Source organism: Martes martes (genome assembly GCF_963455335.1).
Source record: "Martes martes genome assembly, chromosome: 4".
Taxonomy (NCBI): Eukaryota; Metazoa; Chordata; class Mammalia; order Carnivora; family Mustelidae; genus Martes; species Martes martes.
This window is the reverse complement of record NC_137891.1, coordinates 144,607,473-144,679,561: the sequence shown is the minus strand read 5'-3', so window position 1 is coordinate 144,679,561 and position 72,089 is coordinate 144,607,473. Positions and strand designations below refer to the sequence as shown.

The 72,089-nt window shown below is 39.3% G+C and overlaps 1 protein-coding gene across 1 annotated transcript; it reads right to left on the bottom strand.

Moving 5' to 3' along the window:
- Positions 1–17,631: 17,631 nt before the first annotated feature.
- Positions 17,632–58,245, bottom strand: MYSM1 (Myb like, SWIRM and MPN domains 1). Its single transcript, XM_080800009.1, has 20 exons — positions 58,140–58,245; positions 53,336–53,411; positions 51,736–51,806; positions 49,849–49,926; positions 49,733–49,756; positions 48,584–48,662; positions 45,812–45,910; positions 42,730–43,499; positions 37,624–37,754; positions 36,407–36,510; positions 34,849–34,926; positions 33,198–33,283; positions 30,242–30,296; positions 29,856–29,906; positions 29,072–29,146; positions 28,256–28,444; positions 27,189–27,321; positions 22,414–22,519; positions 22,180–22,237; positions 17,632–21,182 (listed from the first exon to the last, which is right to left on the bottom strand). Exons 1-20 carry the CDS (start codon positions 58,220–58,222, stop codon positions 21,015–21,017), a joined length of 2,514 nt encoding a protein of 837 aa, XP_080656135.1. The 5' UTR covers positions 58,223–58,245; the 3' UTR covers positions 17,632–21,014.
- Positions 58,246–72,089: the final 13,844 nt, after the last annotated feature.

Below are 72,089 nucleotides of genomic sequence, written 5' to 3'. Positions count from 1 at the left end.
GCATTGCCCTTGGCTGCTTCCCTCCTTCCCAGCGGTAAGCCAAGGGCCGATGCCTGGTGGATGCAGGGATACAAGGGTCCAGTCCCCTTTGCCTCAGTTTGGACAACCTTGAAGGGCTGCCCTCAAGTGCAAGCTCACTGTGGTGTCTGCTGGGGGCTCAGATGTAATCAGACTATGGCTCAGCCTCCTCTCTGCCCAGTCCTGCTGTCCTCATGTTCTCACGGGTATATTTCCTGAGAGCACCTCCCAATCAACCTTGTGCTTTCAGTCTAAAGCGCCAAGTGTGTCTCCGGGGCACGGAGACCAAGACACTGCTGTTTTGGAATTTAGATGCCTCCATTCTTTAAATAACTCTTCCTGCACACGCCCTTTACTCTTGTTCATAGCCTTTACCGATATCTGATATGTTATTTATTTATTCCTTATTTGCTTTCCTCTGTCCCCAGAGCATATGCTCCATGCAGACAAAGACTTTATTTTGGTCTCTTTTGTATTTCCAGCAGCTAAAACAGGCCTGGCACTATTTAACAACAAAGGATTTCTGAGGTACCTGGGTGGCTCAGTTGGCTTAGCGATGGACCCTTGATTTCAGCTCAGGTCATGATCTCAGGGTTGTAAGATCGACCCTGTGTTGGGCTCCATGCTGAGTATGGAGCCTGCTTGAGATTCTCTCTCTCCCTCCCTCTCTGGCCCCTGCCCCAGCTCACATGTATGCAAGCCCTCTCTCTCTAAAACAAAACAAAACAAGACAAAACACACACCCCCAAAAAGCAATAAAGGATTTCTAAATTAACTGAATAATTGATTCCTTTGAGAGCTGTGGAGGCAACATAGAGAAATGGGTTGAGTTGAGTAGCAGACAGACTGCTCGATTTCAACCCTGCGACCAAGGGTAACTTTGGGCAAGATTCTCAACCCGTCTTAGGGTGTTTCCTCACCTGCAAAATACGGTAAGTAGGAGCTACATCGTAGTGTTTTGAGATAACCAAAGGAGATAATGTACACAAAGCCTATAGTGCCAAACTCAAAGTTAGCTCTGAAGCCTGTGAAGTGATAATTATAATTCTGAACAGATTTCTCAAAAGATGGTAATTATAAAAATCACAATTCTAAATTATTTTTCTAGACCATTGTGTAAAAATACTGGGGGAAAATACAATTAGGCAGTAATTATCTCTCCAATCTGCTGCAGGAATATTTTCCCTAATTACAATGTAGATTTCATTAGCTGGTTCTGCAACATTCAGTCCAGGACACAAAAACCCACCGGACAAATTACCACCTAGTACTCCCTGGGCTCAGGGCCCTTCATCTGAGCAACTGGGGCTCTCCAGGCATATTATCATCATTTGTAGCAGCCTGCAATGGTAGGTGTATTTGGGAAATCTGATAGCTTGGAGAACTGGTTTCAACGCTGGGTAATACAGAAGTACAAATATGGAAAAAAGGCTTGACTTTGAGTCCTTGTTCCTTCCTCTGAGGGCCATGCCTACTTGAACAAGAGACCTATCCATCCATCCATCCATCCATCTATCCATCCATCCATCTATCCATCCCTCCATCCATCCACCTGACCCTTACTAAGCATCTATACATGACAGCCACTGTGCTAGACCCTGGGATAGGAATGAGCAACTTCAGCTCTCAAGGAACACAGCCTCTAGTGAGAAAGAGAGAAAACAACTTCACACCCAGGGAGTAAGCGCTGCAGTTAAGTGGAATGTGCCATGATGGGGCCTCGTCCTGTGCTGGGGCCAGGGGAGTCTGGCAAAGCTTGCTGGAGAAACTGATGTAAGTCGGTCAAAACTCCAGGCAGAGAGGATGACACACGAGCAGGGAAGGACTCTTGAGAAATGAGGTCTGGTAGCAAACTCTGAGTAGTTGAGTATGAGTGGGACATAGAACACCAGTCGGGGAATGAGGGGTGACGGATCCAGAAGAAGAGCTGAGTTACAGACAGAAGAGGACGTGATCAGCTAGGGGGGATTTGAAATTTGTGTTAATGATAGGGAGATACTGCACGGTGTAAAGGAGAACAGGGACGCCATGCAATTGGTGTTTATAAGGATCGTGCTGTCCGCACTGGGATGTGTGGTCTGGAAGGGAGGGGACCTAGAGCCGGGGTTGGAGAGGACTGAGGGTGGCAACACAGGAGGTCGAAATAGCATCCAGGCTACACAGAAGCCTGAGGAGGTGGTCAGGACCTACGCCAACGCAGGAAGGGTCGTCTGGAGAAGCGGTACTCTGCAGACCCGGGTGCACGGGACAGGAGGGGCAGAGACTGTCTTGCAAATTTCTGGCTGGGTGATGAGGAGGGCAGTGGTGCTGGGAACCGACGTGGGCAGTCCCGGAGGTGAACAGGGTCTGGTTTGGATCAGTGGGGATGGGAGCTCACTGAATCCCTTTCTGGACATGTATGTTGTCGGGAGCGTGGGTTGTTGGAGGAGATGGCGCTACAGTTGTGGGAAACAGAATGGAGCTCAGAAGAGCAGCTGGGTGGGAAAGTGCCCTCCTCGACAAAGAGGAGTAACAGTACTTTCCTTGACAATGCAACAGCACCAGGGATGTGAGGTGTGCTGCAACGTGGGTAGAGGCGCCATTTTCTGAGAATGAATAATGGGTCACTCAGTGTTAGGGTCTCCAGCTTTATATTTCCTTTACAGAGTGTAACTGGGATCTACAAGTAATGAGAACGACTGTGCTTTGTCCTCTACAAGGTGGACACCAAGTCCCTGTCCTGGTTCTCTCCCTGGGGGAGAAATCACTCTTTGCGGTGACATTTTCTCAGGTTCCCTGAAGGTCTGAGGGAGCCAGGGCACATGCCCACTTCTTGCCTTCCCTGTCCAGGGTTGGCCTTCACCTCTGCGGGGCTCCCACCGCCATGACCCCTTGTCTACCTCCTACCACTCAAGGCTTGTGGGGTGGCACATGGGTACTGGGACGCTACCACACTGGGGGTTTTGCCCGCCCCCCCGGGGACTGCCATCTCCCAGACCCCCACCTGTGGTGCTCCCGGGGTTAGAAGGAGGGGTTCTCCGCTCCTGCGTGGGGGATGTTCCTGCCCTGTGTTTTGTCAGGCCCCACGTGCTTTGGACTGTGTGGGGTGCCTTGACCTGCACGTTCTCCTCTGGGCACCAGGCTCCCTTACGGGTGCCTCGGCTGCTTCCACCTCACGGCTCCGCAGGCCCGGGCATGACCTGTGGCGTGGCTGGGCCCCGGGCACGTGGCTCAGGGGCAAGGGCCCATGCACACCCGAGCCATGGGCCAGGCCAGGCCAGGATCCTTTTCTTTTCCTTCTGCAGCCACAGGAAAAGCCCTCCAGATCTGCAAGGGTCTGTTTGGGTTTTGTTATTCTTGCTTTGTTGTTGCTGTTGCTCTCTTTCCGGATCCAGAGCGCCGGGTCTGCCCAGAGCACAGGCGGGCGCCGGGGGCCAGAGAAGCCGGGCTGGGGGGACGCCCTGGAGGAAAAGCTCCTTGTGCAAAGGCATCGTTCACAGCTCAGAAGGGGTTTGGAAGGGAGCAGGGGCTGCCTCTCCTGGTCTGCCCAGCTAGCTGGGAGGATGCCGCACTTCTGCTTCCCGTTTGCCCCGCCTGCTCGAAGAAGGCAGAGCCCATTTTCCTGTCTGACCTCAGGTGATGGATACACGTTTGTCGTCTTAAAAATGGTGCTACCTCATTGCCTGCTTTTCAATTCAAGTTGTTTTCTCTATGGGGAAGTGCACGAGAAGGAAAGCAAGGCGATGGGTGAACATGTTGGAGCAGCTCCCTCCAGCTCCCCCAGCTTGCAGGGAAAAAAAGACCCAGGAAGGAGAGTGGTAACACCACCAGAGCCTCAGAGTCACCCAGCTTACGGTGCACTTTTGATTAGAAAGCGTGATCGTGTCATAGCGCTCCCAGGCCACCTGCCTTTGTGGTTTTGAGGAACCGGCAGGAGAACCCGTCTTCTGCAGCGAGCTACCAGGCTCACAGCTGACTGACGTACCAGAAGCTCTCGCTGCTCTCGCTAATGAAGAGGTGCTGTGTCTCCAAGGCTTTTCTGCTTTTGCCCTAACTAGAAAATCTGGGGACTGAGTGTGATACAACTGGTTTTCGCCCAAAGGATCTGTCTTCTGTTCTTTTTGTTTTCTGTCATTCATTCAATGATCAAATGTCTTCTTAATCTACACTTCATATTCTGTTAGGCGTTGGGGATACACAGTTTAAAATGGCAGGATCCATGCTATTCAGAAGCTCCTAGTCCGGTGGAGGCCCCAGAAACATACAGAGACAAGGAAAAGCCAGGGCAACCGGGCACGTGACAGAGGGCTCAGCTGAAGTGTTCTAACCCAGTCTGGCCTTGGAGAGTCAAGGCAGGCTTCTAGGTCGAAGGGATGTTTGAATTTTGAAGGTGACACGAAAAACAAGGGTGGAACTAAGGGACGTGTTCCATGCGAAAGCAGAAGAGTGTATTGGCCTGCTGGATGGAGCTATGAGTGTTAGGGTTCACCAAATAGTTCGCTATGATTAGAGCAAAGTGTGTGTGTGTGTGCATGTGTGTCTGTGTGTGTGTGTGTGTGTGTGTGTGTGTGTGTGTGTGTGTTCTGGAAGGGGAGGAGGACTGGCAAGAGGTGAGACTAGAGAATGGATGGGGCACATCCTGAGTCTTCTAAGCATCTGTGTTGGACCAGGTGCAGGGAGCTTGGTGAGCCTTTGGAGACTCTAAAGCAGAGTGCCTACATGCTCAGATCTGTGCTCCACAGAACAAACAAAACAAAGCAACAACCCCCTCTCTGGCTGCAGTGTAGAGGGTGCAGGGAGACCCACTGGAAGCAGAGAGATGACTTTTGAAAATGCAAGGTGTTCTGCCCGTGAATTCCCTTCTCCCAGGCTTGGCCATAATGGGGAAGGCAGAGAACTGTGTTGAAGCAAAATTTCTATCCGTAAGGTCCATTTCTTCTGTCTAGGTAATAGACTAATAATCCCATGGCTTCGCTTGCTGTGTTGGGGTATAGCATGGTGCAGGATCTATGATCACAGGATTTTCTGCGTTTCCCAGAGAAGGCAGGGATTCCCATGAGGTGGGATCCAGGAGCATGGGCGATGGGAAGGCAGTGATCTTCCCTTTCTGGCCTTGACTGAGTCTAATGACTTGGACAAGTCACTTCTCATCTCTGGGTATCAGTTCTCTCATCCAAAAACGAGGAGATTTGAACTAAATTGTTTCTTAAGTTCCTTCCAGCTTTGAAACCATTACCAGGGTAGTTTGGTGAGCTGATTTTAGAATCCTATGGACCTCAGTCTGAATTCTGTGTCTGCCACTGCGGGCTTACATAACACTCTAAGGCTAAGTTTAAAACGGGGATGATACAACTTCTTGTAAGGCTCTTGTGGGGGATCAAATGTAACCTTGTACATAAAGTATTTAGCACTGTATCTATCTATAAATGGATGGATGCTATTGTGATAAAACACCTTCATGAATGAAAATGGCTGACCCGGAGAGACCATGAAACAAGGAAACTCACCGCTAGACCACACGATGTCAAGGAACTAGACAAAAGAATGCTTCATAACCTGCACAAATTCATCTATCTGCGCGGTGTTTTCTGATGGTCGGGCTGGTCAATGTTACAGGGCTGAAATCATTGTGCTCATCCGCTGTGGGAGAGCGCCCTCTGGTGGCCTCAGAGTTAACATTTTCATTAAGATGATTGAAGAGCAGATGTAGCTTTGGGTATTTATAAAGCAAACAGCGAGGATTTGGGGGTTCGTTAATCTTAGGTCGAGCTAATATAGCTAATCTTAGATAAAGCTAGTAAAGTACCATTAATTATATCACTTCTAATAGTAATTCTTTAGTCAACTTTTCCATAAAAGTCATGTTCCTGGCATTTATTAGATCTTGCAGTTCTAAAAGACAAAATTACATTTTAAATTAAAACATAAATTATATGGAACATTTGAATCGCACATAAAATCTTCACAGTAGTTCTTGGTGCCATGAAATTGAAAATAATTTGGCATCACTCAAAAGGACAGTGCTAGAGCAAAGCTGGAGTTTGCTCAGTGTAACCTTGCTACAAAAGGGGCTGTGTGGCTTTGGACAAGGTGATTCATTTCTGGGGACCTGTTTCCTTCTATTAGGATATAGGACTCTAAGCCCAAACATTTCCAAAGGCCTTTACAGCTCTCAGATTCCTTGATTTGAGGGAACTATGTTTTCCATTTTCTTTTAATATTAGGGCTCTGGCTTCAAAGAAACTTGATGTCAGTTTTTCTTTATGAACCGGAAATTGATGTCAGTTTTTCTTTATGAACCGGTGGGGTCTGAAGCACAGTAGTGCAAGGCCCATTTGAAGATGGGTTTGTAACATTGTATAGAATCAGCTCTAGCTGTCTGTAGCAGAAATGGCTGGTCATTAGCCAAGATTCAGGTACTCCTTCCATCAGGTAGAATTCTTTGCAGAAGCAGCTGCCCCATCAGCTGAGCCGTCCCTCTTTGCATCCAGGTGGGACCATATGATTAGTTCTTGACCAAGAAATTATGAGCAAAAATGATGTGTGTCCTCCAAACCAAGGTAGTTAAATATCAATTGTGTTCCCCCCATTCTTTCTCACTCCCCTTTCAAAGAGGCGACAACGTGAGCTATGGGGAGTCACAAAATGACAGAGCCACATGGGAAAGTGCTTGGGTACGTGAATTACCCATTGGAGATGCGCTGCCCAGGAGTACTGCCCAATCAGATCACCTGCAACGGACTTCCTGTGAGTGAGATTTTACTATGTTGAGTTAGGGGTGGTTTGGTAGAGCGTGGCTTTAATGATCTCAACATATTCTCCAACTGCCTGATGCTGAAATCTCATTTGAGACATTGTTTCTAAGCAAACTGAGCTCATAAAAGCTCCCTCTCTTTCTCTCTCTTAGGAGAGAAATAGAACTAGTTACTCAATGTTAGTCACAGCTCTGTTCTGAAAAAGATCTTTCCAAGATTTCCTTTGAACTATTTAATTTTATTACACAAAATGAGCCCGACTTAAACATTCTTCTGGTTCTGGATGGGTCTAGACGTTGCAATTACTACTGAGTCATACCTGTCAGGTGTTTGGGAACAAAACAAAGTCCAGCAATCCTTGATGTGGAAAAAATTGCCTAGGCAGTTAAACTGCTTTCTGAAACTTTCCAGTTCTTCTGCATTTTGAAGTGAAAAGAATCACTTATTCTACCCAGTAACAGGTATCAGAGTTATTAACTGGTAAGTCTTGTATTTGATAAGAGGAAAGATATGGGAATCAAAAAGCAAGGGTTTTTGTTTTTTTGTTGTTTTTTTTTTTAGCAAGGGCTTAAAAAATTTTTTTTAATCTTTTTTTTAAGTAGGCTCCACACCTACTTAAAAAGGTGGAGCCCAACACAGGACTCAAAATATAAGATCAAAACGCTTGATCTCAACGCAGTTGAGAGTCAAACGCTCAACTAACAGAGCCACCCAGAAGACCCCAAAGCAAGTTTTTTACTTAGCTCTATCTTTCTGCAAACTCTGACAATATTTTGTTTAAGCCAGCACCCTATGAAAAGAGAATTGAGAATCAGTGATGTAGAAACACATCAACAAGAGTAAGAAAAACCATTACCGTACAAATAGGATTGTGGGACAATGTTGGTCTGGAGCTATTGGCTGAACATGATGCTGGTCACAATCAGACAATTACAGCAAATGTTTAATTAGCAAGCATCCATAACAGCTGCACAAAGGAATGAACTTCCAATGAAATAGATGTCTCGTGGAATTAAAACTCTTAGGATTTTATGGTACTTTGCCACCTAAGTTATATCATTTAGGATCCTTGAGTTCAAAGTGGTTCTGTAAACAACATGATACATGTGGCTGTATTGCTATGTGGAAAATAAGCTTATAGAAATGGAAGATTTTTCTGCAGAAACTAACAATATTTAAAGGACACATAGATCTTGATCTGGCATCTAAGCTGCTAGGAATCTTGTCTGGGAAATATTAAGTGTGCAAAAAAAAGAGAATTATTTTTCCTAGAAAAATGGAAACCGCCTAAAGTTCATCGGTTAAGAACTGCTTGCATCAATGATGGCAAATCTGTGCCGTAGAATGCTCTGTACCTCTTATAGAGAGCAAATAGATGTTTATGTGCTGTTGTAGGAATAAGTCCCCAACGAAAGGACGGAAGTCGAAGACACATAGTATGACTCTGCTGGTCCTTGTTGTTTTTCAGGTGGGTGGTGTCACTGGGGCCCAAGAGGGCAAGAGCACCTGGCTCAGGGACCGCAAATGCATCAGGTTTGTTTGCCTACTCACCACTGACCAAATCCAAAGGCAGAGACAGGGGTGGTGGTGAAATAAGAATGGAATTTATTTCTGTGAGGCCAACACTGGAAAGACAGTGGACTAAAGTCACAAAGACTGTTTCCAAAGTGCTGTAAAGACTTCTAGGTTTATATAAGGAAGACTGGGATGAAGGCAAGGGGTATGTGCGGCTGGGGCAGTGAAGGTCAGGTTGATCACTGCCTCGGGGTCAATCACGTGGGGTCCTGCTGGCGTCAGGGAGCCCCTATTATTTGCAGGGTCGTTTCAGTCCCCATCATGGGATGCTTTGTCCACAAGTTCTTTTGCCTGAGTTAAGAAATGAGCGAGAAAGAACTTCATTCATTAGAATGTACAGAGCAAGGTCAGAATGGAGGCAGTTGACGTCATCTTTGCAATCCCCACCGTCAAACACCATTCCATTTCCACAGGAGAGGGGTGACAACCGTGCCTTCTGTGGCTACTTTCTGCTACAAAAGTAGCAGATATAGCAATGCCTGGGATGATGTAGGGATTTCGGAATGGAAGACTTGGGTGCATAAAAGAACTCCATGTCTCGAGTCTCTCCTGAAATAGATACTGACAGCATCTCTAAGCTTGTGTGAATAGCGCAGGCTCCTATTTAACAGATACAAAAAGTCAACCAACCACCAAAAGGAAAAAGAACAAGAAATAGAGCCATGCTTAGCAGAGCATATTTCCATGGGGAAAGAATCGAATTTAGCCAACTGTCGAAAGGATCGAGAGCTAGAGCATCTATAGCAGCAATGTGTTCAAATCTTTCATGGCTTTAGTTCCATTTTTCAAGTGATTTGGAATATATACGCAGCATTCTGTTTTAAGGAGAGCACAGCTTCCTCTTCGGGCTGTAGTCAAGGTATTGTGGGCCATTTGGTGGTGAAGGACTAGTTTCGAATTTGTGTGGTTTCATCATTTAGGAGGGCAGCTGTGTGCTGTGTTTGGTTCGAAAGCGGCTGCTGGGTGCTTGGCGAAAGCCTCTATTTGTAATTCTACACCTGGAGAGGCAGGCTCCTTGGACAAATATGGTTAAGGGATAAGACCATTGAGAAGTCTTCTTTGCCTCCTATCTAGCTTTTAACAATGTCCCAGTTACAAGGAACCACTGGCAAGTGGGGGAGGACTCATCTTGGGGGCTATGTGCATCCCCAAGCACACCGTCCAATCCAATCTTCCATCCACTATTTTCATGAGCCCATAGTGAACCCCATAAGGTAGAGGTATGCTCTGGCTATTAAGGAGTGATTTTACTCTCCTAGATACATAGAAGTGGTCAAGGTGATAGCTGAATTACACAGTCAGTTGTTGGGGAAAGTCAATCTCATTGTCCAGCTGTTGAAATGATCATATCCCTGTGGGGTCCTTCTGTTATCCCCACAGAGTAACAGAGATTATCTGCACCTGGACTATTGTGGCAATTTCTCTGAAGTTTACCTCAAGGTGTCTAGCTTAGGCAAACAACAAATATTCAAAGACAATTAGAACCAGCATCTAACTTCCACAAAGTGTGTGTTATTGAAACATGATTTTTCTCTCTATAATCACTCTCATTTCCATCAAAGATAGCCAAATTATGACGAATACATTTGTAAAACTTGTCCAGTTTTAACAAAGTTGGCCTAATTATTTACATATCACAGCAAGAATAGTGACTGATGATATAAGTTCTTTTTAAATTTGCTTGGCTGGAACTTTTTATGAGGACTTTCTGATTGAACTTTTAATAGCCACTCAAGGCCAGAAGCCATGTCAAATGTTTGCCATCAGATCTTCCTGCCACATCTGTAGATTTGGGTGAATTCCTCTTCTTGAGGTCCCCCAGAGTATCCTGCTGTTCCTGCACCTGCTGGGAAGTGACATTCTTCAGTCACTGGTAAGGCCACTGGGATCTGTGTAAGCAAGGTGTCAGGCCAACATTTCAGGATGGCTCCATTGGTTCCATAAGGTCAACCTGAGCTCCTTATAGCTGTCTGGTCATGCCTGTCTATGCATGTGTCTCTCAAATATGACTTTCCAGTCAAAGCCTTGGTAATATAACCAGTGTTTCCAAGGGTGTCCTGTTACAAGGAGAACAGGTTCTTATTGACAAATAAGCAAATAATTATAACTGTCATGAAAGAAAGAATATTCATGAAGAGTTTCTGAATTCTGGAGGGTTCAGGTATGGAGAAAAGTTAAATGTTTCAATTTGTTTATAAAAGAATATTTTATCATATTTCTGTAAATCATGGATATCTTAAGAGAAAAAGTTTCCTTCAATCTGAAATCTGGGAGCTCAAACATTAGAAAATCAGCAGTGTTTCAAACAAGATTCACAAAGAATATAATCATCTTCCTCAATTCATTCAGTCTCATGTTACTAATTCTTATTCTGGTTGAATGCAGTTTTTCCTTCAGTTCTGAAAATTCTACTCAGCTTAGTTTTGCCATCTTTTAAAAAAATTTTAGTTATTTATTTGAGAGAAAGACAATGAGAGAGAGTGAGCATGAGTGGGGAAAGGTCAGAGGGAGAAGCAGACTCCCTGCCTGAGCAGGGAGCCCCATGGGGGACTTGATCCTGGGACTCCAGGATCATGACCAGAACTGAATGCAGTCACTCAACCAACTTGAACCACCCAGGCACCCATTAGTTTTATCATCTTAAAGGTATCAGAAAACTGTATTTGTCAAAAATCCTTTTCATGCATCTCCTTGAAGATGAAACATAGTTTGTTAAGAGCATCTCACCCAACAAAGGTCATGGTTAAAGGTCTGATGAGAGTTCATCATAATGCAGTTGACAAGAAGTCTGCTTACTTTTGTGACACACGTTTCAATAATTAGAATGTCAACTGACCTTAGATCAGGACCTATTAAAACTTCAGGGATTTCAGGGTACCTGGGTGGCTCAGTGGGTTAAGCCTCTGCCTTCAGCTAAGGTCATGATCTCAGGGTCCTGGGATTGAGCCCTGCATCGGGCTCTCTGCTCAGCGGGGAGCCTACTCCCCACTTTCTCTGCCTGCCTCTCTGCCTACTTGTGATATCTCTCTCTCTCTCTCTCTCTCTGTCAAATAAATAAATCAATCAATCTTTAAAAAAAAAAAACCTTCAGGGATTTCATATAATTTCTAGAACAGTGATAGCATTTACCCATCCAATATACCCAGGCTTATCACCATTTAACAGGATTCCATGTAATTTAACAGACCACATAAACAAGTTTCGTTAGTCAAAAAGACTCCAGTTAGAATTTGAATCTTGGGGAGTTTGTTAAAAACCTCAGAAGGTTATAAAGAACATACTTAAATAGGATTCAGATAATTATAACACTCAATATATAATTATTTAACCAAGTTGGCAGTAAGAAAGAGATTCTACAGGCAAGTATAGAAGGTTACACAGCCTTAGTAAAACTTAGCTCCTTCAATATGGAGAAGTTTTAACTTTTTTAAGGAATCAACAACCTGATAAGAAAACATAGAAATTTTGGTTTTCTAGGCAGATAAAGAAAACTTTGCTTACAATTTCTTATCAAGAGCAGACCAAAAATCCAGGAGAACTTTGTCGTTTTAACAGAGAAAAAAACCCAAATCCCAGTCTCATATCAGTATATTAAAAAAAAATTCATTCATTTCAATCTCAGTCCTGGCCACACATAAAATTCTCTTCCAAAGATTCCCCTTCACAAACCTCTACAACTTTCTTTTTCATTCAGATTTTGTCCTAAAGCTTTCTCTCTCTAAATAACCAGTCTCATTTTAGGACAAAATTACTTTCTTTTCCACAAAAATGTATTCCCATTCCTCATGCCATTCTTATCAAAATCATAGCTTACTTTCCTTGTATATAAAGTTGCTTTCTTTATCATTTCCTGGCAGTCTTAATTATGTTTATCAGAACTTTTACTTAGAAGTCTGAGTTTCCAGTGAAAACTATGTAGTAACCATGCACTATTACACCAGAATTCTTTAGATCAGAAGTTTATGAATGTTTCCTAATTTCCAGAAACATGCTTCTCCATAATACACTGTTTCAATTAAGCATAAAACCGAATGCAGTGTCTTTGGTTTTTCTGTAATAAGAAGCCAAAAGCAGATAAAGCTGTATTTAGTAATGAATGTTTCAGTATTTTATCTTATTTGGAAAAAAATCAGCCATCCACTGAGTTATTACTTAACCTAGCAAAACTTCAAAGTCTGAGGTTACCAAAGATGTTGAAAGCTATAAACCTTTTAGTCAACCTACTGGCTCTTAACAATTACCCATGAAAGCTTTAAGAAACAGACAAAATTAACCATCACTTTAAGTCAAATTGCAACAGATAAAACACGGATTTAGTTCAGGTAGAAGAGAAGTTGATTCTTTGTATTATATTCGATGTTGGTAACTCCAAAAGACATGCCTATTTTAATTAAACCAGCAAACTTAGATTAATGTTAATGCTGATACGTTACACCCGTGTCCAGTGTGTGTTGATCTATTCCCCACTGTCAATTTTACCTGGGGCTCCTGTGGGGAAATCTGAGGTGGGCATTCTGAGTCCCTGGGCCCTTTCATGCTGGTTGGGAGGTGCTCCAGTTGGAACCTCATAACACTTTCGCTCCCCAGTAGTGATGGTAGGAGGAGCAGGAGCAATGGTAGGAGCCAGCTATGTGAGGCAGGGGTGGGAGTGCAGACACGGGGGAGGGGGGACGGGCAAGGGCGCCGCTGACAAGGCTGGAGGTGGGTTCAAAGTTTGGACTAACATTCCTTAGTCTCTGTCTCCTGTTTCTCCCTCCTGCTAAACAGGCTGTTTCTCTGGGTGATTTTCAGCCCTTTGCACCAATTATTCAAAATATGCCCTAATGCACTTTCTTTGGGAACAGGAGGAGTTCTGTTCCCCATCTTCCTAGGCAAAAGTTCAGAAAGGACAGGGAAGAAACACAATTACGACTAAATGAAGCTCGGAGTACTTGTGTTAGCATTCATTCCTCCCCGAAAGTCAGAGCTTCACCGACTGAACCAAAGGGCTTCCTAGTCAAACTAAGAGAGCCTAACCAACCCTCCCCACCCACCCATGTGGAGGCAACCCAGTGAGAGGAAGGAATACCAGAAAGTTACTCAGTGGCCATCCTTCCTCTGAGCTTCACATGCACGGGTCAGGCAGTGTTGCAGTAAAAAAATCATCTCTTTAGTCACAGGGTTCTAACTAAACATAGACCAGTTAGCCAGTACTCTCCCCAGAGGGCTTTGGGAGGGGATAGTTAGCAACCCCCATCTTGTACACACACACACACACACTCCGACAGAGATCTCCCCAAATGGGTACTCTGGCTTCCCTCACGTCCACTCCTTTTCTCAAGGATACCTTCACAAATTAGATCAGCCCCTGCCACAACTCAAGAGACACCAGCCTAAACAAATGAATTATGGAAACCCGAACCAAGTGGTTCAAAAGAAACCAACAGCAGTGAACCAAGGAACAATGGGTTCCAGTGTGCACTCCTGGGGAACTTACCAGGAGCCAAATGTCTAGGGCCCACGGGTTCTTCAACTTGCTTCTCTGCTTCACCAAACGCAGTGAACGCAGTCGATACAGCTCAGGGCAAGCAAGAAAGTCCTGCAACAAAACAGGTTTCAGCAGCTGCCCAGGACTTCCTGTCCTCACATCCGAATGGAGTCACCATGAGCAGCTGATTCTGACCTACCACAGCCAATGGCTCGGTAAACAGCAGAGCCCTTGGTGCTGCCCAGACCCACTGCTCCAACGGGGAGTGCCCAGGGGGCTGGGCAAACTGAAAATACAGCTCCTGGCTGACTTGCCAAGAATTGCAGCTGGGGGGCGCCCGGGTGGCTCAGTTCAGCATCTGCCTTTGGCTCAGGACCTGATTGCAGTCCTCTGATTGAGCCCCACATGCTGCTCCCTGCTCAGCGGGGAGTCTGCTTCTCCACCCCACCCCCCAACTTGTGCTCTCTCCCGCTCACTCTCTCTCAAACATAAAATCTCTTAAAAAATTGCAGCTGGGGTGCAGGGGTGCAAGAGCCCCAGCTCCCAGGGTCCCAGACAGACCAGTTTCAGCCACTCGCCACTGACAAAATCCAAAGCAGAGAGGAGTGGTGGTGAAACCAGAAAGGAGTTATTTTAGTGAGGCCAACACCGGGAGACTTTGGACTAGCAGCTCCAAGTCTGTCTCCCAAGTGCTCAAAATACTTCTAGGAGCCCATCAGGAAAACATGGGGCAAAGTGGATGGGTATGAGCAGGTGGGCAGTAAGGGTCACATTGATCATTATCCTGGGGTCAGTCACATGGGGTCTTGTTGATGTCAGGGCAGCCCCTATTATTTGAGGCGTAGTTTCTGTCCCCATCATGGGATGCTTTGACCACACGGTCTCTCACCTGCGTTAAGAGATAAGTAGGGAAGAACGACTTCATCAATTAGATAGTACAGACAGGTCGGAATGGAAGAAAAGTCCTCCTTCAAGAGGTTTTGTATATGCTAAGAAAAAAGACTAGAAAGTTGAAGGCCAGTGAGTTAATTCTGATTTTAAGGTGAGATTTTCCTCTTTATACCTTCTGCATCCTTAGTTGACTCAGTGTGAATTACCTAATGAGCGTCTCCATATACTCTACCCTCCGGCCAAGACTCACCATTCTCAAGTACTTCCCACTCCTCATCCCCACACCTGTGCTAAGGTCACTTCTCTCTCGAACATCTCTCCCCAAACGTCACTTAACCAAATCCTGCTAGGATGTTTAAAGGTAGATCTCTTCCAAGCAATCAATCTCACCCCTCACATTCTAGAGAATGATTTCTCATTTGTCTAAACACCCATTACCGGGGCGCCTGGATAGCTTAGCCGGCTAGGTGTCTGCTTTTGGCTCAGGTCATGATCCTGGAGTCCCGGGATCGTTCTCTCGCTCTCAAATAAATAAAAAATAAAATCTTTTAAGAGAAAAACAACAACAACAAACACCTATGATCCTTACCCAGGCATTTATAATCAATTCCAATTTGTATCTTAGTGTCTTACCTGTGTTGGGTTTTATGTATCTCCCACTTACTTACTAGGTAATGGGTTTCTTGTGGGACGAAATCAAGATTTATTCATCTTTGTGCCCCCTACAATGCTCAACATAATAGACACTCAACCAATGTTTGAATTAATGAGGCATATTTGCAATTCAATGTGTATGCTGCTAAAACTTTAGAAAGAGACCAAACGATTCACCACTTTTTTTCAAAATTTTATTTATATATAATCTTCAGAATGTTTCCTTTTAATTTTTACCACAAGCTAAAATCTCAAAGCTTAAAATCAGATATTTTATCATATGTCATTGTTTAGTACAGGGAGAAGAGTTCAACCATTTCAAGGAAAAGGTTTCAAAGCTGTATAAACATTAATATTTACAATATTCTTTAATACAGATTTAGACAATGTGGTATCATATTTAAATGTACAAAATAGTTTAAGTCATTATATTCCATTACAGAACATTCCAAAATTCAAAGTAATAAAAGAAATCCATAAACACTAATAACATTTGGGGAAAACAACAGCCCAACAGGTTTATCAATAATCATAGTAAACGTATATGATACTTACACATAATACACAATTTACAATTTATACATCAAATCCATAAATTAAAAGATCTATGACCAGTCTATTTAATCATGCTGGATTCTAAATACTACTTTATAATTCATAGCTCAAAACAAATGTTCTACGGCAAGCCTATGAAACAGGAGTACAATCTATGAAATCATATTTAACATTCCTCTTAACTCCTAAGAGACTACTCTAGGAAACCTCAAAGATAGCACATAAGGCATTTTTCCCTGAAATTAAAGTTCTTATGAATATATTCATAAATATATTCAAAAGAAGAAAATACAAACAACCCAGATACCATGAGTTAATTTTACCTTCTCAAATTCAGTTTGGTATACAGCATCTGGTATAATCACAGCTTCTCTGGGAAATTTTTATTTTCTCCTGATTTAGGGGGTTAACATATTTATTCTCTGCCTTGTTCCAGAAAGAATTTAAGGTAGCCTACAAGATTCAGAAAATGCTGGAAAGCACAAATTACAGGGCAAATGTCAAAACAGAGAAAAGAGAGTCTGGAAGAACAGCACACATAAAACCATTTGAGAAAAGGTCAGGACTTGAGTAAGTTAAAAGTATATGACATTATTCTCCACAGTGATATTCTGGAAATATTGCAAAATAGGATATTGATCTGTAAGAAAGTTATTTAACTGCTGGTAAGCTGGGAATACTGATCAAGTTTGTTAAATTTTATATTAATCCTGATAGAGATGATGATAAAAATGTGCTTTTTTCCTTTGTGCTTGGGTGAAGTTAAGTATTCCCAAATGCCATGATGTATGAATCTGGACTTACAGTGTCTTGTTATTGGTAGAGGACCATGTAGGTGAAAAAATACAAAATTGGGGTACCCTTACTTAATTCCTACTAAGAAACTCATCCACTGAATGCCTGTTGATGACCCAAGGCTAGGGAGCTGTATGTCGGGTGGACAGGTGTCCATAGGCCCCCTTGTCCCTGTGCAAAGAACCAATCTGGAGCATCCTGCCTACAGCATTTCCCCCAAGTCCTCCAGCTCACCTCGTCAGGCCCCAGCAAGACAAACAGGGCAAACCGAAGAGCAGGGGGCCTGCTCAGGCTGGCTTGTCGAGGCGGCCACCACCCTGCTGCCCAGACAGCTGCAGAGGTTCTGACCCTGCTCGGTGCCCACATCACTGACCTCATCCCACTCCTGTGAGGGAGGTGAGTTTTGGAGAGAAGGCTGGGGCTGCACTAATCAGCTTCCATGAAATACGAATGGATCTGTTCAACTCTATCCTTCCGGCATTGCTGTCACCAAATGCTCAATGAACCATCCTGTACCTATATTCTGAGAGGTAAGTAGAGGGAGTGGGGGAAAAACAGGGAGTGGGGCTTGAGGGAAATGAAGAAAGAAAAGGAGTGGTAGGATATGTGGCATGAGTTTCAAAACTATAAATTACAGGTCAGAACAAAAATATCTACCTGAAAGCTAAAACTAATCACTGCCTCCTATCTTTTTTGTGATGATGATTACTTCTAAGCAACACTCCTAAATTCTCCAAGTCTAGAGCTCAACGTTCTTGGCTGGGGTGGCAAAGCTGCCCTAGGGTTTGTGAGATAGGTGATACGGGGACAAGGTCATGACTGCCGGCTTTGCAGTGCTACCCTTCAGAATACAGGCAGGGCCACCATTAGATACCAGGTCGGCGGTCACCAATACCTTTTTTTTTTTTTTTTTTTTAAGATTTTATTTATTTATTTGACAGAGAGAGATCACAAGTAGACAGAGAGGCAGGCAGAGAGAGAGAGAGAGAGGGAAGCAGGCTCCCTGCCGAGCAGAGAGCCCGATGCGGGACTCGACCCCAGGACCCTGAGATCATGACCTGAGCCGAAGGCAGCGGCTTAACCCACTGAGCCACCCAGGCGCCCGGTCACCAATACTTTTAAGGCCAGTAAGAATGTTTTCATTTCTTTTAAATTCAGAAGGAAAAAAACAATCTTTTAGGTTGAGGACATGTTTATGTACAATATTAGACTTATTTTATACAAATGCAGTTGTAATGAATTAATTTTTTATTTTTTCTGGAGGAAGACATCCAAGAAGGCAAAAGTGTCTAAGTCATACCTAATGTGGTTTTGGAAATAGTTCAAGAATAAAATACTGAAAGGGTAAGGACAGTCTGATCTTGATGATTTTATTCCCCTGGTTTTTCTTTTTTGAATGTTACTTTGGGATTAGATTTTTAAGAGAGCTAAGTCTGATATCGGAGAAGTACTAGTGTAAAATTCCACCAGCCAAGCAGGAAAAGAAAAAAAAATTAAGTTTATTATGTTATTATCATTGTGCAATCTTAAGAATCAAATCAGGATTAAGAGATCTGGATGTTTCCAGGTCCTGTCTCTACTCCTGTAAACATTATCAAAGGCAGGTTTTTCTTTGGGTCTCTGCCTCCTGAACCTCCCATGTTACACTGCCTCTCAGTTCCAGACTTCTGTGCTTCTCCAAGGTCCTGGCTCTGACTACCCTAAGTAGCCCAAGTTGGCAGTGACAAGAATGTGGGCACCTGCAGTGGCAAAAATGTTTTAAGAATATGTTAAGAGAAAAGAGGAAACAGGGAGAATGAACAAGGGAGGAGAGGAAGAAAATACCACAAATTTTAACGTTCTAAAATTGCCGGGTCCAGAGGCATCTGGGTGGTTCAGTTGGTTAAGCGACTTCCTTGGGTTCAGATCATGATCTCAGCACTCCCCAGCAGGGAGTCTACTTCTCCCTCTGCACCCCTACCCCCCATTCATGCTCTCAAGTGTGCTCTCTCTCTCAAATAAGTAAATAAAATCTTTAAAATGACACGGCCCAAGGGAAAAAAGGGGGAAGAATTTATACTAAAATACTACCTGTGGTTTTCCAGATAATAGGATTTATATTTTTATGTTTGTTTTTTAAAAAAATATTTTGAGATAAACATACTCTAGCATCAGAAAAAAAAATACTCAGTTAGTATTATTTATAAAATTGTGCTCTCCAAACTGTAACCTTTGAGGATTACCATCTTTGAGTTCCTCACGGTATGGCTTAGGTTAGTAAATACGTTAACTACTGGCATGCAGGGGACCCAGATGGGAAAACAGAATTTTTAGCAATTTCCATAATTTTCCATCACCCAAATTAATGAAAATTACAGGGAAATGTCAATCAAGAGAGCTATTTCATACCAACTTCTAGGATGTGTGCCGCACATACAATGAGAAAAATGTGCCAAAAGGAAGAATACCAAGGAATCAATTACTACCTTTCACAGAATTGCAGACTTTCGGTGCTTGGAAGGAAAAACAAAGCCATAAAATTTAGACCCATGGATTATATAGGTTAAGAGCCTGGGGCCCAGACAGATTATGTGACGTTATCTCTGCCACAGAGGGAAGCTGGTAACAGAATTAGGATGAAGACTCTGGTTTCCCGATGTTTGGTCTGCAGCTCTTACCTCCCCCAGTTGTAAAGGTAACAGTGTTATAAGTTATGTTTCATTGTTTATCCTACCTACATATAGAGAAATGCATTTTAGACCTGGAAGGCTGTCAGAAAGACAACTTAGCCCTCAGGTGCACAAGAATTTAGATTTAGAAGTCAGCTTATATTCCCTACGCCCCCCACTCCACCACCATGAAGTCACAGGGTTGAGCCAAGACATAGGCAGGCCATCTAGAACCGGTTCACTGCTCCCTCAAACACTGCCATACTCTTCCATGGCTAATGATTGCAACCAAGAAAGGTAAAAATACAGAACCATATCCAGATAAGGTGTAAACTGTTTACTAGTAAGAGTGCTTGGAGGTTGGGTATAAATCGTTCTATGGCTCAGAGAAATAAACTCAAATCTATCTGTGCAAATGAGGCAGCATGATTGCTAATTTTACTTGAAAATATATTTAAATGTAAATCATAATTCTAAGTTTTGTTGTTGTTTGAAGATGACGTAAATAAGGCCTTTCAGTGTCTCAGGTTCATATACCTGAAAATAAATTACAAATGTTTATAATTCTCTAGAGCAGGGGCTGGAAGATAATGGCCAGCAACCCATTCTCTGTGAGGCTCATGAAGTAGTAAGAATGGCTTTACATTTTTTAAGGACTGTAACAAAAAAATAAAAAAGAATGTCTGATAGAGACAGTATGTGACCTGCAAAGCCTAAGTTTTTGTCTAACTGTCCCTTTACATAAAAAGTTTTGCTGACATGTGTTCTAGACTTAGAAGATATATAAAACCGGACTAGATATGTAGTATATCCTAGAAGGCTTTCTTCTTTTTAAAATTAAGTCTCTGATTTAATATTTAAGCATTATTAAAATCTGCCTCTTTCTCCTGAGAGCAGGTAGTAGAAAAAAAAATCTGGTTTGAGAATTATAATTATCTGTGTTCCGATTAAATGAGGTTTTATCGCACATACCAAGTGGACATAGAGTTGAAGCTAATTATTTTTTGTATCTGAAATCCATATTAAATGTTTCAGCTAGCTGAGACAATGGCACAGCCTGTAGTATTATTGCTACAAAGTAAAATGGAAACAAAGATCTATAACTGAAAAACTGGCAATCTGATTCTCTCCATTGGTCTCTTCTCTATGTTTAAGACTTTGGCTGTAGGCCTCCCCTGGCCTCCCGCAGCGTGTTGTTAGATTTACTGCACCACTAGTTCTCATCCATGTTCATTACCTTAGTGACCATCCATCCACATTTCATTTGCAACCAGAAACAAAATCTCACCAGAAGACATGGCAAAAATGGAGGTGCTCCTAATGAGACACAGACATGAGGTACCAAAAGTGGAATGACTAGTTTGGGGAGAAATAAATACTAGAGATACATTGCATTTATCAAACTGAATATACCAGTAAAGCAGACAGCCCTTCAGAGTCCCCTGCAGCGCCTGTCGGCCATGGTGGGACTGCAGACTGCGGCACACCCTGCTTCACACTGCACTCTGATAACCGCTGTGTGAAAATAAGTGTCACAGGATTTATGTGGGAAAGTTTGGATTTTGTGACTAGAGAAAAAATATTAAAGTTGTGCCACCATTAGCTGAGTTATAATACTTTCAAGGTTATTACTTGCAAAGAAGCATGTCGAAATCAGAAGGTCTTCCTTTAAAATAATTACATTAACAATTCCTTTGGACCCACAGCACAGTTCTCTTCAGTCACTCCATTCTCTTGCTTGCTTTTATAATTGGAAAGGAATAAATTTTCTATTTGAGTTAAGAATTCTTCAGCAATGAAGCAATTAGTCACTTTGCTCAGAGTTTTCCTTAGACACTCCAAAAGCTAGTTGAAAAGAAAGTTTCATATTTAAAACACAAAAAAAGCGTAAGAGGGTTTGCATTACTATCATTACTGTATCTCTTTCCAAATCTCACATTTTCTAATGTGCAAATGAGAAACAGTCTCTTTAAACATGGTTGGTGATGAATTTATGATCAATAATCATACAGCCAGAGTGTAGGAGTATAGGAGAAATGCTTAGGCTAGTTCCTTTATGATTTCATAAGAGGAGACAAACCTGAGATTTTAAGTGTGATGCCTTCTACTATGGACAAATTTGTGACTTTTTTTTTTAGTAGTTACATTTACAAAGCAAAATAATCCTGTAGAATAAAAATCTGTGTGCATACACAGGACTCTACTATTTCAAAATTAGGATACTAGAGTCTGTTTCCTAAAAAATATGCATATTAATCTTCCAACAGAACAAAGTGGCTTTAATAGAAGGGGGTAACAAATATTAAAAAGAAACTTAGTATGTTTAAGTTTTCTATTCTTAAATTACTACCAAGAAAAAAAAAAGGTGTTGCCATACTGGTCTTTAACTCTATACATATGGAAACAAAAAGTGAAATAAAAGAATTAAGAACTCTTACTTCTTACCAGAAAGTTAAATAAAATGACCACCTAAATGTAATTATTAGATTTATATTACTATTACTGAAAATGATCAATTGTTAAACCTAAATGGAAACGTGGTGCTTTTGAATTTAATGAAATGAGAAAAATGTTCTCCACTGTGTACATTAATCTGCTAAGAAATTAATCGGCTAGTACAGACAAATTTATTCTAAAATAGTATTATTTCTATATGCAAGTGTGTGCAACAAAACGCATTACTAATTATCTCTTAGAAATTAATTTCTGAAAGGAAAAAGCAATGAAAAAAAATACAGAGAAAATGTATCCACAAAGCATTTGGCATCATGGGAAAACACATCAAGATGAATAGCTTTAGAATCTATGAACAATAGAACCAATTAAAATGAAGGCAGCTTACTTTCTGCAAACAAGTCAGGTCAGAATCCCGGCGAAAGATTTTATCCATAGGGACACTGCTGTTGGAAGAAATATGAAGACAGACTGATGAAACAAATACCATAAACTAATCAGTTTTGTAATAAACTGTCACTGATGCCATATATCATAATTTTATATTTAACTTGGGCTTCTCTAAAACCTAATTTAATGAGAAACGCTGCAGATGTGCAACATCTCAAACCACAGTACATACCTATGGGAGAGCCGATATTTTTCTATTATCCATCTTGTCTTTTCAAACACTAATCCCCACTGAGGTTCTTCCAGCATCTGCTGTACTTCAAATTTGTAAGGTAACCCTAGAAAAGCATAAAGAAGCAGACTGTCATCAACTATTTCTTAAATCCCCAATCTCCTTCTAATTACCTAAAATCCTCACCCTCACAACTTGGCACACCAGCTGAACAGCACTTTAAACATAGTGGGCATTCATTAAATATTTACTGCCTGGCTGAACCTGGTCCATCAAGCACATTAATGCCAAGCAATTAATAATAATAAAGAAAAGTAAAAGTACCATTTGCATGACAATTATATGTAAGGAACTGAGAGGCAGGATGATCACATAATTTATATCCAAGCCAGGAGACCTTCTGAGTGAAAGGGGGCATTGTTAAAAACTGTGCCAGAACCACGGGCTTAAACCGACATTTAGCTAAGCTAAACAAGACATGTTCCATCCCAGTGATTTGTATTTTTACATAGGTTAAGCTTACAGCAATGCTATAAGGTAGACAGCATTACTCCTATTTAACAAAGAAGCTGAGGCTGAGACCAGTGAAACAACCCGTTTAGGCTGGTGAAGTGGAAGAGGCTGGATTTTAAGCCCCAGCAAGTCTGCCTGGCTTCTGAGCCCACATTCACTTCATCTCCCTACAGGTGCTCATCTAACACGAGCCAGGGAATAGGGCTAACTCTGGAGAAGCAGCAATTGCACTTCTCTGTCAGGCTAAACTCCGGAGGAAAGGAGCCCAAGGGGTGGCTACCATGCACACAGCTAGAAAGGAAAAGTATCACGGATGAGCCTACTTGGAAATTTCTCACATTACCTTCAAAATCCCCCTGTAACTTTATCTGCAGTGTATTAAAAGAAAAGCTCAGCTGATTCATTACCAGAGGTCAATACCATAAAAATAATAGTAAAACTTACATAATGCTTACTACATGATAGGCTTAAGGTGCTTCACATATGTAAGGCCACTTAAGTGAACTAGCTACCAGTACTGTTCCCAAAATAAGAACATAACCTGTTCATTAGCATATATATAATTATGAAGAAGCAGAGTCAGGATCTGAACCCAGGCAGTGTGGCTCGAGTTTGTTATTAACTTTACAATATACTGCCTCTCAACTAAGTTTTTGTCAATATAAGGCTTTTTGAGTAAATACAATGCCAGCAAATCAGAAGGCATGAAAAAAAAAATGAAAGGAAAAACATCATGACTATACTTCCTTACAATATAAGCAAACTTTGTCAATATGTTCTAAAAAGGCCTTTACCCCATTTTTTTCAGGTGGATTTTTCTTTTTTTTCATATTTCAATTCTCCTCCATTTCACTTTTTCCCTCTAAAAACTTAGGAGAGTGACACATCACAGAACACAAGCTATTAAGCAAACTCCTTTCGGTGACACCTATAATTTACTTGATATGCTCGATTACTTAATAAGCATAGACAACAGTATAATCACAACTACCTATTGAAGATCTATTATTTGCTAAGCACCCGACATATATTACCAGCAGTTTTTACAACTCCCCTGTAAGCAAGGTAGTAATTTTTTTAAAGATGGCAGAAGCAGACTTCCTGCCGAGTGTGGTCATGATGACGCAGGCCTCAATCCCAGGACTCTGAGATCATGACCTGAGCTGAAGTCAGAGGCTTAACTGACTAAGCCACCCAGGTGCCCCAGCAAGGTAGTAATTTTTTCTCATTTTATAGATGTGGCAAAAGGGAATGAGAGAGACTAAGTATTTTGCCCCAAATAAAATAACCAATTAACATCAGAGATGCGGTATGAATCCAGGCAAGCAACTCCTATTCTTAATGGGAGCCAAATATAAGAATACAAAATAATGCATTTTCAGTCTGTACTGGTGGAAAACCATGAACACACACACACACACACTCATGTGCGTGTGCACGTACCATACAGCTCTGTTTGGCAGTAAGAATACTTTTCTAAGTTAAAAAAGCGGCACTAAAAGCAGTACAAATTTCCTTTTGTACTGAATATTTTTAAGTCATTAAAATATCAGAACACTAATCATTAAGTATATTACCTGCCTATTACAAGTACAGAAAATGCTTATCCATTAGAGACATTTTAAAGATAGAATTTGGGTATATACCTAAAAGGAAAAAAGAAAGGACAAGACAGGACAGGCAAGGAAGAGAGAACCTAAGTTAAAAAAGTACTTTAACTTAAAAGTTAAAAGTAACACAAGGTATCCTATGGCTTCCAGAGAACTTTAATTTGTGAACCAGAATGTTTCCAAGAAGAGCAAAGTGAAGAACCTAGGATTACGACCTACTAAGCAGTGTTAAGGGGCATTTAAGAGACAGCTCTGCCCAAAAGAACTTTCCTGCAATAATGATAACATTGAATACTGTTTGTTGTCCAATGGCAGCTTGTGAGAGCATCAAGTACTGTCCCCTTCTCATCCTTTCAAGTGATCACTGCCCCTGCCTGGGGTACTTTCTTCCTCACATGCACTGGTCTGTATTTCTCAAATACTAAATCTGTACCTTCTACAAATCTCCGGAGTTGGGCTCTCCATGTAGGTTTCCACTCTCTGGTACAGTTTAGCTGCATTTGTCTCCCCTCTGTTACCTCAACTCAGTCTGCAGCCTCTCGGTAGGGTTCTCCTCCTTGTGTCATACCTGGAAACTCTGTTAAATTGGTAAGCTAATTCAGGGCTCCCCTCATTTGTTTTCCATCTCTCAGCAATCATATCCCCTCACTGCCTGATGTTATGATCTAAACATCACTGTCTTACACATTTGTCCAGCTTTGTGGTTGTTTCAGACAGGTCTTTTGTTACTTCCTTTGGGCCAGAAGCAAAATTCTAGGAACTGAATTTTAAGTTTCATTGAATTCTAATTAATTTGTAGCTAGCTCGTAGCTATTTATATTCTCTGTATACTCTGACAGCATCAGAATACAGGCTCACTCCCTAAATCTAGCAGGCCATGAGATTAAAAAAATGACTTAAATTGAGAATGAGCTAATTGTGATTACTCCCTTTGTAACTTTTATAAAATTATATTGGGCTAAAGAATGTTATATACATGTGCTATGTTCATATGCCCCAAAATGGGCATTTTGGGCTGAAGTTAGTGTCAATACTATTTGTTTAATAAAAACCAGCAGAGTGCTGACCACTTCCTAGAGGCAAGGCAATTGATTAGATGCTGGTGGTGTTACAGAGACAAAGGCAGTTTGGGCTGTTTGAGGTTCACATTTTAGTGAGACATGCTAAATAGATACATTAAAAGACAAAAGCACCATGAAGGCAGGAAATAAGTGTTGCAGGTGTGCAGGTGTACAAAGAACAGATTAACTAATTGCAATGACGTGGGGGTCTTTGCCAAAGAGATGGCATCTAAGTGACATCATGAAAAACAATGACATTAATTTGTTAAACAAACATTCACTCAGTACCTACTTTATGCCAGGCCTTGTGCTAGAGACAGAGGATAGAAAAACGAGTGTAATATCACATCTACCTTTAAGGAGCTCATGAGCTAATGGGAACCCAAGTACAATGTGCAGTGACAGCATCAAGAGGACAGTGAACATGAGCAGCGGTGGTAAGGATAGAGAATAGAGAATAAACATCCTACAGATGTCACTGTTTCTTCCAGTCTTTTCCTTTCCGTACACACTTGCTTCTTCCATTCCCCTCCTTTACCCAGTCTGGCAAACCAATTCCCTGTCCAGCCAGAGCTGACTGGACCACAAGTGAACACAATTCCCAAAGGAACCAAATCATGTGATGGGCTAAACCCAGCACATTCTTTCTTGAGACAGAATGGAAACTAAGAGAAGGAAACCAGTTGGGCACTGTTAAGCCTAAAACTGGAGAGGCCATGGAGAGCAGGTGACAGGGTGGTCATTTCTCTTTGTTTTTTCCCATTCGAATGCCATTGCAGAGAAAGCCAGCCTGCGTTCATAGGAAATTTCCTGAGAACAGAGACTTTGTGTGTTTTGCTTACAGCGGTATTTCTAGTACAGGCGTACCTCAGGTTATTGTGCTTCGTTTTACTGCACTTCATTTCAGTTACTGTGTTTTTCAGGAACTGAGGGTCTGTGGCAAACCTATGGTCAAGCATGTCTATCAGCAACATTTTTCAAATAGCATTTGCTGACTTCATGTCTCTGTGTCACATTTTGGTAATTCTTACAATATTAAAAAATGTTCATTATATTTGTTTATGGTGATTTGTGATTACTGACTGACTCCTTGAAAGCTCAGATGCTGGTTAGTGTTTTTTAGTAAAAAGTACTTTTTCACTAAAGTATATATGTCATTTTTTAGACGTGATGTTACTACACACTTAATAAACCACAGTACAAAGTAAACATAACTTTTATATGCATTGGGAAACTGAAAAATTCATCTAACTTTACTGTGATATTTACTCTAGTGGTGGTCTGGAACCAAACCTGAAACATCTCAGAGGTAGGCCTGTACTTAACACAGACATTGCTTGGCCCAAGCTCTTCTCCACATTGTAATCCTTTTGCCCAGTGGTCATGGTAATACAGTAGGGGCTGGAATCTAGAAGGAGGTCACCAAAGGGAAGAGGATAACTGCACTACATGGTGTGCAAACACTGATTCCCTATTTGAGTGTACAAAGTTTTCCATCACATAGTTTCACATAGTTGTAAATTCTTTGATATATAAGATTCAAAGAAATCAAGGTAGGAATAGGGTGAAGTTGTCTTTGTTGAAAACTTACGGTAAGAGCCATCTGAACTAATTTCGTCACTTATAACCAGGCAGGTAATCTGGGAATAAGGTAAAGGATTGTTTTGATTATAAGGACTAACGATCATTCCAATGAATTTTGCACCGCCTCTGGAGAAGTAACTCTACAATGAAAAGAAAAATATAATTAGTCTCGACTGCATAAATTTAAAAATCAGTATTTACACATACCAACATCTTAAACACCTAATGGAGGAAAAAAGGAACAAAAAGTTTGTGTTGGAAACCTCACATCCAAACAGCAACTAAATGAAAAATGTATCATTCCACACTCTAATGAAAATCTGTCAGGTCAAAATGTGCTCAACCCAAGCAGAAATGACCCTTATACAGATCACGTGGCCTGCAAAATCTGTATCATGAACATGTTTACAAATTATTTTCACTACGCTTCAACTATAATCTTTATCAATATGGTAATCATTTATTAACAGCAGCCTATAGAAAAAGCATTCACCCATTTAACATAAACTATCAGAATAAAACAAAACTTCATTTTTTTCCAGAGATGCAAAATTCACTCGTACCCAGTCCCTATCCTAGTTGTTCCCATCAATTTTTTTTTTAAGATATTATTTTTACTTGAGAGAGAGCATGAGCAGGAGAGGGGGAGGGGCAGCAAGAGGGAAAGAATCTCAAGCAGACTCCACGCTGAGTGCAGAGCCTGACGTGGGGCTCAATCTCATGACCTTGAGATCATGATCTGAGCCAAAATGAAAAGCCAGATGCTTAACCAATTGAGTCACTCAGGTGCCCTGTTCCCATCAATTTTTAAAGGCTCTGAGAGTACTTATTACTGTTACTTAAATGGTTTGTGCTAAACAAAATAGCTGATTTCCCAGATGTTTAAATAAACACATATTATTCTTCTGATCAGAAAAAATGCAGTTATTTCAAAACTCCAGATGCAAATAATATTAGAAATGCCAACACTTTGCTAGAAATGTTAAAAATACATTTATTTAGTAGAAAGCAATGAGGGAGGAGAAAAAGTACAATTATTTACACACAACATACACATAAGACCTAGAGGCCCACCTGGTATTTGGCTTGAGTGTCAATATCTCGTAAGGAAGGATTTGGATCAAAGGCAGGATGTGAATGATACCATCCAATAACACTATAGCCTCTCACAGCCAAGGTCTCTGAGGCCTGTGTTTGCGAGACAGGATCCATCTCACACTGCAGTCCTGTACTCAGACTGTTACATGGCTCTGCTGCACAGACCTATATAAGATTAATCCTTATACAGTTATACTGAAATCCTGTTATTTCTATTACTTTAAAATTTTAGTTCTTCTTATGTAGATACAGAAACTTTTTTAAGCCAATGAAAGTAATTAACAGTATCACAGGCAGCCTTTAACTTGCAAATAAATGACACTAAAAGTGTGATTGTATGTAGGAACTCAGAATCCATTTTTCTATTCAAATAAGGCCTAATAATAATTGGTAATTTTCCAAGTTAGCCCATGTAATATCTGACAAATACAGTCTTTCAATGACTCCTATTATTTACAATAATAATTGCAACAGAATCATGCACACCAAGTTTAAACTATAGGGTTGGTGCATGCTTCCTGGCCTTTTAAAGTAGTTGTAGCTTTTTACTGGTGAAAGCAATGAGGAGGCCTGGCTGGCAGTGCGCCCTTTCTTGATGGTAAAAGGAAACAGGTGCTCAATATACAGAATGTTAGTTTACTCCTGGGAATATCTAACCTAACATTTGCATAATCTCATTTCCATCACAGGTAAAAGTCTATATTTTAATTATATCCACTGAAATCTATAAAAATATTTGGTATGGTAGCAGTACTAAATAACTAAAGAAATTTTTTTACAGAGAGAACTTACTTCAACTATTTTTTCAGCTTCTGAGTATCTTCCTCCTAACAGACCAATCACTTCTGCCATAGAAACATGAGCATGCTAAAGAGAAATACAAAACAGACTTAGCCCAAACATACAAGTCCATCTGACAAAAAATCAGAGTAAAACTCACTTATTACAAGAGACTCATTTACAAGTATGGTAACTATGCTTTTCAAATACAGTAGCATAGTAGAGGAATCAGATGCTAGGCTCAGTGCAAAGAAATTTAGGATTTCAGATTTATCTTCACTGCCAGCTGAGAAGCTTTGAACCAAATATTCAAACACTCCAAGATGCTGTTTTTAAATTTACAAAATAAAGATACCATTTGTTTTCCTTACTCAGAAAAGGTATCATAAGGACACAAAGTAAAAAATCACTCCGGATCCTCTTACAGAAAAACGCCCGAAACAAACACAACTATTGGAGGTCTCTGGAATTTAGTGCCAACAAGAAGCCTCCAAACTATAGGAGTTGTGGTTTGTTGCAGTTATCTAGAAGGCCGCAGACAAAGGATACCAGGAAATGAATATAGGGTTAATGATGATAAACAGTCTGCAAAACTCACATTAATTTATTTTCTCTAAAATATGGAAACATGCAATTGTTTGGCTTTTCTCCAAAAGAAAAGACTTATTTTTAGATTCCTTGTAAAAGAGGATAGTTAAGATCCAAAATACACGTCTTCCATACTCTCTCTTAAGCCTGCAATAAAAATACACAAGAATAGAAATCAGAGTAAGTAAACACAATAGATTATCCTTACCAAATCCATTATTAAAAGTGCTTCTGAAGCCACTTTCACCTGAAATGGCTCCTGAAATATAAAAAAAAAAAAAGGGGAGGGAGCATAAAAATAGAGATTTTGTTCTTCCTCTGGAATGTCCACCCTTTCCTCCTTCACATGTCACACCAAGTTCTCATCCTCAACCAAGGCTCAGCACAGACCAGAGATTTTTAAAATATTATCATTCAAAATCCTAGCATGAAGAAATACTCTTTCATTTCCCATCTGTAGCACTCATTTGACCCTTAATGCACCTTGCCTTGTCCAATCTTTCATATGCATATATACCTTGCACACAGAGAAAAATAAATACTTCGTGTCTAATGGGGCATTATTTATGACTATTCACTGATGCATAATAGTACCTGCTTTTCTTCACTGAAAAAATTACAAGGTATCAGTTGGAAGGGATCAAATGAGCTGCAAAAGAAAAAAAAAAATCACAATCTCAATAACATAGATCAGGAATCACATTCATTTAAATTAGAAAATATGCATCAATAACCTAAACCCCAATTATCAGAAAAACACTAAACTAGGAGAATTTCTCAAGGACAATTAATTCCATACAACCCTTTTGAAAGAAGCACTGTTTTTTTCAGACTTAATAAAAAAAGATGGGAAATGACATGACCTTTAAGAGAAAGTATTCTGTCGCCTTAATTTCTTTTAATACCCAAAGAAAAGAAATTGTAAAGTACCCACACCCTGACTTACACTGAAAGCAGTTTTCAAAAAGTTTGAAGAGAATGTAACTAACTCCCTGACAAGACATGGGTAAGAAGGTTCAGGAAGGAAGTTTCTCAAAAACACTTGTAAGTACAATATCAGCAGAGTAGGGACTCAACAAATCTTTGCTGAATGAATAAACAATAAGCAGTTCTGCAGAAGAAATTATATAGAAAGCCCTATGATAAACCTTTTTTAAAATGAAAGAGTTAAAAAAAAAGACAAGAGGGGCACATATGGGTAGAATACAAAAGCATGTGTAAATCTGAGAGAAATGTTAGAAAGGCTCTTACCAGTAAAGAACTGAGATTTGAGTAAGATATTAAGATCGATTAATAAGGTTTCTTTAGGCTATGTCCAGAGAAAGAAAAAAAACAAGACCCAAACAAGGAATATGTTCATGTTATTACGACTGGAAAAGAGCAGGACTATTTAATTCCTATTCTACCAGAGACTGTTAGTGCCAGAAAAACAGACACTTCATATCCCAAGTGCCTAGAACAGTGCCTGATACATAGCAAGCATTCAGAAATACTTGTTGAATGAAGGGGAAAGGTCCTCAAATTAAATAAGTGCTTCATCAACATGAATAAAAAGAATAGGAAGACAGTGTATGCATCCCAGAGGACTGAAGAAGCATGATGTGAAACCCGACTGATCTTGTTGGAGGAAATGTACAGAATGGAAAAATTTACTAGAGTGCTATGAATAGGCAATTATTGCAATGGCTTGTTTTCATTTTATTTATTTTCTGAGAGACAGAGAGAATGCGTGCATGTCTGAGGGTAGGGGGAGAATCCCAAGCCGGCTCCAAGCCTAGCACCAAGCCTAACGTGGGGCTCCAACCTGGGGCTTGATCTCATGACCCTGAAATCACGACCTGCTACCAGGTGCCCCTGGGCTTATTTTCAAAACACAAAAAAAGCAGAACTTATTTTTTAAAGATTTTATTTATTTGACAGAGAGCACAAGAAGGCAGAGTGGCAGGCAGAGGGACAGGGAGAAGCAGGTTCTCTACTAAGAAGGGAGCCAGATGTGGGGCTTGATCCCAGGACCCTGGGATCATGACTTGAGATGAAGGCAGCCATTTAACTGACTGAGCCACCCAGGTGCCCCAAAAGCAGACTTTAGAAGCAGAGAAATTAGATGTATATATTGGGAAATTCTGGAAAAGATTATTAAACAGCTGATTTTGAGCCTTTAGCAAGTGCAGAGGTGACTACTAAAAATAATAATAATGGATCCAGGCAAATATAAGTCATGATAAGTAAATCTAAATTTCATTTTTGATAGGACTGACTTGCTAGTAACTAGCAGACTCAGAGATTCAAATATATTTTATCTGAATATAAGCAAGATATCTGTTAAGCTTTTTCTTTTGCATAAGATGAAAAAACACAGGTTAACCACAGCAATGTATAGCTGATTGAACAATGAATGATGTCTGAGGCTTACATTTATCTCGGTTAAACATTTTAATCAGTAGTCAATGACAGAAGAGATAAGCTTACTGAAATGTTTTTAATTCAAAGCTATAAAGGCTATCCAGAAAAGTGGGTCTGAATTCAGAAAGATCCTGACAAACTGGAACAAGGGCCTGGAAATCACACTAAATATGCCTCACATTTAAATTCAGAAAATCAAATGTCTGGATACTAGATGAGGAGTCCTAGCTTATGGATGCCTATCTTTTTTACTTAGTTTATCTCATTTAACTCACTCTCACAACAACTGTAAGTTTTGCTTTTTATTTTAGAGAAGTGATGTGTAATGTAATGGTTAGCTGTATGGATTCTTAAACCCAACTGACTGGATTTAAATCACAGCCTTACCACTAACAAGCATAGGCAAGTTTCTCAAGCTCTTTGTGCCTCAGTTTCCTCCCCTATAAAATGGGAATGATATTAACTACTGCACTGAGTACTTATGCGGATTAAATGAATTAATATACATAGAGTGCTTAAAACATAGCTAACTAACAGTGTTAGCTATTATAATCACTACTTTATAAGTGAGGACTGAAGGCTTAAGGCTTTATGTAACTTACCTAGGGACATACCCCTGGTGAATCATCAGGGGCTCTTTCCACTGAAAATGACTTAGTGCCATTCCTAGATATCTTGTTTTAAAAGGGACACTGACAAAACTATAGTCTATTCAGTGGGGCATCTGCAGAAAGTAAGGGTCTAGAAAATCAAGACATTTAACTTGTTTGGTGACCTTAACTGTTACAAGTTACAAATATCAGATTATTCAAAAACAAGAAACCTTGCTAATAATCAGCACCAACCAAAGAAAGAAGTCATTTCATGAGGTTATCTGTTTATAATGTGTAAGAAGATGAATGACTACCTGTCATAATTAAGGCCCCTTTACAACATATGTTGGATCCTATAGTTATTAAACCCAAACAAATTTAAAACTTTTGCTTAAGGTCTTCTAAATTGATAATCAGTGAAATAATAAATTTCAAAAATTTTAGTATTTTTTGACTTAATATGAATATAATGTTGTTATATCAGATATTTTTTTCCATGCATTTCCTAATCATTGTGGTAAGTTAAAAAAAATTGTACTTATTTAACACTATACCTTTTTGTTGGTCTTGGTACTTTTGAGGATTTAACAGGTTTACATTTTTCCTCTTTTCTTCTTGCCAATTCCTCAGCAGAGAGATGCTAAAATATAAAACACATGTTGATCAAAAAGTCCATCAGCCAATGAGAGGCAGAATTAAAACAAAAACAAAACAACTCTAAACCATATTTAGGTTTAGGCATGTGAGAATGAGATCAACTACACTGACGTGGATATGTCTCACCTTTCTACTAGCAAACTGAAATGCTGGATAATATATAAAAAAATTGTTCCAAAATTTACAGCCACACCAAGCTTAAAACTTATTCCTTCTCTTGTTTTGCCCATTTTAATCAATGGCACCAGTCACCCAGGTTAAAAAATCTCAGAATCACTTGAGTCCCTCCTCTTACTTACTCCCTATTTTTAGTCACCAATTCCTACTGTGTTGAGTTTTCTTTCCCAACCAGAAGACAGTGAAACATAATGATAAAAAGCACAGATTCTGGAGACAGAATGCCTGGCTCTGCTACTTACTGGGTGGCCCTGGACAAGTTACTTAAGTTTTCTGTGCTTTAGTTTCCTTACCTTTAACATGGAAACACATGTAGTAATAACAACAATATCCTGGTATACTGTGATGAGTGATTTGATTAATGTTTATAAAATCCTGATAATAGTAAGTACAGAACACATCCCACTTCTACCACCACTCTTATACTCTAGCCCAAATGAACAATGCATCTTTTTCAGAATTTGTTATTTGGCCTGGAATGTCCTCATGTACTAATTTTCCTGCTAATCCTTTATGTCACAGTTGAAATATCACATTTTCTGTGATACCTCCTCTGACCACACCCTTTGGGGAAGACCTGACATTTCTGAAGACCAATCTTATGGAACTTATCAGACATCATCTTTCCTTAATCTAGAAATTAAGTTCCTTCTAGGCAGGAACCACGCATTGACTAATGCCGTGCCTGGGCTGGTGCTTGGGTGTGAGGCCGGGGGCAGAGAATGGGGAAGAGAGAAAGAACTTTTGGGGGGGGGGGGCACTTAAATCCAGGAAGAAAAAATAACATTTACTAAGTGGTATATGCAAGGCTTATTAAGTGCTTGTGGGACAATATTTTAAATGGTGTATCAGAACATTATTCTATAAATGTTTACTGAGGGGTGCCTGGGTATCTCAGTGGGTTAAGCCTCTGGCTTCAGCTCGGGTCGTGATCTCAGGGTCCTGGGATCAAGCTCTGTGTCGCGCTCTCTGCTCAGCAGGGAGCCTGCTTCCCACTCTCTCTCTGCCTGCCTCTCTGCCTACTCGTGATCTCTGTCAAATAAATAAATAAAATCTTTAAAAAATAAAAAATAAATGTTTACTGAAATGAATTAGGCATACCAACTTACTGGGAAATCAGCAGATATTGTTGAACTAGAGACCAGAATGCAGAACAGATAATTAAAATACAGAAAATGAACCAAACTCCTAGTTAAGTGTACTGATGCCTTTATTTTGTTATTTATTGGTGACCTCTGGACAAAAAAATTAACACAGGAGGGATACACACACACAAACACAAACAAGTGTAACACATGTGGCATTAAGATATATAAATACAACTGTCAGAACAACTTTCACTGATAAGCTATTTGCAAAGGTCAAAGTTACCTCAAAAGTTTGTCCTTCTAAGTCTTTTGCATCACACCAATTTCCCCATGGGTCTCGGACCCTACGTCTCCTTGTGCGCTGGGGTAAGCATTAAAATAAAGCAAAAGGTTAACAAGGTTAAGTTGGAGAAATCAGAGCACTCTAATATATAACACCAAAATGGTATTTTCCTAAAAATCAGTTAATTTCTTCATTAAAATATAATCTCTGATCAGCAATGCCTAAATAAATTTTATTTTATTAATTTATGTTTAATAGCACTCTGCTCAAAAGTAAGTCAGTAATGATTTTCTGAATTTTACTTGGATTTCTTCTTGAATTTTCATTTCTCTTCACCTTTAGGAGCTAAAACACTAGGACAAAAGGTATTTTTAAGACCAAAAGAACCACCAAGAAAATGACTTCTCTTTCAACCACTTGTGATAGAAAACTTGCAAGAACCCACCGCAAGAATATTGAAAACTAGAAGCAAAATAATTATATCTCAGCCTTAGAAAAGGAAAGATTGCCTAGTGGTTACAAAGAGAAAAAAGTACAAAGTTAGCTGACTGGACTACTAACACCCAGTTTTGTAAACCTCAATACTGAAGTCTTTAAAATGCACCAGCTCAGAAACCAGCATATGAAAAGCACCATTTCCAGCAACTACCATTTCCAGGATCTAAAAACATCCTTTCTTACTACAGTAAATCTAGGTAGAAATGGTTTACGGCCTAAACACCCTAAGAAAAATACCCACTCTATTAGTGGCACTTTTCTTCATTTGCCTCACCTATTACCAATTTAACTTACTTCATTAGTAAAACCAGTAAGAATCCAGTATGACTCTGCCTTTTAGAGGACTTGCAGGATCACCCATTTAAAAAATAAGATTCATGAATTGTGAGATACAGTAAAACTCATTAACCTCAAGAATTAAGGAAAGGCTACAAGAGTTTGGATAGCTATTCTAAAAAGCTGAATCTTAAAAGTAAGACTTAAATAAAGTAACTGAAAGAGAAAAAAGAGCCTGACTGGATGGCGGCAGAAGACACACTAGCTACAGAAACAGATACAGATACAGAAACTAGATACAGAAACCAAGCGGTCTAAGAGCACGCAAGCAAAGCACAATGCTTCCGTGTCAAGTCTGCCAGTGAGCTGTGGGGTCTTTCTCATTTTTGCCCTTTCAAAAGCTAACATGGGGGCGCCTGAGTGGCTCAGTGGGTTAAAGCCTCTGCCTTCCGCTCAGGTCGTGATCCCAGGGTACTGGGATTGAGCCTTGTATTGGGCTCTCTGCTCGGCAAGGAGCCTGCTTCCTCCTCTCTCTCTCTCTGCCTGCCTCTCTGCCTACTTGTGATCTCTGTCTGTCAAATAAATAAATAAAATCTGTAAAACAATAAAATAAAAAAAATAAAAAGCTAACGTGGAACTGAATGGGAACCAGGAAAGTGAATGCCTAAGGTGAATACGAGAGAAAACACGTTCCTTTGTTAAATAGCAGGCGAGAAGGAAGCACACCTAACATAACGGCCAGGAGCAATCTGAAGAGATTTCTTAGGGAGGGGTGGCTGCTTACCACAGACTGCAGACGCTGTGCAAGCTGGTATGCTTCTACTGTATCTTTTCGGTCTCTGACTCGTACTTTGTCAACCGGTTGTGTCCTGTTGTATACAGCCTGTTCTATCGGAATTCAGGAGAAACAAAACAATCTATTATTTTCTGAAACTCATTTGTTAACTAGGAAGACACATCTACACTGACTGTAAGTTGTAAGCCAATGTCTAAGTTCTGTTACACCTGAGCTTCTATCTTTCTCTACAATCACTTGGAAGTTCTCAGTAAAAGTCAGGCTCTTAAGGAAATCCCAGTAAAATGGGGTATTCGTGAGATGGGTAACTGAATTTCTAACTAACTGAGTGCTAAGCCCACTTTGCTGAATTCAAATATCTAATACAGAAAACATGATTTTGCTTTTGTGGCTGAAGAAGCTGTGACACTAGTTTTCTTGACTAGCCAGTCCCATATACAGTGCTTGGGGTAACAAACACACTGCAATGAAGGACAGACCACAGGGCAGACTGTGAATTCTCTCTCTCCTACAAAATAAAATAATCTCTGAAAGGAAACTTTCTGGTTAGCTGTCTTCTCTTATACATACAATATAGAATATACTTTTCTGAAACCATGGGTTACAAAGTTCTAATTAACTTATCACTTTGCAACTATGGTTATTATCTTTTTAAAAAATGTTTGTGTCATGTTAATTCAATAAAAGTGAAGAATACATTTAAAGTCATGCATATTCATTGACATTAAATTTGAGAAAAACTAGGGTGAAAGAAACTTTCTTCCATGAAAAATATTTTGACACTTTTATTACATTTAAGTGTAGAGGCTCATGAATTATTTCCTTTATTTAAACACTGCTAGACAGTATTTCTAGCATTCATACAGATTTTACAAATTAAATGGGCCATTACTAGATTTTTCTTAAAATGACTTTACTTTTACTTGACAAAGAGTTGCATTGTTAAATTATTTCTACTACTTAGACTGACTATTTTTCCTTTTCATACCACCACTTTCATTGCAGGTTACAGGAAAATACAGTTTGATCAACAGAAATCTGTTTTAAAGAAACAACTCAAAGATATATTTATTTCATAATGTTATAATATCCTCCTGAATTCTCTATCTATACTAAATCTGCTTGAATTCTAACAAAGAAGTTAATGGGTGCTCTAAGGATAAAAAAATGTTGTGCAAAAGATGTTGTTGGGTTTTTATTTTTACCACATCCAAAATTGATTGCTCCTATCAACTCGAGGTATGTATGAATCCGTCCAATACAATTAACATCCCCACAGTTCTTCAGGCCAGGACGTACTGAGGTCTTATTTAAGTATTTCGGTTTGCATATCTCCCTAATTAAGAGATGGAAGTACAGTTATTTTGGATAAATAAAAACATGAAAAAAAGATTTCTGGGGAAAACTTTTAATATTTGAAATATCTTAAAAATTTACCCCCTCTCAATCTGTAAATGTGTAGTAAAAACAATGCTAATACATAATATCCAAGTGTACTTTTTCCTGAAATATCTTTAAATGATACAAAATCTTATGAGTATAATGTGATTTTTATTAAGTATTATTTCTTTCCCATATGAAATGTTAAGAGATTCCAGTTATCCCAAGATTTTAAAGTTAGAAGCTTTGTCAACAGATCCAAATTCAAACTTCAATGTTTGAATAAAAAGGGCGCTCTGATAATATATCTAAAGCATTTACTATTAGGCTTTTCTTATTTTTAATATATTACTCAGCTTCATCTATTTTTACTTTGCTGGACAGTATATTTTAATTATAAGCTAACTTACAAATGCTTAAAAGTTTTATATTGGTTCTTAAACATTACACCAATAAATATCAAGTGCTTTCTCTCCCTGGAAAACAGAAAGAGATATTACAGGGGATTTCAAAGGAATCAAGAAATGCCCAAAGACTATGAAAAAAATTAAAAAGTTTACATAATAAAATGAATATTAACGGAATATACTTACTATACCATAGTAGATACAGGTTAAGAGTAATGGAGTACTAATAGTAGCAAAAATGCTTATGCCAGTACTAATAGTAATCAACCTTAATCCTCATAACTTTACAAAGTAGCATTTATTATTCTTATTCTTATTTTAGAGAGGAGGAAACGAAAAATCAGGGGGATTAAAGTACTTGCTTATGGAGGTTAAAGTCGAGATTTACATACAGACATCATATACCAAGTATTCAGATATATCATATAACAGGTATTTCTTATTTAATCTTTATTTTATTCTACAAATATTTACCTTGCATCCTACACACCAGGCACTGTTTTAGGCAGTAAGGATCCAGAGATGAATATAAAGTTCCTGACCTTACATGCTAACAGAATATATACAATGAATAATATCTATTATATATGTATATATATAAATACATACATATATATAAATAAATATATATATATAAAATACATAATGACAGGCAGCAACAAGTTCTAGGAAGAAAAAGTAAGAAGGATAAGAGATAGAATGAGAAAGCTAGGTGCAGACTATTTTAGATAGGGTATTCAAAGAAGGCCTAAGCAGAAACCAAATTTAAAATCATTAGTTCAGGGCACCTGGGTGGCTCAGTGGGTTAAAGCCTCTGCCTTCGACTCTGGTCATGATCCCAGGGTCCTGGGATCGAGCCCCACGTTGGGCTCTCTGCTCGGCAGGGAGCCTCCTTCCCACCCCCACCTGCCTCTCTGCCTGTCAAATAAACAAATAAAATCTTAAAAAAAAATTTTTTTTTCTCCTAACAAAAATTACTATTAAAAAAAAATAAAACCATTAGTTCTACAGACATTTAGGGAAAGCAAAAAGTAACTTGTGATGTGGAAGGGTATCAGAAATTCCACTGAGGGGCACCTGGTGGCTCAGCGGGTTATGCACCTGACTCTTGGTTTTGGCTCAAGTCACCAACATCTCAGGGTTGTGAGATAGTCTCACAGTGGCCGGTGCTCAGCAGGCGGTCAGCCTGGGATTCTCTCCCTCTGCCTCTGCCCCCTCCCCCACTTGCATGCACTCTCTAAAAAAAATGAATATAACCATGGAGGGGTGAGAAATTCCACTAAAAAGTTTGAGATCCCAGTGTTTTTACTTCACTTCAATCAAAGGAAACAAACTGCACAAATGAAGCCAAGAGAGCAGGAATAAGCAGTGTAACCAGCTTCCAAAAATCTACAGGAAATCTAAAAACTGTATTGACGGGACGCCTGGGTGGCTCAGTTGGTTAAGCCGCTGCCTTCTGCTCAGGTCATGATCCCAGGATCCTTGGATTGAGTCCAGCATCGGGTTCCTTGCTCGGCAGGGAACCTGCTTTTCTTGCTGCCTCTGCCTGCCTCTCTGCCTGCTTGTGTGTATTCTCTCTCTCTGGCAAATAAATAAAATCTTAAAATAAAATAAAATAAAATAAAAACTGTATTGACTTAAAGACTGCCCAAATCTAAAGTCTTTAAAAAGAGCTCAGCACTAGCATCATGATGATGAACAAATGGAAGGCCTCTAGGGGCACCTGAGTGGTCCAGCAGGTTAAGCATCTGCCTTAAACTCACGTTATGATCCCAAGATCCTGGGATTAAGCCCCTCAAAGGGCTCCTTGCTCAGCAGGGAGTCTTGCTTCTCCCTCTGTCCTCTGCCTCTCCCCTCACCTGTGCACATGCTCTCTAATAAATTAATGAAATCTTTAAAAAAAAAAAAGGGTAAGGCCTCTAAAGATACTTATTCATGATTCATTTGCACCATCTTTCCCCCTCAACAAATAGAGTGCCTCTGTATTTGCTTAGAACAAGTATTGTCCTAAGAACTAGGAGTGTAACAATGAAAAAAACAGACAAAACTCTGCCCATGTGAAGCCTGTATTATCACAGGGAAGGAGGAGGGAGGAAGAGGAGACAATACACAAATAAAAATATAATATTCAGTAGTAATAAGTTCTATGAAGATAAATAAAATACAGAGCAAGAGAGTGGGAGGCAGAGCTGGGAGCTATTTTAGTTAGGGTGGTCATGAAGTCCTCCAGTTTTTTTGGAGCAGACCTGAAGGACTTGACGAAGCACAGTTCATTAAGACCTGGGGGGCAGAGTAGGGGGAGCATCCAAGGCAGAGTGAAAAGTCTGGGTAAAGGACCTGAGATGAAGTGTGAAAATAAGGAGTAAGACTGCAAGATCCTGAAATCACTTTCCCCTAATGTGACCTGGAACAAGTTCCTTTTTCTCTCTGAACCTCATTTTTCTCATCTGTAAAATGAGGACAAGGTTGCCAAGAGGACTGGAGATGATTTAAATACATTTAAATGCATTTGGTAGGCATTTAATAATGGTATTGGTTACTATCTTAATAAAACATACCCCTAAACAGGAAGCCAGTTGTGTTTTTATGGAAAGGATCTTTTAGCTACAAACAAATCTAGCAGGTCTTTTTTATTTCAAAACTTTACTCTTCTTTTTTTATTTTTTTTAACACCACCTCTAGTTCCCTCTTCTATTTCTGATGAGAATAGTTTTGAGTTCCTGTTCCAAAACATTTCTTTCTGCTTTCACACTGGTTGCTAAATCACTGTATTAAAATAACATTTAAGTGGTTTTATGAACGAAGGCAAATGTCGTTAGGAAACTACTGCCATATAATTTATATCATCTATATAAGTTATTCTACCTTATTGAGGCAAAATTCAAATAAATGAATTTATTCAAATTCAAATAAATGAAATTGATTAAAGCGCCATTAAGTCACTCATTGATGATTCATACAGATAAAAAAATTTTGAGATATTATTTTTAAGTCCTTCGATTTTGGCCATTCATCCTCTTATTTCCAAAAACAAAATTAGATACCCGTTGGGATCTAATTTGATTGGTCCTCTTCAATAGTGTGAATCAATTAGGCAATGTGAAATAATGGGGAGACTGACGGACAGGGCTGAGACCTGTGCATAGGTCTTTCTGTCAGTAGCTGGTTGTATAATAAAAGGCAGGCCCCCAAACCTCTCCTGACCGCAGAATCTATCAAACACTTTAGAAAACACCACCTGCCTATTTTTAGGCCAGTTGTGAGGAATAAAAACATAGAAAAGCTTTCTGTAAACTGTAAAGCACTGTGCAACTATCAGTTGTTCCTTATAATTCTTCTTTCATTTGATACCACCCTAACCCAGAAATTTTACTTTTAGTCATCTCAACCATCAGTCAAGAACAAGAGCAAAAATCCTTCATTTAGAATAGAGCTATCTTTGAAAACCAAATTAATATTGTACGGCAATGAAGGTTACTGATGTAGTAAGCCTGGTTATTTGTTTTCCTTTGGCAATCTTCCTAAGTTACAGCATAAGTCCTCTGTAAAGATGGCCCTATACAATTCCGTATCTCCTGAAGCAAAAACGGTAATTATGAATGTTTATGTCTTAAGCTGTTAGGAAAAATTCAAATTACTTGCAGAGCACTTAGGCTAATAAAGTGGGAAGTTTTTGGTTTGTGCCCCATCCAATGCTAAGTAATTCAAATTCTGATAATTTAGAAGATAAACTTCATATATTAGAAAATTCCTGTATCCTGATGAAGCTGGATGAAGAGATTATTAACACATTATATTATAAGATCAAAGCTGAAAGCATTTATAGCAATTTAGAATGGTTTCTGTAATCTAGCCACACTTGATGACAGAAATACCCTTCTGTCACCAAAATTTTATTTTTTTACTTATGAAATGATATGAAATTACTTATGAAATGAAATGATAAATTACTTTTTTTTACTTTATGAAAACTAGGAAAGACATTCTCCCCCTTTTCCAATACAGTAATGTTTTTGTATCTTCCTAACACTGTCCTAAGAAACTGGTTTGTTTTTTTTTTTTAAGATTTTATTTATTTATTTGAGAGAGAGAATGAAAGAGCATGAGAGGGGAGAATGTCAGAGGGAGAAGCAGACTCCCCATGGAGCTGGGAGCCCAATGCTGGACTCGATCCCGAGACTCCTGGATCATGACGTGAGCCAAAGGCAGTCGCTTAACCAGCTGAGCCACCCAGGCGCCCAAGAAACTGCTTCTTAAAGCAAATTATCTCTTTTTTCCAGGACCAAATACTCTTAATGAACAGACAGATGGGTTGAGATAGCTAGAGACAACAATATTTACCAAAGCTTTCAAAGAAAATTTCACTACGAGAAATTTTAAGTCTTGCCTATTAAAATACATTCATATGTTTAAGCTCTCCACATCACTACTGATGTAAAACAGTAAATTCTGCATAGACCTAATTAAAATACTCTAGAGCATCATACGTTTTACAACAGTAACTAAAATATAATTCTTCCTTACCACTGATCCAAAATGTAATTCCTAATTTTCAAATAGCGTTCTGGTGTTTTAGCTTGGCGCCCCTCAAAAAACTCAGGAATTGCTTGTTTTTCTTCTTCTTGAATGGTATTTCTATCTATTTCTACTTCTTGTTCTGGTGGCTTAAGCTCTTCTTCCTCATGGCTCTCCTCCTCCATTTGACAGGAAGAATGAAAAAGCATTTCATTATCACACCAGTCTTTCTGAATTTCACAAGGCTCTGGAGAAGGCAATGGCCTGGCATCATCTATTATTTCATTTCCATCATGTTTTTCAAAGTTTTTCATCAGTTTATTACATTTCTGATCATTTAATTCAACTGATTTTTTGTCACTAATGCTCTGTTTTTCAGTCCAAAATTTACTTCCTGAACTTGAAAGTGCTTCCATCTCGCCTTGCTTTATATTCTGAAAATATTCCTTGGAAGATTCAGATACAGAATCTTCCTGATTGTAAGCAATAAATTCCCCTTGACTGGTTTCATGACTTTTACTATTAGAAATGTTTAATAAGACATCATTGCTAGGATTCTTTTGGGGAGCTTGAGAAGTCAACTCATCTGCCTCATCTGTGATGTCTACTTCTTCATCATCAGATAACTTTTCAATTTTTATAGCATTCAAGTTGGGATCAGCATGTCCCCTTAAACTTGATGGCGTCCATGCCCCTGTGCCTTCATCTTCATTTTTGGTCTGAAGATCACTGCTGCTCTTCTGATTTGGTATTTCCTTCTCTGGACCATCTAATTTTACCTTATTAAAAATCAAGATAAAAATCCCCATATTAACATTTAAAAATTTATCAACTGGCAAACATGTAATAAATACAGTATTATTAAACTGACACGTCAATGGTATATTATACCTTTATTGTGCTTTTAAGGATTTACAACTGCATTTTAAATGTAAAATATCATCATTTCAAATTTCTATCATATTTGACTCATTTGTGGCCAGCTGATTTTATTTATTAAATAATCATGACCTATGACCTTGTACAACTATTACCTGTTTTTCAATATTAAGTTTAAAACAGGACTCTGTCTCAAATCAACCAGAGAATGAATCAACAACTGTTATACTAAGGTATTCTTTAAGATATTAAAATATTTTCAACAGCTAATTTCTTAGAATGTCAGATACCTCAGCTGATTATTGTTTATAATGCTGAACAGCCCATTATTTAAAGGAATCTATGTCACATATCTTTATTTAGTAAATTAAATTCATCTTTGATTTAAATACAGATATAAAGAAACAAACTATTTTTCAAATGTTCATTTAATGTAGCTCCAATGTTATACAGCTTATAATTAAAGGCATGAAATTATCTTCCATATGTACTATTATAGACATAAATATCTAGTCGATGGAGAAAAAAATGACTATCAATGAATATAAATGATTTGAAATAAAATCTTCCCACATGGTTTTTGAAAAATTTTGTACATGACTGGCATACCCAAGGGATTTCAGCTCCTAAAAAGAGCTCACTTACAGATCCTGTATCACAAAAGAATCCTAGTATCTAGTATTTGAGATTAATTGGCTTATTATGTAAAGAAGAATAAAAGGGTAGCAGTAGAGAAAAGGAAATTTGGACATATGGCCTGGAATAGCCTTTAACAACCTTGCTATTTACTTCAAGCCTCCTGTTTTAACCTTAAAAATTCAGGTAAGATTTCATATTATATTTTTAATGAATGTCTCTTTTAACATAACAATATATGCTTTCATCCCAAGTCTTTGAGTAAAACTGACACCCTAAGATGTTCTGCATGTTCTGGTCTGAGAAGCATGGGGATTGGAATAACCGAGTTAAACTTTATTCTCTTCCAGAATACCTTAACCTTGCCAAGCTGCCTTGAATATGCATTTGCTTGGTTAAAGAAGGAGCAGATGACTGATATATAATGAATCCATTCCACTCTTTACTTCCCATGCTCAAATGACATTAAATTATATAAATCTTGTATACAGGATAAAATCCATTATTTGCATTAAAAGAAAACAGCAAATTTCACTTAAGACCTTGTCAAATTCTATATAATTATGTTACCAGAATTCAAGCAGAGAAGACATTAAAATTTTCTAAATATCTACATGATTGAACATAGCACAGATTACTTAAAAGATTAAAGAACTACACCAAAACTATGCTTTTCTGAACACTTCAATTTACTGAAGTTTTCATATAATTCTTCAAAAAAACTATAAAAGTTTCATTGTTATTAAACAGATTTTAGTTTCATGTTAGCATTTATGGTCCCTAAGCTCTAATCATTCCTAAAAGCTACAAGGCAAATCTTCAGACAGAGCTTCTGAGGCTACTACGATGTGCCAGGTGCCTGCAGGAGGAGGCCCAGCAGAGAAGTAGGCTGAAGCCACAGACCGTGGAGTCCTGAGAATACAGTAGAAGCTGCCGCCATGAGGATGGAGTAGGAACAAAACATTCAGAGCAGGAGCCAGTCCAAGCTTTTGGAACATCCAGTGTCAATTCTGCTAGGAGCTCTTAAACCTCCAAGTAAAATCCAGAAACTTCCCCAGCCTCTCTTGCAGCCAGGACAGAGGTAAGCTCTGTGCCCAACATGGGGCTTGAACTCACAACCTCAGAGATCAGGAGTAGCATGCTCTGCCAAATGAGCAGCCAGGCACCTCTAACAGCTTGTATTTTTAAACACCATTCTAGAGCTTGTGGGCTTGCTCTTCTGGACTGGGTGTTGTACTCATATTGAAAAGACTGGTTTTTAAATCAAACTCTTCTCAGAATTTACAAGTAGGCATCTTGCTAATAAAACAGTAATAAAAACAAAAAAAAAAAGCTACAATGCAAATGTTTAAAAAGAAAAGATATTTTCCAGGAGCACTTAATACTCAAAGCACTTAAGATACGCTTTGAGATTTCTGAACATAAACATGTGTTGAGTACTTTATGAATATAAAATACTTTCACTACAAAAACTTTGAATATTGACATTAATGCCCGAATTAAAGCACTATTTTTGCTTCCTAATTTTATTTATTGCAAATACTATTACTAAGTAGGATATTTATATCCTGCTTACCTTATTTTTAAAATACTGCCTGGCATAACTCTTAACTTGTAAAACAGTGCGACTTCCAATTAGCTTTGCAATTTTGGTCCACCTTCGGCCAAATTTAGCCTATGTTATCAAAATGGAAAAGAAATTGATTTTGATTAACTTACTTGTTAATATTCCAAGCAACTGCACATTAAAAAAAAAAAACCTAAAAGAACAACCCATCTTTATTTATTTTCTAAAGCATACAACAAAGCCTCATATATAAGCTAAGACTCTTAAAAGTAAAGCCCACACTCTTGGAATCTCAACTTCTGAAAACTGACCAGAATGATTTGAAAATTAGTTTTCTTTTTACAGCTATCTAAATGAAGATCCACCACTTTTATGTATTCCTAACAGTTATGTATTCATATTGAACATTACAGTGTTCCAAATCTAAAAAAAACAAGTGCCTGAAAAAGAGGCAGGTTACATTTTCCATTTATAGAACCAACTGATTATGTTCTGGAACTAATTACAAAATATCTTTTTTTACCCACATTCCATCTGGCACAATATCCATTACCTGTCCCATAGCAGATACCTTTACTCTACCCAGGTATCACAGAAAACGGACTTCAAAAAATGAACGAATCACAAACGAAGCGACCTGCAGCCAGCACCTCCCTATACCCCAGTACTGTTAAAGGCTTATGCCCGCTAATGACAAAGTTGTGCTGGGGAAAAAACTGAAACCCTGAGGGAGCTCTGCTGTTTTCTGAAGTACAGAAAGGAATGAAATATAGTTTTAAAGCTAAAAGGAATTTTTAGGTATCAAGTCTATTATTTGATACATAAATCTTCACAGTATCTCCACAACTCAGGGAAGCTGATCCCAGGGCCAGATTTATATAACATTTATAGGTCATGACTTATGGTGGCAAATCATCTTCAAAACCTGACCCAATGATAAGTTAATTATATACTTATTTCTGATACTCATGAGAAAATATGACATGTGAACAATTTCTTAAAACTGAAAGTTTTTTTGGGAAAATTCTTAGTAAATATAAATTAAGATCGTTATTAACTAACACTAGCTAAGATCAAATTACTGAACAATTAGTTAAATTTTGTGGGATGAAAGCAAATGAGTAACTTCATAGGATGGAGCACTTCTGGACAGATCAAAGATCTGGACAGAGTATAACCAGTTGGGATTGTAGGGGCTTGAGCATTATGAAAATTGGAGAGGGTATGCGAACAAGAGGAACAAAGAAAACACCAATTTCAAAATAGAGCAGAGACAATTCTATGCCCAAAAGGGAGGAAAAATTTTCCTTTCAGTACCACATAATTCCCTTCTCTAATGCCTGAGAAAATTCAATGTATAAGCAAACTATATCAACAGGTTAAAAAGGCTGTGAATACAACCAACAGTTCTGTGTAGTTTTGTGGGAAAACATTCTAGGTTTAAAATATCTGTTTATGTATATAGACAGATACCTACATATGTATATAAATAAATACATATTGGCATATATAGGGGCAAATATCTCTGGAAGGACATGCAGAGAACAGATAACAATGGTTACCTGAGGTGAAGAGAACTGAAGGCACAGACAGGAGTGATAGGGAGACTTAACACCTATAACTTTATATACCCTTTGAAGTTTGACTCATGCAGACATAGCCCCTATCATCACCACCTAAAAATACACAACCCATTTTTGTGTATGTGTATACAAATACATACACACATATATATAGCCTTTGGTAAGGGGCAAAACACCAAAGTAGTTAGCAATCTTAAATAAGTGACTGGTTAATTAAAGTTAGGTATAAAAATGATAATCATGCAACAAAATGAAATACCAATATAAAAAACATCAACAGTATAGGAGAAAACCTCAGGAGGAGATAAAACCTTCAAGATAGTTTATTTATTTATATAAAGACATCACAGAACATACAGAAGTCATGGCGATGTCTATAAAAATACAAACACATTTTATTTCCCATCATCTGTAGAAATGTTAATAATGACATTTCAATTTGTATTCATAAAACCCACATAAATATTATACTAATATCCTATACATAATATATAAATCTATGTAATTTCAAAATTAGTTAGTGTAATTCTGGGTAACATGTACCTTAAAGGAAAAGATATAACCTACCCCTAATAATTAGAAAAAAAAAATTTTGAATATTTACTTAAAAGTTTCTTCCTATTAATAGGGAGAATTTTCAGAATTACAAATGGGTGTACATTTTTTTCTATTATGTAATTTGTGGATATTTAAACAGATTTCAGTGAAACATTCATGCAAAAGAAATGTTTCTGGTCTTCAACTATATACACTAAAAAAATATTCAGACTGTGTGCACAATGCCAAATATCTGAAGAAATAAGAACTCAGCTGATTATGCAGACAGTTCCAGGTATCAAGGGTTTTTTGTTGTTGTTTGGGTTTTTTTTCCCCAACAGAAGACATCAGATAAGTACTTTTGTCCTTTAATCCAGGTAGTCAATATATACAGAGCTCAGTATCTTGGGTTTTATTATTACCAAAAAAAAGGGGAGGGGATGAAAATTATCTAAAATATTGATCCTAGTATATTTTAATATTTTAGTGACTTAGCCGTAAGTTAAAAGGAAGTCTCCTGTACTACAAACATCATCACTACAGAAAAATTAAAGATGTAATCATTGAAAGAAATTTTTGGTCTCCCCAAATTAACCTTATAATTCTATCAATACTGGCTTCTAGAATTATTTTACTATAAATTAAAAATTGCTCTATTTACCAGCCCTTGTTCAAACAGCTCTTTTTCTTCTATCGTCCACTTTACTGAGTAACTGGCTGGTTTTGTAGGAGAGTGTGCCCTGAGGGGAAAAAAAGGAATTGCAAAAAAAAAGTCTGAAATGGAACATTCCATATTTATGCAGCTAAAGGTTATAGATAGCCAAAGGCTAAATTCAATACTGTGTGAGTCTAAGAGTTAAAAAAGAAGAGAAGAAAAGGCTGCAGCCTCTACCTGGGGGATAGATTTACCCTGTCTTGTATACTTATCTAGCTCAGGATGATAGGAGCCCCAAGAGACATAATCCTTGGGTCTAAGTGAAGATAACACTAAAAGACATCAAAGGAAGTCAATGCGGTAACAAACAAATACGCTTCCTTAGACTGGACACAAAGCAGCAGATATTAGAACATTTCCAAATCCTGAAAGGCATGTAAGTGTTTAAGTTGGCTCCAAAAATATTATCTCTTGATTCTTCCATATAAATCTATGTAAATACCAAGCCAAAAAGGAAGAAACTATGGCATTGTTTATTACTTTTGAAATGTAGTCCTTAAGAAATTAAATGGTGATGAAACTCATTAATTTAATTCAAGCAAACCATTAATCTTGTCATTAACTTCTTTGTTGCAAAATGCAAAAGGCAAAATCTGCTCACTGCTCAAACCCTTGGCAATGCTAAATCTGTAAGTCTACCCTTTGAGGAATCATAAACATGAAAGTTTATAAACACTAAATAACATCAAATTTTCTTCTATTATAGGGAAAGGATATTTATAAAACAGTTAATACCTGATTTCTCTAGATAATTTTTGAAAGCCACAAATTCAAATTAAATTTTTGTTCAGCATGAAAATTAACTGACAATCAAGTCAATTCCTATTAAATTAGATAGCAGCTTTAAAATACTTCCCCACAAATCCCTAGGAAACCACCTTTTCCATAATCCAATGGAATAGCTTATATAGGCCCATAAAAGAAATTTTGACATATAAATAATGTCATAAAATTATCTTGTGGCATTCCAACAACTGTATAAGAAATTTTGATTTTGTATTTTCGTACAACCCAAGGTTAAGAGTTTTTCCACAGGCCGACTATAATTTTTTAATTCTCCTATAATTTTAAAATATAAAACGTATAAGTACATACATGATTTTTGCTGTTTTCTGTAGACTGCACCACATGAAAAAGAAAATAAGGAAGCTTGTGAACAAGTTTTTAAAAATATAAGTTCAGAATTTTAAAGTGTTAAAAATTGATTTTACCTCTTCATGTATTTTTTATCATCTTCCTTTTGATCAAGCCAGAATTTTTCTGGAAGTGATTTTTTAGATAAGTAATACCTGTGTAATTATTAAAGAAACTTTTAAAACAATAATAAAATCATAACATTTTTATGTGACTTATATTAAGTAGGTACTCACATCCATGAAAATCATACTTGAATCCTAGCTAAATTAATTCCTAAAACCTTTTCCAGATCTGCAAAAACTACAATAAAAATATCTACACTTCACAAGGCTGTTACATGGATTAAATACCACATGTGAAATCACATGAACACAGCACCTACACAAAATGTGTGCTACATAAATGTTAGCTTCTCCTATATGCCCTACTAGAAGTGGTTAAGAGAAGAAACAGTCTGTGTTTCATTTAAATCATTTTTCCTAAAACATGGGGAATGTAATAGATGAATCTGACTGGCTGTCCAGGATTAACAGGGGAGTTTGTTTTCCTAGCTTTAAAGATAACAGAAAGAGTTCAGGGTATTCTCTACATTAATACTAATAACAGGTCAAATCTACCATGGAGCTTCCCTCTCCGACTCCTTAAAACTGGCTTGCTGCAATACTCTTCAATTAGTTTGACATGTTCTTCCCTTAACAAATATTGACTACGTATCTTGTATGTCAGGTAATACACTAGGTACGAGGAGCTGAGGACAAAGATATAAGAAAACATCCCTGTCCTCTAAGAGCTCACAAACCTCTTCATTATTTCTGCTTTTAAATCTGGAAGTGAACCCACGACTACTTAAGTATTAATTAACTGAGACTTGTACTGTTCAATGTATCAGCTAATACCACACATAAACAAAGAATGTAAAATACCTTAATAATGTGTTTCTATCGTTAAATGTTGAAAATATTATTTTAAATATACTGGGTTAAATAAAATATCTTATTAAAATCAATTCTATTTGTTTTAAATGTGGCTACCAGAAAATTTTAAATGACATATTATGAGTCTTGCACTATTTTTCTATTGAAAAGCAGTGATCTAGGCTATAGTTGTGATGTTTGGGGAAAGTAAGAGAATAAGAAATCCTAAAAAGGGTTAACCCATGACAATTAAAGGTACACAGACACTCTGAAATCAACATAGCAGTAACAGGGAATAAAGGGAACAGAGAAATTCTGGCTTAAAAAGGAGGTAGATACCCATAAAATACAGATGAGAGTTAAAAATAAACCACTATGTATTAGACTATTATTAATAATCTTTACAAAATCATAAAATCAAAAGTCATTTTGTTCAACCCTTTCATTTTATATATAAGAAAATGGAATCCCAAAGAAGTTGCCATCATCAAACAGATGAAAGAAGCAAGGACAAGAAGCTAGTGACTAAACTGTGGATAAAGGCCTACAACTTCTGATGGAAAATGTTCATTCTGCAGTATTTGTTTTGTGCTTTTTACTTAGATTCCTCCCACATAACACCTGTAAACTGGCAGAGTGAGAAGTGAGAACTTTTACATATTCTAAGTGTATCTCTGGGTAAATTAACATCTCTGGGTTTTAGCTTCTACAACTGTAGATGGAGGCTTGGACTAAGTGATCTTGGACATGGACTAAAGGTTCTCACTGATTTAAAATGTTTTATAATTTCTACTCAACATTCAGACAGTATAGAGGTGGCTGAGAAAAGAAACTCAAGCATATTGAGTTAGAACCTACACTTTGCAGTAAAACAGAAACAGAGGAATAAAATGCTGCTTTTTTCATAGGTAGCTAACACATTATATAATTGCAGTCTGGGGACAAATAAGGTCCATCTAGTAATAACAGCGGTCTCTTTGGTAAGTCTTGCACTTATAGATTTTTAACCCTAAAATCTTTACTTTCCTCATAATCATTAAAGGATACTCTTCTTCCAACAACATCTTCTCAATGACAGCTCTGTTCTCTTCACTGATGGTGCTATCCAGAGTCCAAGGCTATTAAAAAAGAATATATTTTTCTTTTTACTTACTGCCTTCTGAAGTTATCTTCTATGTTTCATTAAATGAAATACATGATATAATGATTACAAATAATAAAGCTCCCATTTACTATGCACAGACATATCTGATTCCCCCGCTAACACTGTGAGACAGATGTTACTACTTCACTGATGCACCCGGACCACCGTAAGTATTTCAAGTGGAGTAGGAGAGACCTGACATACAAGACTGCTGGATTCCAAGGCCCAGGCTCCTACCCATGATAGTCATAATGGCTATCATGTATGAGACATATCAGGTAGCAAACATGTTGCTAGATATTTCACCTATTTCCAAAAGTCACCAAAGTTCTTTTTTCCTTTAAGCCACAATCTTTCCTTAAACGATCATACTCATTTTCAACTCTCAAAAATGTTCAGCTCAGTTCTCTTCCCTAAACTCTATCTAGACTGTTATATCCAACTGCCCACTCCCCAATATCCACCTGGATATCTAGTAGGCTTCCCAAAGTTAACATGTTCAAAACTCACTAACACATACCTTCACCTATTTCTCCCTGTGCTTCCAACTTTGTAAACAGCATTATGAGTTACCCAGTTATTCCTCGTAGAAACCTAGGAGTCATACTGGATTCTTCCCCTTTTTCTCAATCCTGTATCTAATCTACCAAGCAGTTCTACGTCCAAAATATAATTAAGATCTATCCAACTCTGCCAAAACCTCAGGCCACTCTACCACCAACTCTTGCTTAGACTACCACAAATGTTTCCTAATTGGTCTCTGTGATTCTCCTCTCGCTTCATATAAGCATGACAGAGCTCGGGCCTGCCTCTCCAACCGTCACAGCTGCCACTCCCCGCTTTCCCACTATATTCTAGGCACTGGCTTTCGAGCAGAGCCTTTGTGCTGCTATTCCTTCTGCCTAGAATGTTTTTCCTCAACTCTTCACATACCTACTCCTCTCTATTACTTTTCAACTAAACTATCACCTTTTGTTTCCTTCAATGACAACTTTATCTAAAATGGGTTCCCCACCCTGTTACTCTCAGCCAGCATCTCGCGTTCTTCATGGTTTCTACTTAATTTGTGTACCTGTTTATCACCTGACTCCCTTTTAGCATACACGCAACTTGAGAGCAAGACTATGTCTGTCTCGATTATAGTTGTATCCCCCAAATCTGGTCTAGTGTCTGACACACAGTAAGAATTCAACAGATAACTGCTAAATGAAAGAAATGACCCTGCAATGATCCCCATCTTTTAATGAAGAAGCAAAGGTTCACAAATCTGATAAGTTGTAGAGCAAGGATTTATACCTAAGTCTAGCTGGCTCCAAAGTAGTTTCCCAACACACCATTTCAAAGTCAAAAGAAGTAAGAATAAGGTTCTTTCATTTTTAAAGTAAGAAAAATGTTTCCAGTACACTACCTCTGTAACTGCTGAGAACTAGCACCAAGTAAAAAAGAGGTACTCCAGGCAATGAGTAATAGCTTATGCACCTCATATTTTCATGAAATACTTACAATAAGACCATTCTCAGTTCTCCATGATGAATCAAGATAGTGATCTTGTAAAACAGATGCTGTACTTTCATCACTTCTGTAATAATTAAGAAAATGGGTAAAAAGGTGACATTATACCAATTAATAAATACCACTCACATAACACGGAAACTGGCAGGGCATAGATGTTAAGCAAATATTTTATTCCCTTCTTCCCTTAACAAACAGACTTAACATTGCAGAAATGCCTACTCGATTTCTTTAACCTTTGGAACATAGAGTGGCTTTAAGCAACCACTTCACCACTGCAACCAAAGTCTGTTCACTTCTTTTGTTTCCCAAGAATAAACAACGTCATGAGGAAAAAAAAAAAAACCCGAAAACAGCAACCACAACATACTCTATGGCCACGAACCAACACTTCAGAGGTCTTTGATGACATCCACATGTATATAGGAATTCCACTTTACAATCAATACTCTTAGTTATAGCTAAAGCATAAAAGTCATCAATAACAGCACTGCCCTCAAAATGAAAAAAAAAAAAATTGAAGAGCCAAATTAGAAAATACTCAGGACAGTAAAGTACAAAGAAAATTTGATTTTTTTTTTTAAAGATTTTATTTATTTATTTGACAGAGATCACAAGTAGGCAGAGAGGCAGGCAGAGAGAGAGAGAGGAGGAAGCAGGCTCCCTACTGAACAGAGAGCCCACGCGGGGCTCGATCCCAGGACCCTGGGATCATGACCCGAGCCAAAGGCAGAGGCTTTAACCCACTGAGCCACCCAGGCGCCTCAAGAAAATCTGACGTTTTATTAACAATTTATATAATAAAAAAAATTAACTTGGGTTATTTGGGGCCTTTTCTATGTCCAGGAGGGATTAAAGCTTTGTTAATTCTCACTCCTTTCACTGAACTAATAAAAACTCTCTAAAGTCACACTGTTCACTACTTACACAAAAAACCTGAATAGTTAAGTTTTGGAAAGCCCAATCTATGATATAATTAAGTTCAATATTTGCTTTTTTTATGTCTTGAAGTTACAAGTTTCCTAGAAAACTACTGACTTTTCCCAGACCTAGTCTAGTGGTAAGAATTCTGTACCTCTTAGACTGTAAAAAGGTTTAGACTTTTGAATCTTCAGTTAGTTCTACAGTGGTTATTATAAATTGTGGGACTAACAGACTAGCTACAATAAACTAAAAGCAATAATTTCTCTCAGCTGTTGATGGCAAAAAGGTTTTAATTCAGGTGTTAACTCTGATTTGGTAGAGGCTGACAAGAATGCTAAATAAAGAATTCTGAGACTTGTATCGGCAGAAGAAAACCTTTGCTTATGGAGGTCTGCCAAGGTGCAGGAGGGGGACTAGTATCACTTCCGGTGCGTTTTTTGTTTGTTTGTTTTTTGTTTTTTTTTTTAGATTTATTTATGTACTTGAGAGAGAGAGAGACAGACAGACAGACAGAAGGGAGCACAGAGGGAGAGGAAGAAGCAGACTCTCCACTGAGCAGAGAGCCTGACATGGGTCTTGACTCCAGAACTCCAAGATCATGACCTAAGCAGAAGGCAGACACTTAACTGACTGAGCCACCTGGGTGCCTCTCAATTCAGGATTAATGTCTTTTTACAGTGTTCCTCAATAAGGATTAGCAACTTCCACACTTCTGGTGTATGCCTCTGGACACCTGGAGTCTCCATAGGTAGCTTAAATTAACATGCTTAAACCTTAGCTGAGAAACTCTTCTCAAATCCGCTACTCTTCCATTGTTCCCTATCTCAGACAAAGGATATGCATCCCCCTAGTTTCCCAAGTCAGAAATGTGACTGCCCTTATTTTCCTCACAGTGTATTCAATTGGTTGCCCAAATGGTTGCCCAATCTGTGGCCTCCTACCTTTTCAAATCCAGTCCTTCCACTATATCCATGCTGACCTCTGAAGTCCTGTAGTTTCAGAGCCATTTTTCCTGGGTAAGTGTATAAGATAAAGATAACATGCCATTCACTTTCCCTTCTTTATCTTTTTCCACTTATCCCCATTTGGCCCATCTGTAAGTTTTACTGTTTCTTACCCAATTAGAATGTTAGTTCTATGAGAGCAAGGAGTTAGTTTGATAAATGCTCTATACCCAGGCCTTGGCAGAGAAGAGGTGCTCGATCAATATTTGTTGAATGATTAAAGGAACAAAGTAGGTGGAGCATGGATCATCCAGGTCTGTAGGAGTTAAGGAATGCGGATTTTCTCATCAAGCAAGTTAGGGATTGAAGGGAGTAACATGAGATTTGGATGTAAGAAAGACTGGTCTAACTTCAGTAAATAGAAGGGGGCTAAAGAGATAGGGAGCAGTTAAGAGGAAGTGATTATATAAATACTAGAGCGGTGACAGTAACTCAGACCCAGGGAACAAGCAGTGTGAACACGAAGAAGTGAATACATTTGAGAGGATACTTAGAATCAACAGACCTTTAACAACTAATAGGATAGAAGGGGTGGAAGGAGAGAGGTAAGGAAAAGGGATAAAGTCTCCATCTGTGCCTTGAGTTACTGGGCGGATGGTGCCATTTTTTGAACTAGCGAACTTCGAGGCAGATGGCAGGTGTGGTGGGAAAAGTTTATAAGCTGAGACTGAGATGCTTGTGGAACATCCAAGAACAGAGATTCAGAGAATTAGATAAATGGGTCTAAAGCTCGGGAGAGAGATTTGGGTTGGTGACAGATATGGAAAACATCAGCATGTATTAAGGGCAATTTTAGGAAATTCCATTTTTCTTGTGGTCAAAAACGGTTGAACACTGGCACATTTTGTATGATCCAACCTAACAAGAAATTTAAGGCTTGAGAGATCGTGTAAACAGGGACTATGTGGTTTGTTTTGTCTTATGACAAAATCCCTTAAAACACTGATTTAAAGCACAAGCAGGAGAAAAGGAAGACGAGGAGGAAAGGTAGAAGTGAAAGGGAAACCAAAGTTTCAATGCTACCTTCTAACTTTGGTACCTAGAACTTAGCAAGTACTTAAAAGTGTGTTTTCAATTAATCCTCAGGGGTTCCACAGATGTTATCACTAGCTGTACCTACACACTTCAGGGGGCACCATTCACCAGAATATAATGTTAATGATGCTCCTTGGAGTTGGATAAGGCAAAGGCTCTGACCATCAGGAACCAATAACCTTTGTGATCCAGCTTGCATGAGTCTAAGATGATCATAAGTGTCACCAGTAGACCTAAGGCTGAGCACAATAGCAAGAGAAAGGAAAGAAAAAGAGAAGGCAAAAAAAATTAAACATGATCAGAAAAATAAAGAAGAACCTATGGAAAAAGGGCAGAGCCAATGCTCTGAGATGATCTTCTGTGTTTCCAAGACTAACTCACTTCTCTCTGGACTGCAGTTAACCATCCCTACCCACTTATCACACAGACTTACTGTGAAAAGTAAATTAAATCATGCATGCAAGAGCACTTAATCGAGATTAACTTGATAACCTGATCTACACAAATGTGAACAGTGACTATTAATAGAAGTTCCCTACTCATCTGAATAGCATTGGACTGCTTTTCCTACAGATCTGGGAGAGAATGACTATACGAATTTAATTACTCCTCACATTTTTATAGTGTTTCAGAATTCAGTAGAATTTTAAATCCATTATCTTAATCCCTCAGGGCAGGGTGGGTACTGTTCTCCATAATTTACAGAGTACCTAATATTAGGTTAGACTGTATGAAATTACCATTTTATGGTAAAAATGGTCTAAGATTGGCAATTCCACATGGTTCATTCAACCTAACAGACTTATAAGGAGGCTGTTCATATTTATAAGCAACATAGCTGGCTGAGTTTAGATCTGAGGTCTTTTGATTCCTGACCAGTCTAGGCCTCTTCCAATTCTAAAAGGTGACTGGGGAAGCGCATTTTAAAAATAGTATGTATCAATTTCTTACTTGGAAAGCAAGCAAAGGGCTAGATCTCTCAAGCTGGATGATGCTTCTTGAAATCACACTGGCCTGTTCTGCAGAAATCTGTATTAAGTAAACTATGACCCTCACTAGGTCTTCACAATAATCTCCATGACAGTAAAGAGATGGTGAAGAACATTTACCTAGCTCCTACTGTATGCTATAGTACATTCCCTAATTACTTTAACTGATGTTCACAATAACCATATGAGGCACATACCATGACAGTCTCACATGAGCTGTCTGAAGCTCAGGCAAGTTACATGTCTGATCCAAGGTCACAGTGCTAGGAAGCGAGAAGGCCGGCCAATGGTGGAGAACCCAGAGCTGTCCAACTCTAAAGTCCTGCCCCTTTCCTTTAAGTCAAGCTGCATACAGGAAGTTTTTCACAACTAACCCCATGTGGAATAGGAAACCTGTCAGTAGGGATGAAACGACACGCCCAAGGTCACACCGCTTACAAGCGATGAACAAGATTCCTGAGCTCAGGTCCGGTTCAGAGGCCGCCCTTGTTCTAGTTACTGTCCGGAGGGAGTAAAGGGGCAGATTCTGGGGTGGACATCATGGAAGAAGGAATCTAATTGTTGGGTAGACTGCAATGTGCTAGGCGAAGTCGGCGCCCTCAGGATATCCCGGTAAAAGGTGAAGCAACCATCCGACCCGAGCCTCGGGTAACTACGCCCGCTGGGCTCAGGAGTAGCTTACAAGCCGGATGGGCGCGGCACCTCCCCGGCCGCCGGGAGACCCTGGCCCAGCGGATGGTCCTCCTCTCCCCTGTTCCTTGCTGAACCCGCAGCCTTGCCAGCGTACTCTCCTCGCACCCGTGCTCCTCCCCATCCCTGCGAGACCCGGTCTCTACGCCTCACCCTGGCTGTGCCGCGGCTGGCACCACGTCCCCTTCGATATCCACATCCGCTTCTTCAGCCGCCATGATGGGACCTAACCCCATCCGTCCTCCCGAGAGATCCCGCGAGAGGTGGAAGACTTGGGGGCGGAGTCTCATGAATCGCGGGGCGGAGCTGAAGCCTTGTCCAGCCCCTTACGCAAGGGGGAGGGGGGCCTTCAGAGAAAAGATCTGCAGTCTGCGGAGGTTTGGTCCTTTGGGCTTCTCTTGGTGTGTAAAAGACCTTGGGAAGTTGCCCAGGCTTGGGCTTTGAAGAGAGTGCTCTTGGACAAGTTCTTGGCTCTTCACTTCTTTTATTGATAAAATGGGGATATCTCCCTGGAGTGCTGAAAAGATCAAAGCCAGACCTGCTTTGAACTGTGAAAGGTGCCTGGTTTTCTGTCTTTTTCTTTTTCTTTCTTTCTTTTCTTTCTGTCTTTCTTTCAGAAAAGGGTAACTCAGCGATTATGTGAAGTACTAAACAACTTCTATTTTAAAATTGAAAAAAACGTTTAAGAGTGTAACTTACTTTATAGAGATATTTACAATTAATTAAAGATTCAATCTCCTGACCATTGATTGCTCTTTACAGTAACCCAGTGAGGACTGGTGTCATCAGTCACACTTTATAGATGAGGAAATTGAGGCTCAGAAAACTGAAAAGACTATCAAAGGATATATAGCTAGTCAAAGGCAGAGCTTGGACCAGAACCCGGGTCTTTTGACCCTATGCTGAGGGCTCACCCTCTACAAATCATATTGGCAGGATAAACACCATTTCTCTCAAAGAATTTATGACTTCTCAAGAAATTAGATATTGGTGAGTAGCCTCTACGAGCATTTATTGCTCACATTGTTGCAACTGTTCATTCACTTGTCTGCCTCCACCATGAGACTGTGAATTCTTTAAGGACAAAAGCTCTATTTGCTAGTCCTTGTACTAGTCCTTATAACAGCAACATTCAAAACGGTGCCTGACATGTCTTAGGAGCTCAGCATATATTGAACTGATGAATGAATGAAACAATTTAAGTATGCTCATACAGCCTTCTAACTGTTTCAGGCACCTTTCCACTGTTACACCTCCTCATATCACTTTTTGATAAATTTGTGCAAAGAACAGAGGACAAAATGACTAAATTTAACTGAGATATCTCTACAGTTTTATAGTATGTTCAAAGGAGTTTTCAAGTGATCATATGTTTAGATTTTTTTCCCATTAAAATGAACTTTCATAATTATTCCTATTTTCCATCATAATTAGTCCCTTTAAATTTAGTTCTTTATAATACCTAACAAAAATTTTAACTCATTATGATGCTCTGCTTTCCATAAACTGAAACTGAATGAATGTCAGAATAATTTTAGAGCAGTAAGGGCAGAAGATGAATTACAGAGAGGATGGGTCAAGGCTGATGTGATCACCTGTTGTATCCCACATATTGCATAGGGTGGAATCACTCTTGGACCTCCCAAGAATCATGCAAATCATGCAAATCATGCAAATTAATTATTATCACCCCACCCCATTCCCCATTTTAGAGGTGAGGAAACCAAAGTTCAGAAAGTTACAGTTAGATTCCTGAGTCCTAGAGGTGGAATTCCAAACCAAGCCTTTTTTATATTATATATATATACACACACACACACACACACACACATATATAATGTATATAATATAATAAATAGCATAAAATATGTTGCTAATTAAAATATAGAGTATGTATGTATATATGTATATATGTACATACATACATATATATAAAAATATAGAGTATGTATATATACACGTATGTATGTACATACGTGTATATATACATACTCTATATGTATATATACACGTACATACGTGTATATATACATACTCTATATTTTAATTAAATTTTAGTTAATTAATTAATTTTAATTTAATTTTAATACATATATACATATATACATACATACATACTCTATATTTTAATTCACAACAAAAGCAATTGGGTCTTTTGCAATACTACATGAATTGGTTTAAGAGTACATCATAATCAGGTAATTTTCTGATTTCTTTGAGGTGCTTAAATCTAGAAATGAGTAGAAAGTGTATTTTGAAGGTTAGAAACTTATCTTGGGTGTACAGAATACTTTTCTGTCCCCTATTACCCCTTTATTTCCTTCATTGATCCTAAAATAGAATCGTCAAGAGGTACCATACCTGTAAATCCTCACAAATGTAGTTAGAGGAACATTCAGTCAAGAAAGTGTCTGGCTCACGTTTTAACTGCACTGTGTTCAAAGCCATTGGAGACGCAGTTTATTCATTTCATTTCTCCCTATTTCTGGTGAAAAAAGATCACTGCATTTTTATTGAAAAAGCAAAGTATAATTGCAATATTAATTCATAAAAAGCTGGCATGTTAGCGATCATGCTAATTAGCTCAGATTTGTAAAGTGCTTTAAAAGCAGGAACTGTCACACAACTGCTCACTAATGTTATTGTTACATTATGATCCAAACTGTCAGCTAAATGATTGCCAGGAATTCAAGAGTTTCCATTTTAAATAGAAAATGGCCAGTGAGCGGTGAGGAAAACTACTTTATCTATGCAGAGGTGAGATAATAGATGAATGCAGACATAGACTTAAGGGCTACACTTGGCAGGCATTGGAAATGGCTTGAATTGTTCCAGGAAAACAAGCTGCATTTTATTTTATTTTCCCTCCCCAGTTCCCTGAAATCACATAAGGTAGCTACTGAAAAAGCTGTTCTCAGTATGTTGTAAGGAACGTCTGCCAATGTACTTCTTACATTTTAATTACAGTAATGCTACATCCATCTGACATTATGCGGAAGGGAAAGAAAAGATGCCAACATTAATGAGCTCCTACTGTGTGCCAGGCATTTTACAGACATTATTTCTTTATAGCCCTTTGAGGTAAGGAATTGTTATTTTCACTTACAGATGTGGTAACAGAGTTAAGCGATTTACCCAGGGAACTGTAGCTTATCGTTGTTTTCCTTACAGCATGCTGTCTTAGGTTAGTTTCTAATAGCATCATTCAGAATTGCATTGTTTCTTCTCAGCAACCCCCAGTGGAAGAATTATGCCTCTTTCTCAAAAGCTCCAGGAGGATGGGTGTTGGTGGGTGGGCTTGGGTCTCAGGCCATCTAAGAAGCCAGGTGGACACCTGCACCACATTCAATAAGGAGGTGGGGTGGCTCCCCGGAGCAAAATAAGGGCACCGTTTCCAGAGGGAGGAAGAATGGATGCTGGGTACGGAAAACAACAGATGCCCGCTATACTTTTCTATATTGCCATACCCCTCTGTTCCCTCAGGCCTTTGGTACAGTCTGTTAACAGCTACCGGCTTCTGTTAGCATTGTACCAGGCAAGTTACTCAACCCCTCTAGATGGCTACTTCTTCATTTGGAAAATGACCTATGAAATAATCTCCTCCAGAAGTAAAATTCTTTGATCGTGTTCTTGTTCATTTCACAGACATTTCTGAACACTGTCACAGGGAAAGCAGGGATAGAGTTGTCGAAGTCTGCATGGGTTTAGATGTGGTTGGCTGCTTAGTTAAGTATGGACCATAAACAAAATATTCCCTCTGCCTGGAATGTGTGACACTTCCCACCTGCCTTCCGGGACCCTCCGCATTCAGGGGCACTCAGCTTTCTGTGTGCTCCTTTCCCCATCTTCTTCCCTCTGAAAGGGCTGGTTCTGACTCAGCTTTGGTCCACTGTTGCCGTTTTGGAACTCGGGCTCAGAGTTGTCAGGTCTTTTGATTCTTTTCTTTGAAGATAAGCCAGAAATCAAGATTAATTTGTGAAAAACCATTCAAAGTTTTGAAAAACGCTATTGAACCAAACCAACACTTACGTGGGCTACATCTGACCTGCAGTTTGTGACTCTTGCCCTAAATCCTTCTCTCCTACCACATGTAACATTTCCATGTTCTTATTTTCTCACGGGTCTGCCTCTGGTGCTACTAAAGTCTTCTTCAGGGTGGGGAGCATGTTTCTGTTCCTCTTTGAATCGACAGCCTCTAGCTACAATGCCTGGTACATTATAATCATTTAATAACTATTCATCTAATGAATGAGTGAATCAACTAGAAAAAAATAAAACCAGAGTTTTTTTTAATTGAATATAGAAAACTTATTTTGTAAACACATAATCAATGGATACCTTAAATGAGAGCTATATAAAGATATATATATTTACATATATATGTATATTTGTATATATGTATGTATGTATACACATATATGTATATAACAATATGTATACAACAATTGCATTATGATCCTGACAAAAAATACAGAACGCAGTAGACAAAGGAACAATTATAAACTTAAACAGAGTCCCAAAGTCCCTTCTCATGAGTGAATGAGAGGCATGTGTAGTTTTCTTACCTGCCTCTTTATTGTGTATGCTGCCTGTACTTTGGAGGGGATTGAGGAGAGGCAGAAGGCAAATCTCCAACTTGAGGGGAAATTCAGTCTGTGCTGATGCTGAAGGGCTGCGTAAAATGAAACGTAAACCTGTGCTGACTCAGTTCTAGAGCTCGCACATGGTCGAGTATGTGAGCACAAAATCCAGTCCAGGGTCCTTCCCTTTGTTGTTTAGGTAGCTCCCTTTCTACTTGTAAAGTCAGCTTCAGCGTTGTGCTTTTGCTTGTCTTCCTGCCCATTCACACAAACTTGCTTCTCTGCAACCCCAGAGGCACAGTGCACACTTGTGTCAGGGGCCCAGCACTCACTCTGGCAGGTAGCTGCCTCCACACTAGCCTGGGACCTCCTTGAGGACAGGGATCATGTCCATGTTATCCACACGCAGCACACAGTAGGGGACCTACCAGTGTTTGAATGAACACTATGCCCTCTATGTTAGAAAGCACATTGTTATCTCAAAGCTTCAAGAGCTTTCATTCAATTCAATAAGTGTTTACTGAGTACCTACTATGTGCCAAGCACTATTCTCATGCTTGGGATATATAAAAAAGACTCATGCTTGGGATAAATAAAAAAGACAGTTTCCTACCCTGATAGAAGTCATGTCCTAGCAAAGGGGGAGAGAAAATAAACACTAGACATAATAATATAAATAAATAAATAAATATTAATAAATAATTATATATTAATTATTATATATTAATACATTGCATTATATCAATTACTATATCATATATTAATTAATATATTATATCAGTATATTATATATTAATAAATTATTATAAATTAATTATATATTTGTTAGAGGTGATCGAGTACTATGAATAATGGGGAAAAAAAGTAGAGCAGGATATGGATCCTGAGAGTTCAGAGTGGTGAAGGGGTACAGGTTTTAAAAAAGGGGTTCAGGGGCAGGGGTGGGCGGTTGGGTGATCCTGGTGCTGGGTATTATGGAGGGCATGTATTGCATGGAGCACTGGGTGTGGTGCATAAACAATGAATTCTGGAACACTGAAAAGAAATTTAAAAAATAATTAAAAAAACAAACAAATAAAAAAATATAAAAAATTTTAAAAAAGGGGTTCAGCCTAGGCCTTGTTGGGAAGGTGGCATTTGAGCAGAGTCTTGCCAAGCTGATGTCAGGAGAAAGTGTTCAGGTGGAAGGAACAGCCACTGCAAAGGCCCTGGGTGGGAGTGTGCCTGGTGGGGCCAGGATGGTGGAGGAAAGTGAGCAAAGGGAGAGCAGGAGGGGAGGAGGCCAGCCAGACACTGGACCACAGGTCCATGTCTGTCCGTGTAATTCTAAGGACATTCTGAGTGAATCAGGGAGTCATTGTCGGGGTCCATTGAGATTAAACCTAGATATTAGCAATACAAGTTCACTGAAATTTATTTAAGATTATATGCCAAGTGGTTGATAACATGAACTATTTGATGTTTCTTTTGTCAGGTTTCCTGAGGGAAAAAAATCCTACAAAATAGAACTGATACTTTTATTAAAATAATTCCTCTTTCCCAAGATCATGGATGAGTCCCTTTGTCTACGCTGGTTTTTGTGTTGAGTCACCTGACTTATTTCTCCTTTTTTCACACTGCATCCCAAGTTCTCATTTGAACAGTCATATCGACTACCTGAGAAATAAACTGACTGCTGTAACATTCCCCATACATTTAAAATGGGTGTTTTTACCACATTGAGGGGCCCCAAGTCCATATGCTGCTTGCTGTTGTCGCTGCTGGGTCAGTAGCCTCTGATGTGAATGAGATCTGGTCACCACTGATAAGAAGTTCATACTCAATATATAAATGGATTATTACGAAGAAACAGAACAAAGTCCATGAAGCAGAGGTCTGTGCCCGGAACCATGGAGGTCTGATGGGGTGAGGCTAATTCTGTGCCTTCTTATGCTCTGCCTCTCATCCTCTCTAGGTCACTTTTTACTCCAGTGATTTCCATGGCAACCAGCTTCACACAGGTGTAACCTGACGGCACCATACATCTACTTTCTGCAGCAGAAAGTGCACACATGCACAATCCAGAAAAGCAGGGGTGTTAATACCCCATGAGACAGTGGATGACCGATGGGGAGCAAATCCCTGTAGAATGGAGCCCCTTTGTTCACAAAGCAATAACTTACTCTTGAATTGACTTTCCCTCCTTTACTGGCATGCTCTTTCCAGTCCTCCTTCATAATCCTTGGGACTACTTCCCAAATAAATTAGTGTCTGAAGCCCTGGTCTCAGATCCTTCTTTCCTGGGGAAGCCTAAGAGAAAACAGTGAGGTCAGACTTGGGTTTTGAAAGTTGAGCGAGAGCTTTCCAAGTGTAGAGAGAGGGAAAGTGCTTGCATTCCGGGGGGGGGGGGGGGGAAGAGGCAGAAGCTAAGAAAATTAGGCAAGGACAACACAAGGCAGGGCTAGGGATTTGCAGTGACCTGCTGTGACTGAAGCATAGGATATATGGACAATACGAGGAGGAGAAAACTAGTGGGAGAATTTGTTCATTGAGAAATACCCGTCAGATACACTAAGCTGAAAATATTGAAAAAAATATTCCCCTGAAGTTTTGTTTGTTGTTTGTTTCTCATTACAACATTCACACTGTTCTGGGGACACCTGGTTGGGTCAGCCGGTAAAGCATGCGAGTCTTGATCTCCCGATCATGAGTTCGAGCCCTACATTGGGCATGGAGCCTACTTAAAATAAAGTGCTATTAAAAAAAAATAAGCATTCAGGGCGCCTGGGTGGCTCAGTGGTTAAGCCGCTGCCTTCGGCTCAGGTCATGATCTCAGGGTCCTGGGATCGTGTCCCGCATTGGGCTCTCTGCTCAGCAGGGAGCCTGCTTCCTCCTCTCTCTCTGCCTGCCTCTCTGCCTACTTGTGATCTCTGTCAAATAAATAAACAAAATCTTTAAAAAAAAAAAAAAGCATTCACATTGTTCTTCATTTCTGGGAAATCAATGGCCCATGGACTGAGTAGTAACTGTGAGCCATGCACTCAGGACGAAATTGAATATTTGGGTGAAACACCAAATTCTGGAAAACAAAACTGCTCTTAGTATGCATATTATCAACAGGTATGTAAAATAGATTTTATTGTGACCAGAAAAGAGGAGATCCTGAAAAATTTCAAAGAAGCAAACAGAAATGAACTGTATAATATCCATTACTATTGATTAAAGTTATATAAAATAGCTGTGCATTTTCATTGTTTTATTATTACGAACAAAACAATTTTAAGTGCTCTTGTGTAATCATTCCTACCTTATTTACCATTAAGGACTTAAGTTTTTCAACTACCCTCTTCCAGGGAGGGATGTTACATTTAGGTTTGAAAGGAAATTTTGGACCACTTTGTTTTAGCACTATGTTCTGTCTTATGCAATAATTACCATATGTCACTGAATCTAAGCTTCATTGTCATGGATAGTAAGTTCTTCCATTATTTTATGTGCCATAAAGAAAGAAAAATTGCTGCCAATTACATTTTGACATTCTGTTGATTGCAAGATGCATCCTGTTTTCAGAGTTTTGAGAAAATATATCACTTGAAATTGTTGCCTGCAATTTCAAACCTCCCCCCCCCGCCACACACATTGGGAACTCTGGTGGGGGCAGGTGTGGGGGTAGTGACTTGACTTGTTCAACTTTGACTCTTTCTAATACTTGAGAGAGTTCCTGGTACACCTATGGCAGATGTGTGTTCTGCAAATGTTTATTGAATTAAACTGAACAGATTTTGATGTATCTTTACCTGCTTTGACATAGGCTATTTCATGGGATAAGAATTTCATCATCTCAGAAGCCTGCAAAGTATCATGAAATAGACTCACTACAGTTCTGTATCAACAAAAATATCATATTGCTGTTTTTTGTTCATACTGACTGGAGAACTTATTGTGTGTGATTTTCCACAATATGTTTCATATATGTTTGTTTCCATGCCATGGATTACTTTCTATCACATTCATAAGAAAACCAAGGACCTCTTTAAAAAAAATTGCTTAGTTAAACGTAGTTGTAAAAATAATTTTGACAGTATAGATACTGTGTTAATTATTTACATGTGAGGGTATGCTTGAAAGGCCACATGCTGTCCGTAACTCTTCTAACCCTTTGAAAGGATTTACATTGATAGAAAAAATTGGACATCAAGGAATTATCCATATACATTTGCTGTGGTTTTCATTTAAGACAGGAAGGGGTTTTTCAAGGTTTTCCACGCTTTTATTTGATTTAATTTCATGCTCACTAGAGCCCATTTCCATCACAGTCACCGACACCTTGAACTTGCTGTGATTTTCCTCTGTTAGGCAGCCCAGATGATACTCAGTAAGATTCTTGGACTCTAAGCCCCATGTCTTGGAAACAGACCTCACTGAATTAGTGAAGATTCCAGGGCATTCTTCTTACTGAGCTGGTTAAGCCTTTGAAAATATACTATGGACGCTAGGATTTGCAGGCTTAGTGGACCTGCCATAAAAGGTTCCAGAGACCTGGATGGCTCCAGTGCCTGGGGTGCAGTGGTCACACCTCATTAGTCCCAGAGCAGGGGCTGCCTTCCCCACATTCCCCTGTGGTCTGCATCTTCCCATTCTGGTTGCAGGGCCTCAGGAAGGCATCCCAGTGAAGAAGTCACTGAGGTACTTCCCGGGAGAGTCCGGACAGGCGCACACCCACACTAGGCTCCCCTCCATGGGGATTTTGTCTGTATTTCTCCTTTGATCACTGAAGAGTTTAGGTAGATTCTCGGAAAGGCAGAGGTGATGTTTGCTGGAGTAGACAGTGAACGGTGGGGTAGAAAGGGAAAGGAGGGAATTGCAGTTTTGCATTTACTAGCGGGGAGCATCTGAAAGGTACTTGTTACTGGGTCCCCATTTCACCATCTGTAGTGGTGGTTAACGATCCCTACTCCGAGGGCTGCTGGAAGGATGATACGATCTGAAATAAAATGAAATAAAGATAAAGGAAGTGGAGCCAGGGTCTGGCGCCCAGCTTGTAGGTACTTAACAAATCTTGCTGCCTCAGGCTACAGCTGGTCAAGGTTACCGTGCACTCCATACATACCGGACTGGTTTTGACCCCAGCATCTGCTTTAGGTCTGCGTTCAAAACAGCCCCTCCTTCAAAGGGCACCAGCCGGCCTACAAGGTGTGCCTAAGACCACCAGGGGCCAGCCTTTGCCCCTGGCTGGGGGAGAAGGTCTCTGTGATTTCTGGCCATCATGGCTCTGTGCTGTCAGTTGCAGCCCGAGATGAATATCATGGTCTTGTTCCTTGCTTCACATCATGCGGCCCTGCCCACATCCTCCCCACTGAATAAGTAAGGCAGGCAAACTTTAAAGCTGCAGAATGATTAAAAAGAATAATCTGGGGTCTAATAATTCCCTTTCAGGTTGTGCAAGAAGGAAGGTTTTAAATTGCACAAGAACGATTTAAGGGAAAAGGCGCACTCGTTTCTATTCCCAGCAAACATAAGCAGCTAGTGGGTCTGGTTTTCTTAAATGATCTTTACTTACAGAAGGATCCATCACCCAGAGAGAGTATCTGTGTCCAGAATCTGACAGCAGGAAAGTGACTCAGAGCAGCTCTGGGGTTCAGAGAGCTGAGGCTGGCTTTTGATGTGCCTTTCACAGCTCCTGGGCACCACCCCAGGACTCCAAGTGAGGAAATCCCTAGCTCCTTTGTTTTCTTCCCTTCATGCAATATGTCCCCCCTCAGTGGGTAAGGTCTCTGCTTATACCCCTTTTTCTCCCTTTCTTTCTTTTCCCTTAGGTCTTGCTCCCCTTTCTCCATATTTCTCCTGCCTCCTCTCTTCTTTGGATAAAATCTGAAGCAAAGTGTTGACTCAGAGGACATAGCTTTCTGACTTTATCTCTTATGAAATGGAGCAAGGCACTTAACATCTCGGTATGTTCTTAAATATCTTGAAAATGGGAGAATCATATTTTTCACGTATCCAAGCATTTGCAAATGCATTTATTTTTTTTTAATTTTTTGAAAGATTTTATGTATTTCTTTGAGACAGAGTGAGAGAGCACAAGCAGGAGGAGCGGCAGAGGAAGAGGGAGAAACAGCCTTCCCGCTGAGCAGGGAGCCCAAAGCGGGACTCTATCCCAGGACCCTGAGATCATGACCTGAACTGAAGGCAGACGATTAAACCAACTGAACCACTCAGGTGCTCTGCAAATGTATAGGCTGGCAGGGGAAATATTGCAGGATGGTGGGTGATGAGAACCCCAAGGCAGGCAGGAACAAAAGCTGTCTGTTGACACTGAATTAGGATGAACGCAGTGAAGAGTAGTGTGAGATGAAGCCAAGAGGTGTCTGGGGCCATCATAGGGGCCATGGAAGTAGCACAGAGGATTTTTAATGATACTATGAAGGCAATGGAAAGCCATTTATGGATTTTAAGCAGGAAAGTGATATGACCTAGCATACTTTTCTAAAAGATCACTTTGGGTATTGGATGGTTAATGGATTGTGGGGTGTGTGTGTGTTTCTGTGTGTTTCTGTGTGTGTGTCTGTGTTTGGGGGGAGTATTGTGAAAGTGGGGGAGATCAGGGGTCCAGATGGGAAATGATAGTTGTTTGGACAGGAGTAGATGATAGAAGTAGATGAAATTGTGATATATTTTGGAGGTATAATCAACAGGATTTGGTGACAGATTGTCTGTGGGGGTGAGGAAGAAGGAGGCAACAAGAATAACTCCTAGGTTTCTGGCTTGAGCAATGCTAGGATGCAGGTCTCATTTGCCGAGATGTGGAGGACTGGAGCAGGAGCCGACTGAAGAAGAATCCTGTGGTCAGAGGCAGCCAGGCTTGACGCTAGATGCTTCTTGGCTGAGTATCAGCAACATTCTCTGCCATAGTTAGATGCTAATATGTCTTCAGTGTGCTGGACAAGCAGTTTACTCCGGCGCATTAAAATCATTTTTCCATGAGAGCAAAGTAAGGACAGCCTTGTATTTTCTTTATTTTTCTCTGCAGATAATGAGGTTGTTGTCAGCTCCCTCCAAGCGAAAGCAAAGTCCCAGAGGAGAGCTGGATGCTGGTGTTAATGGCAGCATCCTCCTGGAGATGCGTTCAAGGGCTAGTTAGAGTACCCCTTGCTAGGGAGGTTGAAGAAGGCCTTCAGCCTCACAGAGGGCATTTGATCGGATGGGCTCTCTGGTCCTTCCAACGTGGGGGTCCTGGGATTCGACAGGTCAGCCAATGAGAAGGCTAACAGAAAGCAAAAGCTGGAAAGCATGAAGGAGGCCGCAGGGGTGAAAGAAGTTACTAAGTGGTCTTTAAGAATTCATCCATGTCCTCAAAGCAAGGAGTTTACTCCCTCAGGTGGTTTGGACTCTGGAACCCCCTCTTCAGGCTTACTGGTTTCCCAGTATCAAAACATGAATACACAAATGAAGGTTAACGTTTTGTAGTAACATGACATTTCTGGAGTCTAAGTTTAGGCTGAAGCCAGGGAAGAAAATAAAGTTTATTGCTTTTGGAACTGAAAAGTGAAAGTTAGTTGACGAGCCGTACAGAGAGAAGTCTGAATACCTACTGTCCTTTACCAGACGTGTGATCTTCAACAAATGATTTAACTTCTCTCGTCCTCACTTTGCCCTCATGTAAAATTGAGGAATTTATACTTCTTGCCTCATATGATTGTTGTGAGGACCAATTGAAATTGCGAATCCTGGCATGGAGTTAAGGGCTCAGTAAACATTACCCTACGAGAGCCATCAGAGCTCATAGGAGCCGTTTTATAAACATTTTAGAAAATATAGAAAAGTTTGAAAAAAGTATTTTTATCACTTAGAGAGAACAAGGTTAACATCTTAAGGCTCCCCCTCCCCCCGTTTTTTGCTTTGTTTTGTACATGTGTGCTACGTAGTTATGATTATATTGAATTTCATATTCTGCTGTCATGGTCTGCTTGGGCTGTTATAACAAAATACTATGGACTGAGTGGCTTAAACAACACACATTTATTTCTCACGGTTCTAGAGGCTGGGAAGTCCAAGATCAAGGTGCTGGTAGATTTGTTGACTGGGAGAGCCAGTTCCTGGCTTGTAGACAGCCAGCTTCTCCTGCTGTCCTCATATGGCCTTTCCTTGGTGCATATTCCTGGAGAGAGAGAGAGAGAGAGAGATCCATCTTTTTCCCTTCCTTATCTCATAAAAGCACTAATCCCATCATGAGGGTCCCACCCTTCTGACCTCATATAAACCTAATCACCCTCTAAAGTCTCCAGCTCCAATACCATCGTACTGGGGGCTAGGACTTCAACTTGAGAATTTTGAGGGGGAACACAAACATTCAGCCCATAACACCTGCTTTTTGCCTCTTAATATTATTAGACCACTAACATTCTTCCTATCGCATTTTTGTCATTGTTTCCCCAAAAAAGGTTTTATTATTTTTTAATAACAAAGTGTGAGGGGTGGAGTTGCTCTTTCTGTAGACATTTTTCTATTGCACAATACAATAGAGAGAAGATGGAATTGGACTCAGACAAGCCCGTTTTCATGGTTTGTTTCTGCTGTTCACTGGCTGTGTCATCGCATGTGAGTTACTTAACCTGTAACTTGTAACCTGAGGTCTCTATACAGCAGAGATGATAGGCCTCTTCACAGGGTTGTGGCGGGGCTTAACTAAGAAAATGTATATTGCAATCACTACGTTAATAATATTCCTGTCATTAGACGCTGATTTTCCATCTCCAGCAATTCTGTCGCCTAAGATTTTGTAAATGAGGTGCGTGAAGGACGCAAAATGCAATGGTGAGATTCATTCATGGGCTGAGTTGCAAAAAATGTCAAATTTTGTACTTAAACGTCATTACCCAAAGGTGATGGGTATCAGAGGATGGTGTCCTCAGTGCCCCTGCTTTCTATCCTCAGAAGAATGTGTATATGTGTATGTATTTCCTTGTTGGGACACTCATGACACATCATTGCAATTGTCTACTGACTTGCTCCATCACGAGATTGCACTCCCTTTGAGGAAGGGGCCTGCATGTTTCTCACTTACACTTAAACGTCCAGGACTCAGCCCAGGTCTCAGTTCAGAGAAGGCTCCCAATAAAGCCATGCTGAGCTGAATGAATGCCTGGATGGTTGGATGAATGGATGAATTAACATCGTCTTGGACAGAGGGCAGAAAAACGCAGTATTTGTCACCTTAACAGGATTTCCATTCTCCTTCTATGTCCTGAGCAAGAAGAATGATTGGAAGCAATAAAAAATAACTAAAAAAAATAATGAAGGTCCAACAGAATTTAATAAAGCAGATGCGCACTGTCATCTTCCCAGGGGCTGAGGAAATTAGAAGTCATGTTTGAGTCATGTACAGGATATGATGGCAGTCTCCAGGGCTCTGTTTATCAGCTTGGCTTGGGTAGAAAGTTTCTGTCATGATCTTTGTGAGAAGTCATGTAACCAAACCATCAAAAGTGTCAAGAGACAACCAGAAACTTACTAACCATGATTATAATTGCTTTAGCTTGTTTGT

What these genes read in the sequence shown, in the direction of transcription:
- MYSM1 (XM_080800009.1), bottom strand. Translation starts at nt 58,222, where the DNA reads ATGGGGTTAGGTCCCATCATGGCGGCTGAAGAAGCGGATGTGGATATC. An exon ending in GATAAAAAATACATGAAGAG is followed by an intron (nt 49,757 to 49,848) that starts GTAAAATCAATT and finishes CATGTGGTGCAG; the next exon opens with TCTACAGAAAACAGCAAAAA. An exon ending in AGCTGTTTGAACAAGGGCTG is followed by an intron (nt 45,911 to 48,583) that starts GTAAATAGAGCA and finishes TTGATAACATAG; the next exon opens with GCTAAATTTGGCCGAAGGTG.